Source organism: Triturus cristatus, chromosome 1_2 (assembly GCF_964204655.1).
Source record: "Triturus cristatus chromosome 1_2, aTriCri1.1, whole genome shotgun sequence".
Taxonomy (NCBI): domain Eukaryota; kingdom Metazoa; phylum Chordata; class Amphibia; order Caudata; family Salamandridae; genus Triturus; species Triturus cristatus.
The window spans coordinates 639,674,955-639,747,043 of record NC_140580.1 but is presented as its reverse complement, the minus strand read 5'-3'; the positions used below and the strand labels follow the sequence as shown (position 1 = coordinate 639,747,043).

Genomic DNA, 72,089 nt, shown 5'->3' with positions numbered 1-72,089 from the left:
ACCCAGGCCTTTGCCACGTGTGTACAGCCGTCCCGCCATTGTTGGGGTGACGTAGGTGTGGGCGTGGTACGACTCGTACCCACGCTCTTAAGGCGTGGGTACGGGACGTACCTGTATTGTTGTGTTGCCGGTTCGCGTCGTCAAGCACTTCCATTGTGGCGGACGCTGGCTTTGCTGGACACGCCCCCACCCCCTCGTAGTGACCAGGGCCTGGGGGTCAGGTATGTCCAGGGCATGTGTGCTGTGTGACTTTGGTGGGGGTTTGTGGCCTGCCCCTGCTCCTGCCCCCCCCCCTTTCCCCCCTCCCTTTGTTGTTCTGACCTTCTGCGGCGTCTGCGTCGTAACCTGTAGAGGAGGTCGACTGCTATGAGGGCCGGGATGACACGTAGGTTCGGGTCCATGTCTGTCTGTCGCGTACAGGTACTCCTTGTTCGCGTCGTCCTGATTTCCCAGCAGTTTTTGGCTGCCGGAAAATATAGTCCGTGCGGGATGACGTCGGTGCGAATCGTACTTCCTGGTTCGTGAATGGCAGGCTGCGTGCGTCCCGACGTCACATCGGCGCTTTCCCGGATCACATTTGTATGATTATTTTCGTCAGTCGGGGTTTTGTACGATTCGTACGGAAATGGTATTTCCGTGCGAATCGTACTTCCATGTTTGTATATTGTTACGACCGGGTAGGCGTCGGACGGAGAATATGCTCCGTCCGACGGTTCGTACCCGTTTTTTACAGGATCGTGATCGGCACCTAAGTGTTTGAGTTTATATTTACAATTCAACACAAGTCACGATTTGGGTGGATTGAAACCCAAGTTAACACAAAGCTTGATGCCTTGCGTTGCTTTGCATCAAGGAGGCATTCCATTGGTGTGCAAGGATGTTCCTGTGCATTAACCTATGGGTTTTAATGTAAACTCTGGTGCCGATCACGATCCGGTAAAAACCGGGTACGAACCGTCGGACGGAGCATAATCTCCGTCCGACGCGTACCCGGTCGTCAAATTTTACAAACAAGGAATTACGAATCGCACGGGAACACCATTTCCGTACGATTCGTAAAAAAGCCCGACCGAACAAAAAAAACCTACCAATGCGATCCGGGAAAGCGCCGACCTGACGTCGGGACGCTCACAGCCAGCCATTCACGACCCAGGAATTACGATTCGCACCGACGTCATCCCGCACGGTGAATATTTTCCGGCTGCCAAAAATTGCCGGGAAATCAGGACGACGCGAACAAGGACCACCAGTACGCGACGGACAGACAGGACGACGCGACCAAGGAGGACCCCTACGCGACAGGACGACGTGATCAAGGAGTACCAGTACGCGACGGACACACAGGACGACGCGATCAAGGAGGACCAGTACGCGACGGACAGACATGGACCCGAACCTACGAGTCATCCCTGCCCTCATAGCAGCCCACCTCCTCTACAGGTTACGACGCAGACGCCGCAGAAGGTCAGAATAACTAAGGGAGGGGGGAAAGTGGGGTGGGGTGGGGGTGGCAGGACCAGGGCAGGCCACAAAACCCCCACCAAAGTCACACAGCACACATGGCCTGGACATACCTGACTCCCATGCCCTGGTCACTACGAGGGGGTGGGGGCGTGTCCTGATAAGCCAGCTGAGGAAATATGAATTTTGTGATCAGTTATGTCCCCTATCGTAGACCCCAACGGCTCCATGTGCATGCTATAAGTACATGTATGTTCCCTCCAGTTCAAGTTTTGAAGACGCAAATATATGTGCGTCCACCGTCAACATGTCCTCTTTCAGATCCGCCATGAATGGGTCAGATATTCCATTCCTAAGTATGAAAGGCCACCGACTTTATATGGTTCACTTTCCACATTTTACAGATTCAGGCGAGTAGGCCCTGAATTCTGTCATCAAGCCTTTTCCTGCCTTCTGCCTCTGAAAGCTCCAGCCTGAGCCTGCATCTGTATCCATGAACTTTGTCCTACTCCCTGCGCGGCTAACGGTGCCTGATCCAGCCTGTCGCCTGCCAAAAACTGCATTTCACCTTCAAGATTATCTACTCCGCTCCTCATCCGATGCATTCCTGTCTGCCTCGCTGTCCTCATACAAGTAATTCATAGCCCCGTTACCATGGAATATTCCTACCCCCTCGCATCTAGTGTAGACACTTAGACGCTTGTACACGCACTAACAGTCAGTATAGAATAGATTCTATCCTAGAAACCTTTCCTTTTGGATAACACAGTTCTTTAAACATAGGACATTAGATATGATTTGGGATTAGGTTGACATGACCCCCAGACTTCTGTCTCCACATGTAGAGCTAAATGTCAAGTCCCCTTCACCCTCTAGTTGCACGTCAATCACACGTCATGCGGCTGCGCGCGCATCTCTGCCAAATATTTCTGCTGACATTGCAGGATTCTCTTATGGATCCACCCACTTGTGACATCATGTATGATGACGTTTATTAAATTACGCCCATATATCCGCCTCTATTAGCTACGTATGCACCTTTTATCTGTACTATCAGCTGTTACGCCTCTTGCATCTGTTTCACTGTAATGTATTTTCTATAAAACTGCTTATCTGTCAATAATGTATGCCCTTCCTTCCTGAACTTTCGTGGTGATGGAATAGAAAGCCTGCAATTCGAATTGTATTCCTTTGTATAGGAATAAAGCCTTTTTAAAACCTCTAATACCACGGATTCTGCCTCTTATATTTACTGAGTTATTCTTAATAGACTTTACCGCATAAAAAATAGTACCGGTAATGAAATATTTACCACATCAATTGGCGCCCGAATAGGGACACTTTCTCATCTCACGCGCCGGCGGTGCGTTGCAGGCCCGGTCTCCTGCCACAGCTGAACGGACAAAAACGCGTACCTGCAGGATTTCCTGTATCTCCCTCCGGCCAAGCGGGGACGACTGAGGCTGCGATCAACACCCAGACGAGGCGGTGAGAAGTGCGAAGTATCCCGACCAGAGCCTAGCTGAGAGAGCAAGATCCGAGGTATACAGAGGCCCACCAGGTTCCGAAGTTCCGAGTCCAGTCGAGTCGAGTCCAGTCCGGTCCAGTTTCAGTTCCGTTCCGAGGCCTTCCGTTCCGAGCTACCCGGTGAGTACCATTACCGGGGAGGCATTTTACGTGCACATAGTCTGTGCCGGTCAAGACGGGTTTGGGTACACAAATCCGGTCTGCACTGTTTCAGCAGTGTATCTGTACTGTTTAGCAGTATATATAGTATGTCTTGCATATAAATAAGTATTATCTAGTGTCAGTATTATGTCAGTAACCAGTTTTCTATTAGTTATCATCGTTCGTAAAACTGTTAAGTGTTAAATGTTTTAAATACGTTCTATATATTGTGGTGTGAATGACTGTTCATTATTGTGTTTATTGTATAAAGTGTGTTCTAGTAATAAGGTCTAAAAATGCCGCTCTTTTCGAAACTAAGACAGATCAAAACTAGAAAAGGTGTACTTGAAGAAGCTGTTCCCATCCCACCTAGGGACACTCCAGGGTACTTTATGTATCATAAGCATGGCCTAGATGCCGTATTATTTCTTGATTTATGGGTGGACTACACCAGGGATTTACCAGAGAGTCAGAGATGGCCCGCAGCGGGGACCTGGGATGCAGATTGCATCATGAGAGTAGAAAAAGAATTATGGAAAAAGAAAGCCAGACAGTCACAGAAAGATGCCATTGAATTATGGCGTAAAGAATCATATAGACGTACAGAAAAAGCACTCAGACAGGAAGAGAAAGGTAGAGAGAATTCAAATAAAACCCGAGAAAATCTATTACTTGAGGAAGGTACCCGAGTAAAATCAGAACAAGTAGATAGACAAAGAAACACTCTTATGAATGGTATGTATCCTCTTCTGGCCGAAGGGTTACCTAAGGCTACCCCGGAAATACCAAAAGACTTAACTCCTCCATTGCTCCCGATAAAAGCACATCCTAAAACACATCCCAAAACAGCAAAGGACGTTTTCCTTTCCTCCTATTTAGATGACGTAGCTCCCGAGTATGCTAATGCCATACCACACATTCCGCTTGCCGATGGTGTTCAACACCAAGAGCACCCGTCTGTATCCCCGCAACTACAAACTCCTACACAAGTTCCCACAGGTCCGTCCGTTTCTACAGTTTTTCCCGCATCTACAATCTCTATCCTGCGTCCAACGAATCCCTTTGTGCCTAGCACCTCAGATGGTGCTACAGGAGGTACGACAGACATGTTTTCCACTCCGCCGCGAAATAAACAGACCCTTAGAGATTTAGCACTCCAACGTACACCCCAACTAGCGAAATCCGACATGTTTAAAGAACAGCTTTTGGATTGTAGATACGACCCAGTACCAGGTAGACAGGATAAATTGCTCATATCATCACTACGTATACGACGAGCTACATTATATTTAATGACGATACCAGGAATGGGTGAACACCTAGACAAAATATATCGCTTTGTCCAAACAGGGCGAGGCCCAGAAAGTATTAACGAAGCTATGGAATACCAGAAAGTGGATGTCCAAAGACAACTACTACGTTTTTTCATAAATTGCGTAATCAGGAATCAAGACAGGCCTGGGGCAGATCACGATACCATGCAAAGACTTGCCAAATGGGGTCAGAATATATCAGAAGAGAAACATGATAGACAGGCGTGTATAATTGCCATGTGTCGAAAGATCCGCAAGGAAGTAGAACGAATACATAAAGAAAGACGAGAAACAGACAGAGTAGAATCAGAAGAGGAGGAGGAGCAAGAATCAGAACAAATAGAAACGATAGCTTATGTAGGTAGAGGAAGACCCCATAATAATACCAGAGGTTTTAACGACCCGATACGTCCGATACGTCCAGAACATAATAGACATTTTCCAAACCCTATGTTAAATACAAGATCCCCTGAACACCTATTCCAAGCCGCTGATAAATTACTCCGAGATCGAAGGGGGTACCATATGCTCGATTCCATGGACGAACAAGAATTAGCCAGGTCAGCAGTACAATGGGCTGACAGTCCCAGCGAATACAATGATGATGTACTTGCACACAGGTTTCTGAATCTTGACCCATACGAACAGCGTTTAGCTAGTATATACATGATTCAACACCTCCTTATATTATATAAAAGCCAACACTCCGATCCAGGACCCTTACCTGACATATTGACAGAACTACTCACGAATATATGGAGAGGGTCAGGTACTGATTTGATTAAAGAAATTCTAGAATCCCGAAACCAATATTTAAATTTCGTATGCCCAGAACACGTTCCAGTTCCCATCATGGGAAGAAGAATGTATCACATAGATAGACAGAACCCGTTACGCGAAGTACACCCAATCAGAGGTGACGGTAATAATTTTACACGCGTGTTTGTGTACACGCCTATAACTAAACTGGAATTATTAGAAATGAAGAAAGTAGTACCCAGCCATGACAAGGATCCAGCAGGTTTCCACCGTGAAATAAAAGACATGTTACTCATGGGAGAGTATACCTACCCCGACATTATGAAAATATTAAAAGTCCTATTACCCACCGGTGTTTATGAAAAACTCAAAGAAAAGGAATGGGAGGTGGGAGACCAAAAGATAGATTGGATAGCATTAGAAAACGAAGAAAGGGCCCGAGCTGCAGGAGCGGGGCTTGGGGAAAAGACTACAGCACTAGCAGGGCTACTAGTGCAGGTACTGCCACGTTTATTAACTACGAAAAAGGAAGACTGGGGTGCAATCTCAGCCTGTAAACAAAAGCCAGATGAAGACACTAGTGATTTCTATTCCCGATTTGAAAAATGTTTTGGTATAAATAGTGGCATAAAAGCCAGTAGCGAGTCATATCCACATCTGTTTGTGACAAAATTAGTTGAAAATTCTCTGCTGCAAATCAAGAATAGAGTATTGAAATTCGAAAGTACCTGGCAAGGTAATACCCCATCACAGATGTTACAGATGTTACAATATCACCACAATAGAATTAGAGAAGAACAAGAACATGAACAAAGACGTATGAAAGATACAAAAATGAAAATGCTTGTTGCTCAGTCAGTTCCAGCCGATGGTCATCAAAGGGGTGATTCCGCAGGTCCTATGAAAGGGACATGCAACTATTGTAAACAACAAGGTCATTATATACACGATTGTCCAGTCCTGAAACATAATATTGCCACAGGTAGAACCCAGGAGAGACCACGTCCACCTAGACAGGATCAGAATCAACAACAAATCCCTCAGCATGCACAACCTAGGTTAGCTCCGCAACAATTAGCTCCGCAACAGGCAGCTCCACAACAGATCGTAGCACCACCACAAGCGCAGCCTATTGCTGCAACACAAGCAACGACACAACAGATGTATCAGTATGCACAAGCAGATTATCCCGATTATCAGCGATACACATGAAATAGCCTAGAGAGGGAAGTTGGCTTACCCCTTATAGAGGTTCCTGTAGACCAAGAGGGACCTTATGTACATAGTGAACTATTAGGGGAAGACAGAAAGTTTTTACTTGACACAGGGGCAAGCAGAACAACTATACGACGCAGTGAAGTTCCAGGGGCACCCCTCTCAGGCTCACAGAATATTTCCCTTGGATTCTCAGGAAAACCTATAATCAATGACGTAACACAACCTCTTCCACTTACGGTGGGTCCATTGACACGTACTACAGATTTATTACTTACTAAATCATGTCCAGAAAACTTGTTAGGCATAAAAACATTGAAAGCTCTAGGAGCCATAATATGTTGTTCTCCGGAAGGAGTACGACTATTTTTACGTGACTTTAAAGGTCACTACGTGTCCAGAGACATGGATCACCGACTGCAGAATTTACCTACACATTTATGGGCACAAGGCCCCACTGATGTTGGTTGCATGAACATTACACCATATCGTGTTACACTGAAAACAGGAGTAGTACTACCACGAATGCGACAATACAAGTTACCACCAGATGCTGTTGTGGCTTTACTGCAAATCATTGACGAGCTCATTGCACAAGGAGTGGTTGTCGAAACCGACTCCAATGTATGTAATTCCCCGATAATTCCGATTCTTAAAAGAACGGATCCAAAGGCACCACCAGTATATCGATTAGTTATTGATCTGCGCGAATTAAATAAATGTATTGTACCAAAATACCCTGTGGTCCCAGATATCTCTTCATTACTCACAGCTATTGACTCAGAAGCAACGTTCTTCACTGTAATTGATCTCAAGAATGCTTTCTTTAGTGTCCCAATAGATCCGGAAAGTCAATATCTGTTCGGATTCAGTTTAAATGGACGAAGTTTTAAATTCACACGCGCACCTCAAGGATTTACAGAAAGCCCCAGCATCTATAGCCAAGCACTGAAACGAGAACTTGACAGTATTCACATGCCAGTTAACACTGCCTTGCTTCAATATGTCGATGATCTGCTGATCACCGCCCGAAGCGAACCTGAATGTGAAACAGCGTCACTGACGGTTTTGAAATTTCTGGCCGACAAGGGGCACAAGGTGTCCCCTTCTAAGCTGCAATTCTGTGTCCAGCGAGTTGTTTACCTTGGGCACTCGCTGTCCAAGGAGGGAAGGCAGCTTACACCCGACCGCATCCAGTTAATTGCTAACATGCCACCACCCAAGACACAAAAGGAGGTACGGGCTTTTATAGGCCTCACTTCATACTGTAGGCAGTGGATCCCTCAATATGCATTTCTAGCAAAACCACTCATCCAGTTGACAACACAGGAGGCAGCCACATCGACTGTCCTCCCTTGGACTCAAGAACATACACACGCCTTTGAAAGCTTAAAGAAAGCTTTATGCCAAGCACCTGTTTTAGCAACACCATGTTACAGTAAACAGTTTACACTTTTTGTTACAGAACGCGAAGGTACTGCCCTGTCAGTGCTCACTCAGGAACAAGCAGGATCACACAAACCATGTGCTTATTTCTCTAGTACATTAGATCCAGTAGCTCAGGCACTTCCTGCGTGCCTGAAATCGGTGGCAGCAACAGCTTTAGCAATCAGACAAAGCGATGCCATAGTGTTAGGACACCAATTGACAGTACAAGTACCACACGCAGTAGAGGTTCTCTTGAACCGCACACAAACACAACACTTGACTATAGCGAGACTCACCGGTTACGAACTGACATTGTTTCAGCCACACATAGAAATCAGACGTTGTAATACGTTAAATCCTGCCACACTGTTACCAGTGGGCGGAACAGATCCATTGGCACATGATTGTGTCGAAGTCATTACTATCACGACGAAACCCAGACAAGACTTGACAGATATTCCTTTGTCAGATCCAGACTTGACATTGTATGTAGATGGGTCATGTATGAGAACAAGTACAGGAGAGTTAGTGGCCGCTTACGCAGTCACAACAGACATTGAAGTCATTGAAACAAATTGTATGAACACGTTGTCAGCTCAAGCAGCAGAGCTCATCGCTCTGACACAAGCCTGTATTCAAGCCAAAAATAAGAAAGTCAACATATACACAGATTCACGTTATGCATTCGGAGTCGTCCATGACTTCGGCGTACTGTGGCGAGAGAGAGGTTACTTAACTTCTCACGGTGCCCACATCCAACACGGACCCCTCATTCAAGCCCTATTAGACGCGATTCATCTACCTACTGTAATATCGATTATGAAATGCAAAGCCCACACAAAAGTTACCGATATCATTTCTCAGGGTAATGACCTAGCTGACAGAACAGCTAAACAGACTGCTCAGAATCAGACTCACACAACTGACACGACAAAGACAATAGTTCCGACACCAACACATTGCATGACAGTTAAGGATCCCGCCCTTGATGTAATTGACATACAGACACATGCTACACCAGAAGAAATAAAGAAATGGACTGAATTAGGAGGGATCCAAACGGATCAAGGATGGATGACGAAGGAAAAATCTATATGGTTTCTTCCCGACTCAATGGTTCAAGTCATCATTAACACTATACATAGTCCAGCACACCTAGGAGAAAAAGCTATGCTAGACAGCATTCAACACATTTGGTTCAACAAACACTTGCGAGCAGCAGCTAAACAAAAAGTTCGTACCTGTATGATATGTTGTCAGTTTAATCCAGGTAAAAGCATCCCCGTAGAGCAGGGTGGATTTCAAACTCCCGATCATGCTTTTGAAGTCCTCCAGATGGATTATATCCAGATGGAACGATGTCGAGGATTCAAATATGTTCTCGTAGTTGTCTGTGCTCTTTCCCGTTGGACAGAAGCATACCCGGTTTCAGATTACACTGCCCCGACTACTGCCAAACAGTTAGTTCGAGAATTCTTCCCACGGTACGGTTTACCACGTGTTGTCTACTCAGATAACGGCCAGCCGTTCTCATCCGAACTAATGAAACACGTTTCCCTTTTGTTAGGCTACCAATGGAAATTCCACTGTGTCCGACATTCCGAGGCAGCAGGTCTCGTGGAACGCCATAATCAAACTTTGAAAATTAGATTGTCCAAAATATGTAGGGAAAAAGGTGTCGATTGGATAGTAGCCTTACCAGTTGCGCTCTTTTACATGAGAATGGTAGCACATTCTCGAACAGGGCTATCCCCGTACGAGGTGATCTTCGGTAGACCACCAAATATGTGGGGGAAGCCTATACCTCGCAAAATCACTGATGTTGACTGTAATATGCTGACAGATTACCTGGCTTCCTTGATGTCTGCACTACAATCTTGTCGTTCACAGGTAGCCGCAGCTTTTCCCGACAATACTGAGGTGAAGCCCCATGACGTGGTTCCTGGCGACCTGGTTTTGGTCAGGAATTTTGACCGAAAAACCCAACTGGAGCCTAGATGGACCTCGCCAAAATTGGTTCTACTAACTACAAGGACAGCCGTGAAGATTGAAGGACGCAAAGGGTGGCTGCACTCCACCCCCACCCCTCCTGTCTCAGGGCACTGCTGTTAGTGATAGGCACACACCCCTCCTGTCTCAGGGCACTGCTGGGAGTGATAGGCACACACCCCTCCTGTCTCAGGGCACTGCTGTGAGGACTCCACACCCACCCCTCCTGTCTCAGGGCACTGCTGTTAGTGATAGGCACACACCCCTCCTGTCTCAGGGCACTGCTGGGAGTGATAGGCACCCACCCCTCCTGTCTCAGGGCACTGCTGGGAGGACTCTGCACCCACCCCTCCTGTCTCAGGGCACTGCTGGGAGTGATAGGCACACACCCCTCCTGTCTCAGGGCACTGCTGTGAGGACTCCACACCCACCCCTCCTGTCTCAGGGCACTGCTGGGAGACATCAGGCACCCCCCCCCGGGACCCCCCCTACAGTACATGGCATGTGTGTCACACCAGGACACAATGCCAGAAGTCACAGTCACAACATAGGGACAGTCTGTGCCAGTGGCCTATGCACTCACCGGATACCCTGGTCGCCCATACAGCATGGAGTACTGTGGGAGGATCACATCCAGCAGAGCCATGTTCTCCTCCAGGGTGAATGGCTGTGTCCTCTCCACAGCCCTTGACATGGTTCCAGGGAATCAGTAGCAGCAGCTGGGTCGACGAATGCAAAGATGTGCAGGCAAGTACTCCCTCATGGGACCTGGCTGCCTTATATGTGCCTTTCTGCCCAGTATCATGCACAGGAGTACAGAGTGATTGGTCACTCACATTTGCATCCTATGTTTCCACCAATCCCTTCAAACCTAGCAGTCTGTGTATACTCTATCGGTTTCATTCTCCTGCATGATGTCAGCTCCACAAACACATTGCAACAAAGTATTTTAATTCCAACTGACTTCTGCTGTTCACCTTCCAGAAGAAATTCGAATTTTGAACTTGGTCTCCATGACAACCAGCATGCATGTAGGCCTTAATACTTGTCCCTCATGTGTCCCCTATGTAATTTGGAGCTTCACACACAGGTACGGTGTGTTCCGGGGCCCTAGGGCACCCCAAATGCATTGCAACGGCCCGTACACGCGTGACTACGTTCACTATCAGTATGGGTGGCCTCGCGTATGCGTACTCGTCGTGGTACGGGCCGTACACATGCCTGTACGCTCCCTATCACTACGAGTACGCATACGCGCGGACACCCATAGTGGTACGGGCCGTACACACGCCAGTACGCTCCCTATCACTATGGGTGTCCTCACGTATGCGTACTCGTCGTGGTACGGGCCGTACACATGCCTGTACGCTCCCTATCACTACGAGTACGCATACGCGCGGACACCCACAGTGGTACGGGCCGTACACACGCCAGTACGCTCCCTATCACTATGGGTGTCCTCACGTATGCGTACTCGTCGTGGTACGGGCCGTACACATGCCTGTACGCTCCCTATCACTACGAGTACGCATACGCGCGGACACCCATAGTGGTACGGGCCGTACACACGCCAGTACGCTCCCTATCACTATGGGTGTCCTCACGTATGCGTACTCGTCGTGGTACGGGCCGTACACATGCCTGTACGCTCCCTATCACTACGAGTACGCATACGCGCGGACACCCATAGTGGTACGGGCCGTACACACGCCAGTACGCTCCCTATCACTATGGGTGTCCTCACGTATGCGTACTCGTCGTGGTACGGGCCGTACACATGCCTGTACGCTCCCTATCACTACGAGTACGCATACGCGCGGACACCCATAGTGGTACGGGCCGTACACACGCCAGTACGCTCCCTATCACTATGGGTGTCCTCACGTATGCGTATTCGTAGTGGTACGGGCCGTACACATGCCTGTAAGCTCGCCATCACGATGGGTACACATACGGCAGCACTCCCATAGTGATATGGGAACGTACACAGGCCATCTTCGCAGCAGTACAGCGGTTTTCACACATCACAGTGGTGACAGGCGGCACACAGGTAGGGATAGGGTGGACATACTTGTCCATGGATGGACATACTTGTCCATTCATTGACATCGAGGCATCGTCTGTGCATCACTACATGTGTGGGGCACAGGTGTGACGGCCTGTGATGTGGAACATTACTCCTGAGTTGAGAAGGCACCAGATGTATGATGAGATGTCTACAGATGTACTGTGTGATGGTGTGATGTGTGCCAGGCATGGCCTTGACTCCTTTGACATGTGTGCATGTCGTACTGCGCACTTGGGGAGAGCGTCACTGGCATGGCACGGACACCAACACACGGAAGTGTCCCCTGATGCCCGGTACAGGGGTTATGACACCTGACTTGTCACTACCCACAGTGCACAATGTGACTATGTCATTTATGTGTGGGGGATTCCCATCAGGTTGATGTTGGAGCACCCTCAAAAGCTGCAGCCCTTGCAGCAACCAACATGTGTCTGTGTGTAGATTGTCATTGCACACTGTTCCGCACACCATGCCACATGTGGTATCGGATGTGAGGTGCACATGTATGCATGGGACACGGAGTAGTGTGACAAGGACATGTCAGCATCCTCACAAGGAATGTGTGGTGAGTCATTACATGTGCACCTTCATGGCAAGGTGTGTGGGCTGTCCTAGTGTAATGTCATGTGACCTGTGGCTCCAGTGTTCCGCTACCAGTCTCTGCAATCGGCATCCTACTGCTGCTGATGTGTGGGCGTATGTCACTCCTGTCTTGCGTCTGGCTGTTCACTTGCACTGGGACACAGCTATTCCCATGGCGTGGCATGGGGAGGTTCTCAATCTCCGTGTGTAGCTGGGTCTTGGTAGGAGTGTCACCTTGCATCCATATGTGTCCTGGCCATGTAGCACATACCTGACTCCCTATGTAGCATGTGTGTATTGCCAGATTAACATGTGCTCAGTACACATGAGTTGTTGTCGTAGTGCACTCACTCTTCCTTGTCACTTCCAAATTACTGCAGAGCACCGCCTCTTGCCCGGATAATTCCAGACTTGGCTGCCATGCAGGAGAAGGTCTTACGAGCTTCAAGGAGCCGCGAGTCACTCAGCAGGCTCAGGCACAAGTTTGGAGGTCTTACGATCTTCAGGGAGCCGCGAGTCACTCAGCAGGCTCAGGCACAAGTTCGGAGGTCTTACGATCTTCAGGGAGCCGCGAGTCACTCAGCAGGCTCAGGTACAAGTTCGGAGGTCTTACGATCTTCAGGGAGCCGCGAGTCACTCAGCAGGGCTCAGGAGGGTCCAAGTTCCAGGAGCCGCGACCACGTCGGCAGGCTCTTGTTGTTCCAGCGTCGATTCTGCCGGACAGACCCAGAGCACCCCTTGTTATAGGTCGACCCCTCTTTGATGTCCGGAGTCTGTGCAGGCAGGGGTCTTGTCACCTGGGGGTCGCTTGTCGGGATTTCCTGTCATTGTCTTTTGATCCTTTCAGGGCCGGGTCGGGAGGAGTCCCAGACACCCAGCAGGCATGGAGCCAGCCCTCAGGGAGGCCGGAGGGCAGATCGAAACCCATCGTCCCAGGGGAGTTCAGAGGTGCGATAGAAACTGCTCCTCCCTCTCTCATCCCCTGGAAGCGTGATGTCCTCCAGCCGGAGTGGCGCCTCTAGGCCCGGGACGCGCTGGGGCCGGGCGGCCATCTTGGCGCATGAAGTGGGCACGTGGGCCCGGGGTGGCCGAAAGGAGGGAGGCCATGGACGGGGACGTCCGGGTCGGGTGCGTGTGTCCTGGTGGGGAGGGTCGGCTGGGCCGTGTGCTTGGGGCTGTAGGTACCAGGTTTCGGTGGTGCGGGGGCACGTAGGGCCATACTACGAGGCCGGGTCCAACACGCGTCCCCCCCAGCTGAAAGCCGGAGAGAACTGCCCATCATCTTGGGGGGTTCTCTTCACTGAGGCGGAAGAACCGGGAGAGGCCGTCAGCGTTGGCGTGGTCCGTACCAGGGCGATGTTCCACGGTGAAATCCATCCCCTGGAGGGAGATTGACCACCGCAGTAGCTTGATGTTTTCTCCTCGCATCTGCATGAGCCATCGCAAGGGCCGATGGTCAGTTTGGACTCTGAAATGGGTGCCAAACAGGTAGGGTCGTAGCTTTTTGAGTGCCCAGACCACGGCAAAGGCTTCGCGTTCTATGGTGCTCCATCTCTGTTCTCGGGGCAACAACCGTCGACGGGCTGGTCTAGGCCTTGGTCATTCACTTGGGACAGGACGGCCCCAATGCCATGCTCGGAGGCATCGGTCTGGACTATAAACTCCTTGGAGTAGTCGGGAGCCTGGAGGACGGGGGCAGTACACATGGCTTTCTTTAGGGCCTCGAAAGCTTTCTGGCAGGCAGCCGTCCACTGCACTTTCTTTGGCTGTCTTTTAGACGTGAGTTCTGTGAGGGGGCCGACAAGGCTGCCATACCCCCGAATGAATCTTCGGTAGTAGCCAGTGAGTCCCAGAAAGGCTCGGACCTCCGTTTGGGTGATGGGTGGTTCCCAGGCCAGGATGGCGTCGATCTTTGGCCGTAGAGGGGCGACCTGGCCGCTCCCGACCTGGTGCCCTAGGTAGACTACGGAGCCTTGCCCGATCTGGCACTTGCTGGCTTTTACTGTGAGGCCTGCCTGGCGCAGGGCGGTTAGCACCCTCCGGAGGTGCTGGAGGTGCTCACTCCATTCTGCACTGAAAACAGCGATGTCGTCCAGATATGCCGCGCTGAACTGCTCTAGCCCGGCCAGGACCCTATTCACCAGTCGCTGGAAAGTGGCCGGGCGTTTTTCATCCCGAAGGGCATTACGCGGAAGCGGTAGTGCCCATCGGGGGTGGAGAAAGCGGACCGCTCCTTGGCCCCTTCGGTGAGCGCAATCTGCCAGTATCCGCAGGTGAGGTCAAATGTGCTGAGGAACCGGGCTGCCCCTAGTCGGTCAATGAGTTCGTCGGCTCGTGGAATGGGGTGGGCATCGGCTCGGGTAACGTCATTGAGCCCCCGGTAGTCCACACAGAATCGGAGCTCGGGGGCGACACCGGGGGCCGCTGCCTTCGGGACCAGGACCACGGGGCTGGCCCAGGGACTGTCAGAGGGCTCGATCACCCCCAGGGTCAACATCTTCGAGACTTCAGCTTGAATGCAGGACCGGACCCGGTCAGGAACCCGGTAGGCCCGGTGTCTCACCGGCGGGCTGTCCCCGGTGTCCACGTCATGAACACACCAGTTGGTGACCCGGGGGGTTAGGGAGAAGAGGTCGGAAAATTGTCTTAGGAGCTGGCGGCAGTCCGCTTGTTGCTGGGCAGTGAGGGCTGGGGAGAGGTTCACTCCTTCCACGGAGCCATCCTGCTCCTTGACACACAGGAGGTCCGGGAGGGGATCCGACTCATCTTCGGCCCCGTCATCGGTGGCTAGCAGGAGGCTCAGTTCTGTCCGCACAAAGTGAGGCTTGAGGCGGTTCACGTGCAGGACCCGGAGGGGATCCCGAGGCGACTGGACGTCCACCAAGTAGGTGACTTGGCTCTTCCGCTCAACCACTTTGTAGGGTCCAGTCCATCGGTCCTGGAGGGCGCCAGGCTTCACGGGGGCCATGACCCACACCTGCTGGCCCGGCTGGAACTCGACCAGAGTGGCATTCTGGTCGTACCAGCGCTTCATCTCTTCTTGACTTTCCTCCAGGTTGGCCTCGGCCAGTTCTCGGAACTTCCTGGTCTGGTTCCGGAGGGCCAGGACGTACTGGAACACATCTCGGGGGGCGGTCTGGGGTGCTGCCTCCCACCCTTCCTTAACCAAACTGAGGGGACCTCGGACGGGGTGCCCATAAAGCAATTCAAACGGGCTGAACCCTAAGGACTTCTGGGGGACCTCCCGGTAAGCGAACAAGAGGCAGGGGAGCAGGACGTCCCACTTACGCCGGAGGGGCTCTTCTAGGCCAGCGATCATCCCTTTCAAAGTCCTATTAAACCTTTCTACTAGGCCGTTCCCTTGGGGATGGTACGGGGTGGTGAACTTATAGGACACCCCACATTGTTGCCACAGGGACGTCATATATCTCGAGATAAAATTAGTGCCGCGATCGCTCACGACCTCGCGGGGAAAACCCACCCTGGAAAAGATCCCCATCAGGGCCCGGCCCACCACGGGGGCCGTAATGGTGCGTAGGGGAATAGCCTCGGGATAGCGGGTGGCGTGGTCCACTAGGACCAAGATGAAACGGTGACCTTGGGAGGTGGGGGGGTCCAGTGGTCCCACGACGTCGATTTCGACTCGTTCAAAAGGGGTACTGACGACCGGGAAGGGTTGGAGGGGAGCCTTGCGCTTCCCCCCACTCTTCCCACTAGCCTGGCACGTGGGGCAGGACTTGCAGTGGGCTTCTACCGCTGCTCTCATTCTAGGCCAGTAAAAATGGGTCACAAGACGGCTGTAGGTCTTGTCCTGGCCCAGGTGGCCGGCGAGGGGGACGTCGTGGGCTAAACCTAGGAGGAAGTCTCGGAAGCGGAGGGGTACCACCAGTACCCGTCTGGATCCCAGCTCCACCGACTTCTGCTCACTGTACAAGATGTTATTTTCCCAATAGATTCGGTGCGTCCCGGTCTGGTCACCTGCGGCTTGGCCCTCGGCCTGGCGCCGCAGCCCGACCAGGGAAGGACAAGTGGCTTGCTCCTGGCAAAATTCTTCCCAGGTGGGCCCGCCCTCGTGGCGCCAATGGGCCAACTCGGGTAGATCTCCCAACTCGGGGACCGGGGCGGGGACGGATGGTGCGGTTTCGTCGCGGGCGACGGACCCTTCTGATGGGGGAGCGGGAGGACCCTCGGCGGGGACTGTTCTGATCTCTTCGATCGGGGTGCTTTCGACTTCGCTCCGGGGAGTGAGTCGGGCTGACATAGATCGGGTGGTGGCGCACACCCACTCGGGGAGTCCCATCATTCCTAGGTGGGCCTTGCGCTCGACGTGCTTCCAGGGAGAACTCTCTAGGTCGTTCCCTAAGAGGCAGTCGACCGGCTGGGAGGTTCTTACGGCCACCTTGAGCTTACCTATCACCCCCCCCCACTCAAACGGCACCAGGGCTACCTGACACATACTTTCTCTATTGTCGGCGGATATTACGGGGCAAAAGACGTTGGGGAGGATCTGCTCCTCGGGGACTAGGTGCCTGAGGACACCGGTGATACTGGCCCCGGTGTCCTGCAGGGCCTCTACTTGGTGGCCATTGATTTTGACGAGCTGCCCGTATTTCTGTGTGTTGGAGGGTAGGAGGCTACCAGGGACCATCTCCCTATCTCCCAGGGATACTAGGGCCATCGCTGCGGGTTCCCACTCCTCGGCTTCCTCAACCTCCTCCCCCAGGGCTACGTTGGCTATCTGTCTCGCAGGGGTGGTAGGGGAGACTTGGGTGGCCATGGGGCACTCTGGGTCATTGGCGTAGTGCCCGGGTTTCTGGCAACGGAAACATGTGACGGTCACCCGGTGTCCCCGTCTCCCAGGGGGCCCTGTCACTGTGGGCCAGGTGCCAGGCCAGGTGTCCTGGGAGATGGTGATGTAGCAGCCACCCTCACGGTCCTTTCCGTGGACGACCCGGCCTCCTGCGGGGAACCTCAGCAGCAGGCCGTGACGATGTCTGGGATGCTCCGTCGGATGTTTCCTCCTCCTCCTCATGATCCCTCCCTGTGGGTGGTGATGTTCTCCGCCTTCTGGCACAGGGAGGGTCGGCCATGTTGTCGGCCATCCGACGGAGTGTTGCGTGAATCCCCTGGAATGCCGTCACTTGCTCAGCCTGTCTGTCCTCCATCCTCCGTTGGTGTACCAGTAGACAGGCATGTAGCTCCGCATGTTGCTGGGCCTGCTGGGCCTTGATCCCCTCGAGGACGGACACAACCTGGGCCATGCCCGTGGTGTCCTGCCGGTATGAGTCCAGGATGTTACGGACATGGGAAAATACCGGATCCCCAGCCAACTGGTCAGGCTCGCGCCTCCGCCGTCCTCCACTCCCACCACCCCTGCCCACTTGCGCCTGGCCTGCCCTTGTGGGCACATCGGGTCTCTGGGACCCCTGAGGGGTGGCATTGGCGTTGTCGCCTGCCTCCTCCTGGGTGCCCGGGACACCGTGTCCCTCCTGGCCAGCCTGGCTGCATTGTGGTGTTGGGGCAGGGATCCTGGGTGTCTCCTGGGATGTGGCAGGAGTGGGGGTGGTGGTTGGCACAGTTGTACCTGACGCAGGTGCTGCAGGTGGTTGGACACCAGAGGGGCCAGGTCGGTCGGGGTCGTCCACAGAGTGGTGAGAGTGGTCGCTGCCGGTGGGATCGGGCTCCTGCAGATCCAGGTTCTGTGAGTGTTCCCCCCCAGTGTTGGGGGGTGCACCACGACGTTGACCTGTGTGTGAGAGAGACAATGTTAATTTTGGTCCATGCAACATCCATGTTTCATCAGTTTCAACGTTGGCACATTTCCTCTTGGAATTTGGATCTGTCTTGCATTCCACTCACAGTGCACTTGTGCATGGGTGTGTCCCTTGGGCACCACTTTGGCCCCTTTAACTATGTGTGGCACAGTCTTACTTGCTGCGTCAAGTGTGACTGCAGTCAGCAGTGGAGTGGGCAGGTGTGGCGAGCCATGCATTGGCGCCTTCCGTGTAGCACTGTACATGTGCACATGGAGTGGATCCACACACTTATATGATCCAGGTAGCTGTCCTTGTGCTCGTGAACAGGTTGTGACATGGCCCTGTGTTTTGCCATGGTGAAGAGGGGGGGTTCTGGCACTGGCCACCCTTGTCTACATGCACGCAGTCTACCTGCTGACGAGCAGACATTCACACACGCAACACGGCTGATTAGCTCTCCCTGTGTCTCGCTCCCTCTGTGTCCCCCTCTCCCTCCCTCCGTGTGTCAGCCTCCTCCCTCTGTCCGTCTCTCTCCCTCTCTGTCCCCCTCTCCCTCCCTCTCTGTCCCCCTCTCCCTCCCTCTGTGTCCCCCTCTCCCTCCCTCCGTGTGTCAGCCTCCTCCCTCTGTCCCCCTCTCCCTCCCTCTCTGTCCCCCTCTCCCTCCCTCTCTGTCCCCCTCTCCCTCCCTCTCTGTCCCCCTATCCCTCCCTCTCTGTCCCCCTCTCCCTCCCTCTGTGTCCCCCTCTCCCTCCCTCCATGTGTCACCCTCTGTCACCTCGGCCCAGCTTCCTGGGCACACACTGTTAGCAGATCTTTGAGTGGCCCTTGGCTTGTTGATGTGAGTTTGTTTCTGATCTCCAGGCACCCATTGGGTGTGATGTGTGTCTGTGCGCTGCTGCTGTGGTGGTGTGTGCTGCCACTCTTTTACAATGTTGGCTGTTCATTAGCTGCTGTCATGTGCAAAACAGTGCCTTCACCCCCATGTGTTGATGCAAGGCGTCCGCCATTTGCTGGCAAGTCATTCCTGTGTTGGGACACACTGTTTGTCTGGCTGTGACCTAGGCCATATGGGTAGAGTGAATTGTTGTCTGCTTCTGAGTTGCACTATGTGCTTTTTTGGGGCCCAGCCTCCCGCCATCCGGGTTACCGTGTCATGTGTTGTTGTCTTCTGTGGCCTGTGACTTGACATTGTCCAGCTGGGTGCATGGGGCATGGTGGCAGCAGTGGCATGTGCGTGCTCATGGAGTGTGGTTGAGTCATGCGATGGCTTGTGGTGGTTGCGTGCCTGTTAGTGATTTTGGTTGTGGATGCCGTTCCCCCCATGTGAGGTGCGTTGTTTGTGTACTCACCCGGGTCTCGGAGTCCTTCTAATCCTTCGACTGCCTCCACCGGCAGTATGGCCATCACCCTCTCCTCCCAGGGATGGTACTGTATGGGTCTGCGGGAGGGCCCTCCTCCGGTGGCGTTGGCCTGGTCGTGTTCCTCCTGCCTCTTGGTTCTGACCCTCCTCCGCAGATCGTACCACCTGTTCTGGCATTCCTGCTTGGTCCTTCTGGTGTCCGCAACAGCATTCACAGCATCGACGATGGTCTGCCACATGGCTGTTTTTGCTGCCAGGCTGGTGTTTCTGACCAATGTTCCAAAGATCGGTGGCTCGACTCTGAGGATTTGATCAACAAGGACCTCCAACTCTCGGTTACTGAACTTTGGATTCTTGGTAGTGGGCATGGTGAGGGGTGTGGGTGGGGATGGTGGGGGGGGTGTGTGGATGTTGGGGGGTGTGTGGATGGTTGTGGGTGTGTGTGTGTGAATGTGATGAGGGGGTGTTTGTGAGGGTGGTTGTGTGAAGATGTGCAAGTGTAAGGTGTGGTGTAGCTTGTAGTATGGTTCTGTGGTGTCTGGCAGCAGTGAGTCTGTTGCAAAGGCTCATGGTTTGTGTGTGTGGGCCCTTTTTATTGGTCCATGGGTGGGTGTGGCAGTGTTTGAAGTTTGGGTGGGTGTGTTATAAGTAGTGGTGGTGTTTTGGGCCTCTGTTTGTCTTTGGCAGTTGCAGGTCAGTGAAGGTGTATTTGTAGTGTTTGTTGGCCATGTTTAGTGGCTTTGTGCCATTCGAATGGTGTATTCTTGTGTTGTTTTGTTTTGTCCTGGTTGTGTACGTGCGTTTTGAGCGTGTGTACGGTGTGTACATGGGCCATTTGGTTATACGGTGCTGTCCTTGTGTGTGGGTTGGTACGACTCGTACATGCGGTTGTGATGTTGGGGCCTGGGGTGCGCTCTATACTTAGGAGGTTGTGTTGGGGGTAGGACTCGAACGTACTGGGGTGTAGGTACACGGGGGTATGACACGTACTGGGGTGGGGGTACGACTCGAACGTACTGGGGTGGGGGTACGACTCGAACGTACTGGGGTGTACATGGACGGTGGTGCGACACGTACAGGGGTGGGGGTAGGACTCGAACGTCCTGGGGTGTACATAGACGGTGGTACGACACGTACTGGGGTGGGGGTACGACTCGAACGTACTGGGGTGTACATGGACGGTGGTGCGAGACGTACAGGGGTGGGGGTAGGACTCGAACGTACTGGGGTGTACATAGACGGTGGTACGACACGTACAGGGGTGGGGGTAGGACTCGAACGTACTGGGGTGTACATAGACGGTGGTACGACACGTACTGGGGTGGGGGTAGGACTCGAAAGTACTGGGGTGTACATAGACGGTGGTGCGACACGTACAGGGGTGGGGGTAGGACTCGAACGTACTGGGGTGTACATAGATGGTTGTACGACACGTACTGGGGTGGGGGTACGACTCAAACGTACTGGGGTGGGGGTAGGACTCGAACGTACTGGGGTGTAGGTACACGGGGGTATGACACGTACAGGGGTGGGGGTACGACTGGAACGTACTGGGTACACGGTGGTGCGACACGTACAGGGGTGGGGGTAGGACTCGAACGTCCTGGGGTGTACATAGACGGTGGTACGACACGTACTGGGGTGGGGGTACGACTCGAACGTACTGGGGTGTACATGGACGGTGGTGCGACACGTACAGGGGTGGGGGTAGGACTCGAACGTACTGGGGTGTACATAGACGGTGGTACGACACGTACAGGGGTGGGGGTAGGACTCGAACATACTGGGGTGTACATAGACGGTGGTACGACACGTACTGGGGTGGGGGTAGGACTCGAACGTACTGGGGTGTACATAGACGGTGGTGCGACACGTACAGGGGGGGGGTAGGACTCGAACGTACTGGGGTGTACATAGACGGTGGTACGACACGTACTGGGGTGGGGGTACGACTCGAACGTACTGGGGTGGGGGTAGGACTCGAACGTACTGGGGTGTAGGTACACGGGGGTATGATACGTACTGGGGTGGGGGTACGACTCGAACGTACTGGGGTGGGGGTAGGACTCGAACGTACTGGGGTGTAGGTACACGGGGGTATGACACGTACAGGGGTGGGGGTACGACTGGAACATACTGGGTACACGGTGGTGCGACACGTACAGGGGTGGGGGTAGGACTCGAACGTCCTGGGGTGTACATAGACGGTGGTACGACACGTACTGGGGTGGGGGTACGACTCGAACGTACTGGGGTGTACATGGACGGTGGTGCGACACGTACAGGGGTGGGGGTAGGACTCGAACGTACTGGGGTGTACATAGACGGTGGTACGACACGTACAGGGGTGGGGGTAGGACTCGAACGTACTGGGGTGTACATAGACGGTGGTACGACACGTACTGGGGTGGGGGTAGGACTCAAACGTACTGGGGTGTACATAGACGGTGGTGCGACACGTACAGGGGTGGGGGTAGGATTCGAACGTACTGGGGTGTACATAGACGGTGGTACGACACGTACTGGGGTGGGGGTACGACTCGAACGTACTGGGGTGGGGGTAGGACTCGAACGTACTGGGGTGTAGGTACACGGGGGTATGACACGTACTGGGGTGGGGGTACGACTCGAACGTACTGGGGTGGGGGTAGGACTCGAACATACTGGGGTGTAGGTACACGGGGGTATGACACGTACAGGGGTGGGGGTACGACTGGAACGTACTGGGTACACGGTGGTGCGACACGTACAGGGGTGGGGGTGGGACTCGAACGTCCTGGGGTGTACATAGACGGTGGTACGACACGTACTGGGGTGGGGGTACGACTCGAACGTACTGGGGTGTACATAGACGGTGGTGCGACACGTACAGGGGTGGGGGTAGGACTCGAACGTACTGGGGTGTACATAGACGGTGGTACGACACGTACTGGGGTGGGGGTAGGACTCGGACGTACTGGGGTGTACCTAGATGGGTGGGGGTGTACATACACGGGGGGTACGTGTCGGACGTACGGGGGCTGGGGGGAGTGTTGGGCGCGTATGCGGGCACATGTCTCCATGGTTGCTATAGGAGTTCGGTGCGGACGGTGTTTTTTCCATATGTTTGTAACCTCGGATGCACGGGATGGATCGTGATTCCTCGGTCGGACTTGACTTTTCACATTTGTACGGTAAATCGTCCGAGGACGTGTCGGACACATTTTCCGACCCGAGGACGTGTGGGGAATGATTCCCAATGCGGTTCGTATGGACTTTTTACCATGCGAATCGTGATTGCCAGTTCGTACGGCACTTGTACGATTCGTACGGTAAAAAGACCGGATACGAGTCGCACAGGGTAATTTTTTACCGGATCGTGATCGGCACCTCTGTCTACAAAGAATTGTAGGCATGAATTTAGTCCAAAATCATTTGCTTCCCTGCAGGTGGGTAAGAAGGATAAAATGTTTATCTCCCCTCCTTTTGTTCCTCTTTTTTCATATGTGCTGCCGTTTGTAAAGAGGAAATTATCTTTCAGTATAGATTTTGTACAGGAAGGGACACCTTCTTGCACAGAAGCCATGCTGACTACAAAGCATATCTCCTTACACTAGGGTCAGGGGTATCTCGTTGGTGCATGGCAGCATAAAGTGTGTCACCGCACAGAGAGAGCAGGCAGGACATCTTTGTAGCTATGGCATTGTTGTGCCCTTTCCTGTTTCTGCAAAACAGCACAGCAAATTCACTTTCTGCAGAGTGTTGCATGATTTATTTGTAAATATGAGCCGCAGTGTATTGTGTAACACAAAGACTAATCCATACTGGCCTGCAGCCTGAGTTACACGCTATCCAAACCATGAAATATCAGGTGATAAGGGGAATCTGGCTAAGACTTCTGCAGAATTACCCTAATTCTTAATAGAGGAAAAAAATATTTGCATAGGGTTGGCCACATTCTCAAAAATGTTGGCCTCAAAGAGAAATTTATGTCCAGTAAGATGTTTTCCCCATGAAACTGAAATGCTATAAATTATTCTCGATTTATCTGAATCACCTTATCAAACGAGAACCCATACCAGGCATAGGCCTGATGCCCAGTTCCTGAAATATCAATGAAACTGCTTTTGTTTGTCACCCTATTTGCTGCCAGGCATACTGAGTAATCCCTGCAAGATGTATCCATGTGATGCAGCGGACTTATGACAAGCAAAGACATCATGCAATCAGTTAGATGCCCTGATACTTTCACTATATAAGTTGTGTTGCTCGGATATGAATTTACCTTAAAGAAATGAAAAGACAAGAGGCATTTGTCAAAACAGGAATAAGTTGGTTTAATCAACCTCAGCAGCTGGGAGAGTCTCGACAGACTGCGTCTGAGGAAAGTCTAGTGTACAAAGTTTTGGCTGGTTTTATACACATTATGAAAAGCATCTCAGTCATAAATGAACCAGTGTGGGCATCTGATAAGAACACAGATGGCTGTCGACCTCGGGGAGAGCTAATGTGGGCCAGTTTGTATGTGTCCAGCGCGGAGATGTGCTTTATGATTTCCATACAAATACAAATATGCATTTCTAAATTGTGAGGTTCAATGACATCTCTTTTACTGGTAACAACATTGTCCTTTGTACACGGATTATGGCATACAATGATATCGTTACTATCGGAATCAGTAACAGTTGTGCGTGCTCAGGTGATGGCCACGTTTACATTTAATTTATTGATATTGCTGTTGTCGGGCCTGCACATATCACGGTATTTAATGAATTTGTATTTACCCAGTCCAAGACTCCCCCCTCAAGTTGATTCTTCAACTACATTATCCTCCTCATTAGACATGCAAGTTATATTATTAGAAAGAGTGTGTGTAGATGTTCTGTCTGTTATTTCTTTCCCTAGCTATGTGCATACTACGTACTTTGAGGAGTACATTTGTACAGTACGAAATCCCCACCTTTGGGAAATCACATAATAGCAGTTCAAAAATGAAAACGCATCATTGACATGAATAATTTGGACACCGAAGCACCAATCTTGGCATCCCCCCCCATCGCAGTCATCAAGTCCAACATGTACCAATGTTGCATCACCATAGGCAGATGGCTCTCAGTTCTTTCTTTATAGCATGAGGAATATTAGTGTTTGGTTTGGTGTAGGTGTATGCGAGGCGAGATAGGTCTCTGAGCATGCATTGCAAGAATATAAAAGCAGAACTTATGTGATTAGGCATACGTCCAGAGCCGGAGGGGCTCAAGAGCCCCCCCTTGCTAAATAGAGCATGTACAGAAATACAAAAATACATAACTTAGCAGGGCTGTGTACTGGCTCCTTCACTTTTCTCTCTATTTACTAATGACATCATCCATTTTTTATCTGAGGTTGAAGCCAACGCTCCTTCACTTGCCGAGTCAAAATCCCTATTCTTTTATTTGCTCACGACACCCTACTGATCTCTAAGACGCCGAGTGGGTTACAGAAACTCCTTTATCGTTTTGAGGAGTTCTGCCATACTCGGGGTTGGGAGATCAACATCAACAAAATAAAGCTGATGCCGTTCAACACCCATGAATCTTTCTAGAAGAGCATTGTTTTGGGGGGAGTACCTTTTGAGACGGTAGACTTTTTAACTTACTTGGGCATTATGTTCAGTGGACGTACAGCCTGGAAACTGCAGCCTTAATTGTGCCATCACAGTAGCTAAGTTCCACTTCCTTGCCGCCATGTGGATTCTTCGTAGAAAGGCACTTGTGACACCATGTTGATTATTAGGTTTTATCTCTGTTGTATGTTGAAACTTTGAATAGCCTTCTTATCTGTTTTTGCGCTTTGTATATGCAACTTGTCAGTTTAGTATTTATTGTATTAATTTTGGCATTTCCCTATACGAACCATGAATTTCTTAGGCTGAAATGTACAGTTTTGAATATTTATGTATTTGTTTCCTCTGCATTTGCACCTTGAGGGCCCTGGAGGCCAAAATAAATGCATTTGACTGACTGATTATGACACAATTGCTTTATATTGATAGGTTTCTATTACTTAATTGTTAATGTATTACTTGGCCTTCTGTGGACTGAGCACTCACGGTTTCCCTGAACATGAAATACCTCGGCAACCCAAATGGCAGGTCTGCACTCTGAGGCTATAAGATCTGCTTGGTTGAATGAGTAGCTCTCCTGTCTGAGGGATGAATATGTGAGATCTGTATGAGGTTTCATTTTTCCATCTTGCACCTTTCAAGTATAATCTCACTAATACTACCAGACCAGCAGACTATAAGAGAAAACAAGATGAGAAAATGAAAGCAAATCAAATTAGAAGTGAGAGAAGTAAACTGCATGGACGTCTTTTAGGGATCACCAGACATAGAAGCCACTATACCTTGGTTGTCCCTTCCGGCCCCTTGCATCTGAATTGGCTACAGCAGGTGTGGAGCATTAGTTAAAAAGGGCTCTCATGAGCTTTGATTATTTTCTCCAGCCCAAAAAGAACTGAGACACAAGGCTGTCTGTTTTGCAAAGAAGTGCACTCAGCAATAGAGCACTTTACATCCTCCAATGTTGTAGTGTGTGCACTGGCCCCTCCGAGGTTAGGTGCCCACAGAACATAACACTTGTTGCAAAGTTGACTGGGAATGTGAAGACCTCTTCAAAGTGTAGGTGAGACTCACAGGGCAGTTTCAAGGCAGCCTAGAAAATCATTTACCTGCCAAAAATTACAACTCATAAATACATCCCAGTGAGTAAAATAACTGGTGTGGCTCTTATGGTCATGTACTCTTCTTTGATACAGTGTATGCCATTATGTATATTTGTATGTTTGCATGTGACACTTCTAGAGTGCGAACCTAGCAAAAAGGCAGTGGAGTGCTTCCTCTTCTCTTACTCGTTAACTTAGCAACAGCATTAGGGCAAACATGAGGTCAATGTTTAAGAGGGGAGGAAGCTGGATTCAGTGCCATCTTAAGGATATGAGGGGCCCAGGGCAAGACATAGTTTGGGGCCCCTGTATGGAACATATTTTGAATTGTATTACTCATTCCTTCTAACTCAAGCCCTCATGATGCCAAACAATATTAAACTATATATTAAACTTTAAATGGGTCCCACAAAAATAGTTGAAATTTGTCTCACCTGAGACTTCAAAAAATCCCTAAGATTGCAAGGCATAGGTAGAGAAAGGCACAAAGGGAGAGAGATTTAATTAGCAGAGGTCTTCAAACGTTTTACTCTGAGCCCCCCCTCTCAAAATGTTTTGAAGTCAGGCCCCCCTCTATAACTTTATGGAAAGTCTCGAGAAAGTGAGAAGAGCAGGGCTTAGCACACTGGGTGGTGTGTTTTTCAGTATTTCATAAGCCACACTAAATGTGAGACTTATAAATGAGACAATACATTAAAAACATGAAATAGACAAAAATAACTTATTTGGGGTTTTGTGAACCCCTCCCATTCCTGGGCCCCAATGCCTTCTACACTAATTATAGCTGCAGCTCTAAGTAGCAGGGTAAACCCTCTGCCTCTTTCACCCCTTCCCCTCCAAGCCTGGCTATCCCCCAATTTTAAAACAGGCTCTGTCCCTTTCAGAAAACATGAGCTCCCATTTGTTTCCCACCTCATTGCAGCAATGATGCTCTCAGCCCTAATGCTATCCAGCATTCCTGTATTCTAAAGTAAGACTGTCATAATTGTGATGGAGGGGGCCCGTCACACTCCTGTGCAGGGCACCATTGCACCTGCCTCACTAATAAGAGCTAAAGCCTTGTGAAGCAGGACATCTCCTCTGCCCCTTGTTACCACCACCCCATCCTCCTTTCTGCTACCTCCTTCAAGCCTTAACTAAGATGTCTCCTCTGCTTCAATGTTCTCCTCTCTGGTGCCATTAGTTCAATGCTCAAAACAACACTGCCAAACCAAGGGAGCATTGAGCCCTAATATATGGGTGAGCAGCCAAAATATCGAAACTAAAATATCTACCTACACTAATATCGAGTTTTAAATATCGAAGGGACAGAATATCGATGTCAATAATATCTATGGACAGAATATCGATCCTAAGGTAAGTATTTTAATATCGATGTTAGTAATATCGAAGTTAGTAATATCGACATCAAATATATCGATTTTAATAATATTGATGTTACTAATATCGATATTTACATTATTGTTATGTATTTTATTATGTATTTAATATGTATGTGTTATATGTTTTTAGTTAAGTGTTCTACTGGTTTTAACATATATGTATACAATTTTTATATGTTAACAGTGGTTTTTTAAGTCAATTTTGTGTTTTAGTACCGTAGCGGGTTGTGGGTTTATAGGGGAATAGGGTGGGAAGTAATTTAATTATAGGAATTAATTATACATTTTTAGGAATTATAAATTAATTTTAATTAATTTTTGCGTTTAAGTTCTGTAGCGGGTTGTGTGTTTATAGGGAAATAGGGTGGGAAGTAATTTAATTATATGGAATTAATTATACATTTTTAGGAATTATAAATTGATTTTAATACATTTTTGCGTTTAAGTTCTGTAGCGGGTTGTGGGTTTATAGGGGAATAGGGTGGGAAGTAATTTAATTGTAATTAATTAATAATTTATTTTCATTTATTGGTATTGATAATTATATTATTGTTCATTAAGTATTAATTGGTAATTAATTTTTATTAATTGGCAATTAGTTTTAATTAGTTGATTAATTGATAATTATGTTAAGTGTATTATTTTATTAGTGGAGTGTGTCGTGCGTTTATAGGGGAATAGTGTTGGAAGTAATTGAAATCTAATTAATTAATTATTAAATTAGTTGTTGGGTATTGATAATTAATTAATTGGACAATAATTATTAATTGGTAAATATTTTAAAGCATAATATTTTGGTTATGAAAAATAATTAATTGTTGATTAATCATTAATTGTGAATTAAATATAATTAAATATTATGCATTGATATGTCTAACTAATATATTAATAAGTAATTATTAATTGGTAATTCATGTGTAATATTTATTATTTTGGCGTATGAAAAATATTTAATAGTTCAATATGTTTTAATTGGCAATTAATGTGTCATAATTATTATTTTGCGGTATATATTTTTTTAAATTGTTAAATATATTTTAATTAGTATTTACTTTTTAATAATTCATATGTTTTTGGTTATGAAAAATATTTTATTGTTTAATATTTATTATTTGGTAATTAATATTTATTAATTATTATTTATATGTATTTATTATTAATGTATTGTTAATTAATTATTCTTTGGTAGTTATGTTTGTAATAATTATTTATTGGTATTTGTAAATTTGAGTTATTTAATAATTAAATCACTAATTATTTTGAATAATTATTTTATTTATAACTATGTTATTTTTAACTTCTACGCTATCCAACACTTTCCCTACTGTTGCACCCTCTGGAGTTGGAATAGTAAATTTTATCTCTACGCTATCCAACACTTTCCCTACTGTTGCACTCTCTGGAGTTGGAATAGTCATTTTTACCCTTACGCTATCCAACACTTTCCCTACTGTTGCACTCTCTGGAGTTGGAATAGTAATTTGTACCCCTACGCTATCCAACACTTGACCTACTGTTGCACTCTCTGGAGTGGGAATAGTAATTTTTTCCCCTTCGCTATCCAACATTTTCCCTACTGTTGCACTCTCTGGAGTTGGAATAGTAATTTTTACCCCTACGCTATCCAACACTTTCCCTACTGTTGCACTCTCTGGAGTGGGAATAGTAATTTTTACCCCTACGCTATCCAACACTTTCCCTACTGTTGCACTCTCTGGAGTGGGAATAGTAATTTTTACCCCTACGTTATCCAACACTTTCCCTACTGTTGCACTCTGTGGACTTGGAATAGTAATTTTTACCCCTACGCTATCCAACACTTTCCCTACTGTTGCACTCTGTGGAGTGGGAATAGTAATTTTTACCCCTACGCTATCCAACAGTTTCCCTACTGTTGCACTCTTAGGAGTTGGAATAGTCATTTTTACCCCTACGCTATCCAACACTTTCCTTACTGTTGCACTCCCTGCAGTGGGTATAGTGATTTATACCCGTACGTTATCCAACACTTTCCCTATTGTTACACTCCCTGGAGTGGAAATAGTAATTCTTAGCTCTACGCTATCCAACATTTTCTTTACTGTTTTTTTTTGGAGCTGGAGTAGTAGTTTTATTGTCGGTGCTATTTAATATTTTTTGTATTTTTTTAGCTAATGTAATATATAATTAATTTTAACAATATTCAAATTAAATGTAATTTTTTTAATATATAATTATTTAATTTTTATTCATGTTATTGTTTTATGTGTATGATGTATTTGTAATTTATAATAATTTTTAACAAGTTATAAGTTATTAAAACAATTATTCAAATTTATTATTAAGTAAGTATATATATTATATATTATATGTATATGTTTAATTAATGTTTTATTACATTATATATATTAATTATTAATTGTAAACATTATAAAATATATTTAATTATGTTTATTTTATTTATAAGTATTATTTGGTTTATTTTACATATTTTTTTTTAACTAAAAAATACTTTATATTTTTAATAACGATATTTTTGACATTCTATATTTTATTTTCGATATTTTTGTACTTACCATGTTGTAGATAGGATCTCGATATTCTTGTCATCGATATTTTTGTGTCGATATTTTTGTAGGTCGATTTTCTGTCCGTCGATGTTCTGTCAGACATTCAATATATGATAGGAATGATGGTAAAACAGCCATAATAGAGGTTAAGATGGTATGTCACACCCCTGGGACCCGGTGACACTGCACCTGCAACAGCAATAATACATACTATTCTGCCCACACTACTGGGCCATTACTGCAATGCCTGAAGCCAAAAGGAGGCTGTCTGCTCCTTTCTGTACAAAAAAAGAAAAACAACAGGAAAGGTCCTACATTTTGCCCCTCTGTTGCTTGGGCCCCAATACTAACCAGAAAAATGGCTCCCCTCTCCCCCTTTTTTGCTAGTGACATATCCGTAATTGGGGTGTAGTGACTCCTCACACCATTGTCCCAGTGCCAATGCACCTGCTGCATTAATGGTAGTGATGGCACTAAAAATAAAACATAAATGAATCCGCATTTCTTGAAACCTTCTTCATAGCATCTCATTCAGGACGTTGGGTAGCTGTCTCTGTCCATTTGTGAATACAAAACTTAGACCCCACATAGCGTCCTCTTTTCAGGGTCATCTCTTTGAATCTATCCTTGGATTTTGCTCTGATCACTTTTTCCTGAGTCGTTTTTCTGAGGCCCAAGAGGTCAGGACGATCAAGGATCGACATATAGCCCTATTGGCCTCCTTCCTACAACCCCCTTTACGCTCCTGAGAGGACATCTGCATGAAAAACTGAGGTTGAAATTGGCTACGTGTATGGGGACCAAGGTGTTCTTAATTTTACAAAACAGTTTGCATCTATTGTGTTAAAAACAACAATCTCTGAATTGTTAATGGGGACATGGAGTATTTGGAGGGTGCCACAGGTGGGAGGTCAGGGGAGAGGGTCCAAAAGTTCTTTAATTTAAGGAGTCAATTGAAGTTTCATGAAGACAAACATTTATAACGTTTTTTGAAAAATAATATAAGGATGCTTGAGTTTTAAAAAGTGTCCTTTAATGGACTTATAAAAATGTCTACACTAGTTATTATGAATATGTATTCTTGGAAAGTACTTGTTTCCATCATATACACCACATTATTGTATGGCAGCCTATCTTATACTGTTACAATTTTAAAATAATAACTTCAATATTTTCAGTGCTTTCTGTAACTTGTTGGGACCTCAGACCACTATAAATGCATGTGTCAGTATTCTGCACTGTGCCAAGTTGAATTCAGTTCTGTCACTGTGGTCTCACAAAAAGACATCTGCAGTGACTGCATTAACCAATTTGTGTTTCATAATTGAAAAAGTGCATTTCCCACCAATTAATTTCATTTGCATGTATTTTTTATTTAGGATGTCTTTTAAGAGCTTGTGCATTATTTTATATACAGTTGCCATGATTGTGAAAAAGTAAAAAAATACTAGAATATTTCGTTGTGATTTGCCATGTTTTTTACATCGCAACCACAGGACTCGGGAACACAGTTGCTGTCAGGACCAGTAAGTTAATGTCGATGCAAATATTAGAAAATCTTAACATGTGAACAGATGGCAGGCATTCTTCACTGTGAAAGGTGGCGCTGCTATCCTCAACTGCTTCATGTAACTAGAGACGACTTAGAAACAAGAGAAACAAAGAAAGTCACGCTTTCAGGCCATCATTATTTACATGTACTTAGTGAAGCATTTGCGCCCCCCTGGGAATGCCTCCACGGACCCCCAGGGGGGCGAGCCCCACAGTTTGAAGACCTCTGAATTAGAGAAATAGTATAGACAGGGGTCAAAGAGAGAAAGTTCAATTTCCAATGGGGTCCCTCGGAAGGTGGGGGCCCTGTACAGTTGCCCACTTTGCCCATGCCTTAAACCGTCTCTGACTGGGTTTTGGATGGTTAATGCATACGATGCAGTGTTCTTTAAAGAACTGAGTCTTTAACTCTTTCCTAAATTGGAGCAGTATTGGGCAGTGATGATGGACACAGAGATGCTGTTCAAGATCCTGGATGCATAGATGTAAAAGGACTGCTTGGTGTCCTGTCTCAGGTTGTGCCAGGATCCACAAGAAATAGTGATCCTCTTCTGCAAGATAAGTAGGAGTGCTGGTTGTGATGGCTTCCTAAATGATGTAGATGGTTTTGAAGATGGTAAGTGCTGGCAAGGACAGCTATTTGAGTTTAATCAGTGTGGGGGTGATATGCTCATATTTCTCCAGGCTCTGGATGAGACATGCTGCAAGGTATAAAATTCCCTCAAAGTGAGCCAGTATGGAGTCTGGAAAGCCCGTGGTAAAACAATAGCATCATCCAGATGTGAGCAGACAGAGAATTTAGACAGAGAATTGGCATCAGGCTGCCTTTTTTGGCATGGTGTTCCTCGCCATGAGGGTGAGATTGGTGCCTGGGCAAATCCAATTGACTTGGCATTCAGTGAAATTTGGTGTTCAAAGCCGTAAGTGTTCATGCCATAAAGTCAGGTTCGTACTTTTACTTGCTTGTTGTTCTTAGCAAATAGCCGGGGACACTATAGAGTCCTGTTGGGGTTCTACTGGTTATACGGATCTTTCTGTGAGTTTCAGGCTGACTCGACCCAGCCGTGGTGCTGGCATTTTTTCGTTTTATAGCAGAGTGCTGCTGCTTTTCACAACAACATCTCAAGAACCTACTGGATCACTCTGGGCACCATGCCCTCTATCACTCTAGGTGGTGAATGGCCTTTTAGCAAAGGTTTAGGTGAAATGGGGCAGAAAGATTGAATAATACTGAATCTAACATGCGCTCATCTGAAGTGGACATGTGAGGAGGAATTTTTTTATGTGTCCATCCCAATCTAGGCTCACTGGCCAGGTAGGCCCTGGACATAAGACTACAGGCCTTATTAGGCTTTTTTAAGAATGTGTTTTATATAGCACTTCCTGCTAAATCTCAGTTTTCAAGCATTACAAATAATGTGTTTCCATTAAATGACTTAATCATACTCAGTTTACTTACAAGCATGGAAGGCTGAGTTAGACTTGCTGTGATCTGAATTTGTTACTGTTTTATTTATACAGGAGGCAGTGGTAAAAATCTAATTAATTCAGCCAACTTGGCAGCAGGTACTTAGTTGTGCCTAGGGAACAAGAGGATTTGAGGTTCCTGAACATTGCAAACACCGGTCAGACAGGCTGAAGAAGGTGATTTCCTGCAACCATGATTGGGGTGATCCTGGGTGCTTATTGAGATGATGTGGTTTAGTAGTTAATTAAGTTGTTACATAAAATGAAATGGGTGAATTACAAAAGTGATTCCTGATTTTAATGATGATAGATTGGTGAGCTAATGCTATTCACAATTATGGTAATCCAGAAAGGGGATGTTAGAAATAGAGTTTCTGGTTTACAGATGTATACAGCCTGTCCAAGCAGGAAGCATCACTCTAGTCAGGGTAAGCTAGATACACACTAAAAGATAACCGTTTCTCACCCTTTGGTAGCTTGGCACAGACTAGAACAGGCTTATCTAAAGAGGTAATGTGTAAAGTATTTGTGCAACACATACACACACAGTAACACACTGAAAACACCACCAAAAAACTCCATACAGGTTTAGAAAAAACGACAATAATTTTATGAGTACATCCAGACTATAATAACAAACATCCTATAAGTAGAACTAGGGTAATACATTTTTAAAGAATAAATAAAAAAGTAGTGCTTGGAATCAAATTACGCTTAGTGGTTACTTGTGGTCGCACTGGACCGGGGGTAAATCCAAAGTTCAGGCTGACCGCAATGGAGAGCAGGCCAGCTACAGGAATCACGCATGTCCCACTGAAAAACTACCTCAAACATTGAAGACTCGATCCCTTGGTCTGAACCACGCAGGCAAGGAAGGTTATGTCGACAACCCCTTTATGATGCAGTCGCTTTGTCGTCAAGCTGCACCGTCTGTCGAAACAACGTCAGTGATTGGAATCTGCGTCGGCATCGAAGGGCAATGCGCCCGTTCCGTTCAGCTCAAAGTCATCACTGCAACGATTTTGATGGTTCCAAAGAGCAGAAGCTCACTTCCAAGGGACTGGATTGGCACCACTTGGCAGGGCAGGACTCACAGATTGCAGAGTTCAGGTGCTGTTGCAGAGTTGTTTTATTTATATTTCCATTTGGTAAAGCACCTGGTTACACCTAGCGGCTCGTCCCCACCCTAGAATTAGTCCCCTGAAAAGAAGAGAGAGAAAAAGGAGAACTATATATATATAGTTTTTTTTTAGTTTTATATAGCGCGAACTAGATCCGAGAAATTGGGTATCGGAGCGCTTTCCATGAGCAGCATTTTCGTTATAGAAGGACACATTTGTTTTTGTTAGGCACGGGGAGATTAATTGATTTGCCTAGGATCACAGGATGTTTTAGCGTCGTTGCCGAGACCCGAACATGGTTCCCCAGCTTCGAGGTTGACCGCTCTAGCCGTTAGTCAACATCCTCTCCCGACTATACCTAGGCTAAAGAGAGTAGGAGCGCTGAAAGAAGTCATTTAGATATTTCCCATTTAAGGGTGAAACAGCCAGGTTTTTAGTCCCTTTTGAATGGTGCTTTTAGTAGGTTCAGCTCTCAGAGTTAGTGGCAAAGTGTTCTACCTTTTGGCTGCCAGATAGCCAAAGGATCGAGCTCCCATCCTGATTTTAGGCACCTTGATCAGATAGGCTCCTGTAGATCTCAGATTGTGTGCTGGTATGTTAGAGGTTATCATGGAGCGCAGGTAGTTTGGGCCTTTATTCCATGAATTCTGTGGCCATAGCACCTGGCTTTGTAGGTAATCCTCTTCTCCACTGGCAGCAAGTGAAGAAGAGACAGAGCTTTAACGGTAGATTCTCTTCTTGGAAAGGTTCAGGACAAATCGTGTGGCAGCATTTTGTATATGTTGAAGTTTTGTTTGACTTTTTTCGGAGAATCCCAGATAGAGAATATTACCATAATATTACCATGAACTATCTGAGATGTGACCAGAGTGTGCACAATGGTTTTTGTATCCGCAATGGGTAGTAGATCTAGGAGTTTTCTTAGGACTTTGAGAGTCCCGTAGCATTTTCCAACTACCTTCCTGATTTGACTCTCAAACAAATGTTTGGGATCAAACCAGACCCCCAGATTTTTTATATCTGCTTTAGGGACAGGGGTTTGCCCCAGGGCCTCAGGCCACCAGGCTGATGACCAGATCGAGGATGCTTTCCTAACTATCATTACTTCGGATTTATTGCCATTTATTTTAACCAGTTGTTGGACATCCTTGAGGCTAGCTGCTCTGGAAATAAAAAAACTGATTTGCGGCTGTCTCTGTGTCCTGAGATAGAGTAACAATAAGTTGCGTATCATCCGCATATGACATGATTGTTACATTGTGTTTTTCAAGAGTTTCTGCAAGGGGGCCAATATAAAGATTGAATAAGGTGGGACTCAGTATAGAGCCCTGTGGGACCCCTTGCATAAGGGGAATACTCTCTGACATATGCGGGTGCTGGGCGACTTGGAAACTACGAGATAGAAGGAAACAGGTCATTCAGCATAGAACTGAGCCCCTAACCCCACAACGCCCTAGTCTTTGGAGACGTAGGTTATGCAATACGGTGTTGAACACTGAGTGTAGGTACAATAGGACCAGCACAGCAGTTTTTCCTTCGTTAGCTCATTTTCGCAGAGTTTAAGTTGCAAGAAGTAGGGCTGACTCCGTAGAGTAATAGGCACTAAAACCGGATTGTGAAGGATGAAAAAAATCATTCAGATTGATAGGATTTACAAGTTGATTATTCACCACTTTCTCCGCAATTTTGGTGAAGAATTGTAGCAGAGAGATTGGACATACATTTTCTAACAACATTGGGGCAGCAGAAGGTTTTTTTCTGAAAAGGGCGTACCATCACTAGCTTCCATTTCTGTGAGATTTTGCCTAAGCAAAAGATAAAGCTATTAGCTGTTGCACACAGGGAAGAATATTGTCCATTCCTTGCATTTTGGGCAGAGCTGGATCAAGAGGAGAGCCCGATTGATGCTCATAACCAGACCCTTCAGATCATCGAGCGTAGGGGTCTCGATCCCCCCAAATGCTTTGTCCAAAGAGGTATCAAGATAAATATAGCTACGCACTTCTGAAGGGAAGGTGTCATAAATCTTCCCTACTTTAGACACAAATAAGTTGGAAATTTTATTACAACTATCAAGAGATGTCATTGCAGAGGCCATTGTGGGTTCTAGCGAGGACAAGGATTAAAGAATAGAGAAGAGTTCTTCAGATTCATTATTGGCTTTCTCTATTTTATTAGTATAGAAAGCAAAACCGGTTTTCCTAATGAGCACATGATATTGTTTCAGCTAATTTTTGTAACTGGCTCTACTAATAGGACAATAGTCCTTCCTCCGCCTATGCTCTAGGTGTATACAAGTTGTAGTAAGTCTCTGATGGCCCTGAGACTTCAGACCAGGAGGCAAGACAGCAAGCCCTTGAAGTCACTCTGGGTTCAAGTGAGATGGGTCCACTCATTATCCTCAGATTTGCAGAGATCAGCAGGCAGCAGGGCAGCACAGCACAGCAAAGCAGAAAAGCAGTTCTTCCAGAGGAGCAGTCAAGCAGAGTCCAGTGGTGTACAGTATTGGTAGAGTCAGAAGCCAAGTACTTATATGCAGTTGTGCATTTGAAGTGGGGGTGACTTTAAAGCAGGCCCTTGAAGTGCACAGGTCCACCTTTCTTCCCAGCCCTGGCTCCAGACTATCAGGGGGAGGTAATGAGCTCTTTGTGTGGGAAACAGGACACTGCCTACTTAAATGTGTCAGCTCTGCACCTCTCTTTCTGCCCAGGAAGAGCTACTTAAATGTAGATGAATGCAGATGTGTTCTCTGTCACACCCACCATTCCTGTGTTTGTGGTTGTCTGGAGAAATTGCACAAAGTGTAGTTGTCACCCACCCCAGACATGTATAGGAGACAGGCCGCAAGGCACACAGAGCAGTAAGAGCAGAGAAATATCCATTTTCTAAAAGTGGCATTTCTAAAACAGCAATGTTAAATCCAACTTTACCAGTAAAGAGGAAGTGCAAATACCATTACAAAGATATGAAACATAATACAGCATTTCTTTTCTAATCAGGAATTATAGCTTTAAAGTGTGTTAAGGAATTCTCAATGTTAGCCTATGAGAGGCGTAGGCCGTACAGTAGTGAAACACTAATTTAACTGTTTGTGACTTACAGGACATGCAAAACTTACCAGTAGATGTCCTACCTTTTACCTACACAGCAACCTGCCCTTAGGGATACCTAGGGCCTACATCAGTGGTGACTTATGTGTAATTCAAGGGTTGTTTAAAGTTTTAAATGGCAAGTTGAAGTGGCAGTAAACTGCACACACAGGTCTTGCAATGACAGTTCTGAGACAGATTTGAAAGGCTGCTTGGGTGAGTGGCACAATCAGTGCTGCAAGCTCACTAGTGGCATTTAATTTGCAGTCCCTGGGCATATGGTATACCACTGTACAAGAGACTTAAAAGTAAACTAAATATGGCAATCATGAATACACCAGTGTCACCATGTTTAGGGGAGAAGCTCGTGCGTTTTAGCACTAGTCAGCAGTGGTGAAGTGCTAAGAGTCCTAAGGCCAACAAAATGATACAGCAAAAAGAGGAGGCAAGCAGGCAAACAGTTTGGGGAAAGACCACCCTAAGGATGACAGGTCTAGCAGGGAGGACATAAAATTGCAATACAACTAACTTAAAGGGGTGTTGTAAATTGAAACGACGATGTGATTAAGCATTCACTAAAGACATGAATTCCCCTTTAGGACCAAGTCTCTTCCGTTATGTTGACTAAAGTCTGGACTCCATTTTGTATTGTCATGTCTCCACGTGCTCAACACGAGAAGAGTCCTATCTTCGTGTTGGTTGCTCTTTCAATCTGCCTAGTAACAGCCTATAAATAGCTCCTTTGTCCGTCTGGCGCATGCCCAGACTTGACCACATCTGTTATCAGTTAGTCCTTGCTTGACCTTGTTTTCGCGGGCTCAGGAAATTGTTAACTCCGCCCACATATTGATCCTGTATCGAAAATGTCCATAAATGGTAATGAATTTTGCTCTATGTTGTATCCACCCACTTATGAGCCCCTCTGTTGTGTATAAAAGGGGACCGTGTACGCAAGTTCTTTGTGCTACTCTACGCAATACTGAAGGGTGTTGTATGGATTGTAGGACCACCCTTAAGGGTTAATAAACTTTGTCTTTGTACTTTGCAGTTTCCGTGCCAACTTCCTTATAGATTCCATTGCAGGAGAGCGAACCCTTGTGTCCTGCGGGCCTAGCTGGGGCCTGTATTCATCAATTGGCGCCCGTCACGTGGGGCTCATCGGCGACTCGGATGCTCGAAGGACTGGTCGTGACGAAAGTGAGGAATTTGGCCGGGGATGTGATCACTGCCAGAGGCACTTTAGTCCTGGCATCCCGAGGTTTTCTTCCTTCCCTTCCGAGCTGACCATCTGGGTGGCGCCGGTCCTCGACTGAGACCTCTTCTGTCGGTCCTGCCGTGACAGCCGTTTGGGCGAATTTTGGAGCTTGGCAGTTGGAATCTGGACTCTTGATTGGTAAGAACCGTTGTACGGTACTTGCTCCGAGTTTTTGAAGCCTGGTTTGGCTATTTGAGTTTGATTTGTGATGACCGGTCATATCTTGTATTGGTTATTGTGAGAATATATGCGTTGCAACACATATAGGCAGGCAATGTGGAGATATTTCTCTGGAACTGTGTAATTTTGAACGGCACAACGTTTAAGTGCCATTTTTTGGTAATACTGCATATTTTGCATTATTTTTGAACATGCCTGCTTTTAGCGCACTCCGTAAGTGGTGCTGCTGCTTTGGAAACCGGTTAAACCTCGAGGAATCTGCTCCAGCTCCCCCAGAGGGGACTCCTAATAGGGATAAGTATGTGAAGCATGGTCTTTCTTCCATAATGTACAGCACAATATGGAGGAAATATACCAGAAAGGATCCTGAGTTACGATGGCCTTTGTATGGATCGTTTGATATGCGTAAGATTGAGTATGTGGAACAGTGTATGTGTAAACGGCGTGCTCGTCAGGATATGTTTGAGTGTGTGTGGGTGAAGGAAGTGCGTGAGCGAGAGAAACGTGAGAAAGCGCTGTTTGATAAAGAGCAACGGAAGAATGATCATGTGCGAGCACAGGAAGCGAAGCGTCGGGAGGAAAGAGAACAGGCGGAGAGACAAGAGAAGGAGCGTAGGCTACAAGTGTCGGGTCAATATGCTGTTCGGCAGCCTCTTTATCCTGTCTTTACTAATCTTGATGATGATTTTTTCCTATTAGATCGTTCCCCGCCACCTTATGTAGGTGCGTCTGCTCCGACAGTTCAGGATTCTGGATCGGGTAGAGATAAGAAAGACACGCGATCCATGTTATCTCTTGAGCGCTCGGGTGAGCTTCGGAAACTTTCTTATCGTGCAGTTTCAAATAAGCTGTCGTTTTCAGAGCTGTTACCGGATCTGGAAGGATGGCAGGATAGGGAGAAATTGTATTTTGCTGCCATTTTCTCTGATGAAGTGGTTGCTGCCTTTCGAAAATATTCTGATGTTTTTGAGCCGCAGGAGATAGTGTCGGATTCTAGAGCACTGCGTAATGGTACTTTCTCTCCCTCCCAGGTGCCTGATGCGGTCCGACGTCTGTTTGCGCTACGGGATGAAATGCTTCGACTGCGGGGAAAAAGCGCCCCGGAACAAGGAAGAGGAGAGCTTGACCTTGCAGGCGGACGACCAGCAGCCGTCTTTCCCCCAGTCAGATAAGAGCGACCTAGTGCATGCTAAACCAATGCGAGAGGCGGCACCTTTGCATGTTCCTCCTAAAGGAGCGGGGACTAGTTCGGATATTACCTCCGCCGATGCTAAGGGATATTTTGTGTACAATTGGGTTTATACTCCTTGGCATAGGGCTGATGTCATGGCATTAAAAAATGCATTGCCTGATCCCCGCAAGAATCCAGCGGCCTTCTACGAAGAAGTTGAGGGGGCCCTGAATTCTTGTACTATGACCTTAGCAGATATAGATCTGTTTTTTGGGCTTATTTTACCACCAGATATGTGGCGATCTGTGCGGAAGGTGGACGATGTTGCCGCTTTTAAGGCTCGGTGGTCTGAGCTTGAGGATGAGGATAGGGAGAGGAAGCCCGCGCAGAAACCACCTCAGATTATCTTAGATCTCCCCGCTGCTATTCTGACTAAGTTGAAGACAATCATCCCCCCTAAAAAGATTGACTGGAATATGTTAGCCTCGTGTAAGCAGAAAGTCGATGAATCAGTTGCAGATTTCTTTACGCGCTTTGAGGAGACGTTTCATGATTTTAGTGGTCAGTCACTTACGGATGATACGGGTCGACACCTCTTTGCTGATAAATATGTGGCGAATTTACTACCGGCGATCGCAGCCCGCCTAAAAGCGAGTGAAAGTTCTTGGTCCACCGCGACCCCGACAGCCCTCCTGACTATAGCTCAGTATTATGAGCGTCAGGAGCAAGAAGCGAAGGGACAGGAGGAGAAGAAATCGAAAGATTTAAAAACGAAGGTGATGTTAGCGCAAGTATATGGTCCGCCCCGTCGGGGTGTCAATAAAGGTAGGGGAGGATTTTATGGTCCTCCCTCGGGCCGATCTGATTTGAATAGGAATCAATGTGCGTATTGTAAGCAATCGGGACACTGGGCCAGAGATTGCCCGGCGTTGCATGCTTCGCGTCAGGGATATAATCAGGGTGGCCCGAGAGGTAGAGGGGGTTTCTCGAATTTTAGAGGGAGTTCTAACGATCACACTCGTTTTGACCCCGCCGGGCAGCAACGAGATAGACCTAATGTCTTTGATCGGCAAAACCAGTATCAAGTGTCAGGGATTGACCGCTCTGGGTACCATGATTCTCAGCATGCATAGGAATGCGTTGGATGGGGGTTAGAATCAGTTGAGGTGCCGGTTGATCAGAAGGGTCCTTATGTATCAGCTGAGGTTTTGGGTTCTACTGATCAGTTCCTAGTGGATACAGGAGCGACTCGTAGTGCGCTGTCTAAACAATTGGTTCCGAGGGCTCCCCCATCTGGCTTAATGGTTACATCGGTAGGGTTTGACGGTACACTCTCCCGAAGCCCTCTTTCGCGGCCCCTCACATTTCAGGTTGATTCTTTTTCTGCACCCTGTCCGTTTTTGCTTGCCCCGAACACGCCGGACAACATTATGGGCCTTGATATGTTAAAGCACTTCAGAGCTACGATCCGCTGCTCCCCTGCTGGAGTGCGGGTGATATTAAATGACAATTACCCTCGGTCTGAACGGATGTGTGTGGTTGCAGAGGATGCTGTGTTAGCGACCCTCCCTCGTACTTTGTGGGCCACTTCGGATACTGATGTGGGACAGATGGTGATTCCGCCTGTTCACATTAGTGTCCAGGAGGGGGCGGTGTTACCACGCCTCCCACAGTATCGTATTTCCCAGGAGGGGAGGAGGCTCTTATACAGATTGCGCAGGATTTGATTAAGGTGGGAGTAGTGGAGGGAGTTCCCTACAACGTCTGTAATAGCCCGATTCTACCCATTTTGAAAAAGGATACGGATGCCAAAGTCTATCGGTTTATAATTGATTTGAGAGAAGTAAACAAGATCGTGATACCCCAGTACCCGGTGGTTTCTGATATCACGACGCTGCTTACTTTGGTCCCGCCTACGGCGACCACGTTTTCTGTCATTGATTTGAAAAATGCTTTCTTTTCGATTCCTATTCATCCCGACAGTCGATACCTTTTTGGTTTCACTCTGAATAATAGGTCTTATCGATTTTGTAGAGTCCCTCAGGGCTACACAGAAAGCCCTAGCATTTACAGTCAAGCTTTGAAAAGACAATTGGATTCCTTTGTCCTGCCCGAGGGTGTCGCCCTCATTCAATATGTCGATGACATCTTGCTGGCGGCCGACACTCCGGAGTTGTGTGAAGAGAGTACGTTGTCCTTGCTTTCCTTTTTGGCATCCCACAATCACAAAGTATCTCGGAAGAAATTGCAGTTCTGTAGACCAAAGGTGACTTATCTGGGTCACCTTTTGTCTAAGGAGGGGCGTGCACTCACACCGGATCGTATCCAAGTAATTCTGGACACGCCGACGCCGTCCACGCAGAAGGACGTGCGTGCATTTTTGGGGCTTGTTTCTTTTTGAAGGCAATGGATATTAGGGTTTTCACACATAGCTAAGCCATTATTAGCCCTTTTGACAAAAGACACACCTATTCCGCTTCCTTGGTCAAATGAGTGTGACGCTGCTTTCCAGCAATTACGACAGGCCCTTTGTTCAGCACCAGTGTTAGGGACCCCTGATTATACAAAACCTTTTTCGCTGTATGTGCATGAAAAAGATGGATGTGCGTTATCAGTTTTGGTACAGATGCACGGCGACAAGCAGCGCCCGTGTGCATATTTTTCGGCTGTACTTGACCCTGTTGCCCGAGCATTGCCTGGTTGTTTTCGCTCGGTTGCGGCGACAGCTGTGTCAATACGCCAAAGCGAGGGAATTGTGTTATCTCATAAGCTGTTGGTATTAGTCCCCCATGCTGTTGATGCCCTGCTTAACCAGACAAAGACGCAGCATTTGACCAGTGCCCGTTTAACGGGATATGAGCTGACGCTTTTGGCTCCTCATATTACGTTAAAGAGGTGCGTAACGTTGAATCCGGCCACATTGTTGCCATACCCCGAGACTCAGTCTGAAGCACGGAAAGCACATGATTGTATTCTTGTAACTGAGGAACAAACAAAGGGTCGTATTGATCTCCAGGATACGCCCTTTCCAGATGTAGATGGAGAACTGTGGGTGGACGGATCATGCCTGAAGCTACCAGATGGTACGACTTCAGCAGCGTATGCAATTACCACATTGCAAACAATAGTGGAGACAGCACGCATACCACAGAAATCAGCTCAAGCAGCGGAACTGATAGCATTAACACGAGCATGTGAGCTCAGTACAGGATTGTGTGTGAATGTTTATACAGATAGCCGGTATGCCTTCGGAGTAGCGCACGATTTCGGCCTGCTCTGGAAGGAGAGAGGGTTTTTAACGTCACATGGAGTACAAATAATGCATGGAGAGTTAGTTCACAATCTTTTAACTGCATTGACATATCCAAAGAAAATTGCCATCATTAAATGTAGTGCCCATAGGAAAGTAGTCGATAAAGTTGGAGAAGGGAATGCGTTAGCAGACCGGGTGGCACGGGAGACTGCGATGCAGCCCGGTGCTACTGCCATGTATGTAGTGAAGTCGCAGGTAGAAAGATGGCACGATGCGAAGGAAGAAGTGCGAGAAATACAGAGGATCGCTTCTAATAAAGAACGGGAGCAATGGTCCAGTGAGGGAGAATTGGATGATGAGGGTTGCTGGAGAAATAAGCAGATGGATAGGTGGAAGTTACCCACGGCTTTTGTACAACCTATGGTTCAGATGGCACATGGGCTAGCACATGTTGGAGCTTACGCAATTGTAAAATTGCTTACCCAAGTCTGGGAGCATCCAGAGATTGCTAGCACGGCAAAGAGGGTGGTGCAGACCTGTATGATTTGCCTGAGGTACAACCCAGGAAAGGGTACTCGAACTCCAGCAGGAGGATTTGTGACACCTACTGCACCCTTTGAGGTTTTGCAGATGGATTACATCCAGCTTGAGCGCTGTAACAATTTGAAGTATGTTCTAGTAGTGGTTTGTGCCTTCAGTAAATGGGTTGAGGCATACCCTACGAAAGACAATACTGCAATGACTACCGCCAAGATGCTATTGAAGGAGTTCTTTCCGCGATATGGCGTTTGTAGACTTCTGTGGAGTGATAACGGACCCCACTTTATAGCGGATGTTATAAAGTATGTTTTGAAGGGTCTGGGCATCACCCAGAAGTTTCACGCAGTGTTTCACCCTCAATCTGCAGGACTAGTCGAGAAGTATAATGGTACACTGAAGCTCAAGATCGCTAAAATCCAAGCTTCGACGTCTTTGACTTGGCCAGATGCTTTACCGCTGGCGTTATTGTCAATTAGATCGGTACCGCACTCTCGAACCGGTCTTACACCGTACGAGGTTGTCTTCGGACGCCCAATGAATATTTGGGGTCCACCAAAACCTAAGGCTGTGTATGATGTACCTTGTGTAATGATGAATGATTATCTGGCGCAGTTAACGGATAACTTGGTTTCTATTCATCAACAGGTCCGGGAGGCGCTCCCTGATCGGTCCACCGGCGAAGGACATAGTCTCCGGCCTGGAGACTATGTTATGGTGAAGATTTTTGACAGGACGAACAGCTTGGAGCCGAGATGGGTTGGTCCTGAGCAGGTCCTACTTGCAACGAGGACGGCTGTGCGAGTTTCCAACAGAAAGAATTGGATCCATTCCCTGCACTGTCGCAAAGTACCGCCCGGATTGGTGGAGCCTGCTGTATTGACCGATCAACGAGAAATTCTGACTGCAGAGAAAGGCCGTGCTGTGGAACCGAACGACACTGAGGAGCTCTTCCCGGACCACGCGACTCCTGGAGGAAAGCGATATCATCTCAGGCCAAGGAAGTGAATTCTTCAGTACCAGGACACGTTGTCAGAACGGCCCTTGGGTTAGTGAAACGGAGAGCCAATGAGGCAAGGGGGGGGGATCAGCCCTGCATTAGTGTAGCGACACCCGTCTTGGCCCGCTGGTGAAGAAATCGACCGCTGCCCAAGGGGAAGAGTTCTGACAAACCTTTTAGTTTCAGGAAGATATTGATTCTTTATTCTGACATGGAGAAAAAGAAAATCCTTTGTGCAACAGGTTTTATGCTTACAGTAGCTATTGTTGGGCTAACCACATGGTTTGTGGAGGATGTGACTCCTGCTCAAAAGTTACTTGTGTTGACTACTCCAGTGCCTGAGGAGCACTACTTTTATACACTACCGTATCAAGAGTTGAAACATCGTCAGTCTTATTTGAATAACACTTTCATCCAGATGTTGCATCATACCCACGTTGCCACGAATGCTACGAACTGTTGGATATGTGGTATGATGCCAGCTCATCAGAAGAAAGGAGGAACGCCATTCATACCTCTTCCTTTCTCTCATAATGGCTCTTGTAGAGCATGGTACACTTTGCTTTTTGCCACCCGGAAACCCACAGTGGGACGATTACTCTTCAGACTCAATAGGGAATGTCATCAGGATAAAGATGGATATCCGCAAGCGAATGGGACAATTTGGGAATGGGAAGAGTATCGACCAGACAATGAATCGATTCCCTATATTTTCACGAACACCAGAGACACTGTGGGAAAAGACAGATTTGTGATTCAAGTGGCACAAGCTCAAGCGGACCTGTGTGTCCAGAGTGTGGGTTATATTCCTGTTGGTGTTAGTGATTGCATTACCATTTTAAATATCGACGGGTTGAATAACAGTACCTTCTTAGCATCCCATAATACATACTTCGTATGTGGAAATAAAGGTTATTACCGTTTGCCAGCCGGTTGGTCTGGAGTATGTTATGTGGCGTTTCTATTGCCCCCTGTATTCTTAGCACCTGCATCTTATCATAAGGATTTGAAGTTGTTAAATAATGTGACTGTAAATAGGTATAAACGTACTCTATCAATTGATGACGTGGATCAGACTGACACTAGTCTGCAGCAGTATATTGATTTTAATTTAGGATTGTTTTTCTTCGTTGGAGCTGCCCTAAATAGTAGGAAAGTTCGAAGGTTAACAAGAGTGGTAGAGGCTGTGACAAACCAAACCGCTGCTGCTCTTGGGAATCTTACGGAAGAATTACAGATTACTAGAATTGTTGCATTGCAGAATCGTATGGTGTTAGATGTTATGTTAGCCGACCTAGGTGGAGCTTGTAAAATTATCGGAAGTAGTTGTTGTGTGTTTATCCCTGACCACACGCCGTCAGTTTATAATGCTATCAACAGGTTGCACAAAATTGCAACTGAAATCCATACAGAAAACGGCACTTGGACCTTTTCTGGATGGTTTTGGGCATTGATCACTGCTTGGGGGTGGAAGGTCTTAACTGGTCTCTGTATTATTGTAGCAGTTCTGTTTTCTTGTTGCATTTGTGTCCAATGTGGTCCTTCGCTCTGTTCCTTATGTGTATCATTCTGTATTCCTGATAAGAAAGCTATTGCCGATGTCACTTATCAGAAACATTTAGCTAAAGAAGTAGAAGAAATGATGACAATTGACATATACGATGATTATCCTAACAAACCGGATGTCTTCAGTAAATGCTGAAAGGGTCGTCTGTTGTAAATTGAAACGACTATGTGATTAAGCATTCACTAAAGACATGAATTCCCCTTTAGGACCAAGTCTCTTCCGTTATGTTGACTAAAGTCTGGACTCCATTTTGTATTGTAATGTCTCCACGTGCTCAACACGAGAAGAGTCCTATCTTCGTGTTGGTTGCTCTTGCAATCTGCCTAGTAACAGCCTATAAATAGCTCCTTTGTCCGTCTGGCGCATGCCCAGACTTGACCACATCTGTTATCAGTTAGTCCTTGCTTGACCATGTTTTCGCGGGCTCAGGAAATTGTTAACTCCGCCCACATATTGATCCTGTATCAAAAATGTCCATAAATGGTAATGAATTTTGCTCTATGTTGTATCCACCCACTTATGAGCCCCTCTGTTGTGTATAAAAGGGGACCGTGTACGCAAGTTCTTTGTGCTACTCTATGCAATACTGAAGGGTGTTGTATGGATTGTAGGACCACCCTTAAGGGTTAATAAACTTTGTCTTTGTACTTTGCAGTTTCCGTGCCAACTTCCTGATAGATTCCATTGCAGGAGAGCGAACCCTTGTGTCCTGCAGGCCTAGCTGGGGCCTGTATTCATCAGGGGCTCCCCTGCAAACTACATGGAGGCCCCCACGCTCTGGGCCCAGTCAGGAGCTCTGAGGTCAGGGACCCGCTTGCCCATGTACAGTGCTGGAAAGGGCCCACTGAAGCTCAGGCCCCCTCAATTGCGGGGGCTGCAGGGTCAATTGTTACGCCACTGGCTCAGTAAAGGCCTAGCACCGGTTGTCGGAGTTGTAGCTAAGAAGGTTGCATTGGCACCGGAGTATGAGGTTGAATATCGGAGGTGGCATCTGCATCTAGAGGCTAAGGCTGCACTTAAGGAAGTTATGCCGGAAATTGGAGGTTGGGGCTGCACCTGGGAATGTTGTCACCGGGAATTTGAAGCTGCGTGTGTGCTCCATACAGTTTTAGCTTTCATCATTCCATCAGTGACAATAAGAGTCCTCAGCATCTTAGTGGTTCAATAAGTCTTGGTATCATTATTTGAAGTTTTTTTAAATTATATATTATATCCAATACTTTTAATATTAGTAAGTCCAAAAGAGGACACATTCAACATAACAAAGAGCAGGATCGAACTTTTCAAATTAGATTTATATTATGAATTTCTCGATTTGCAAAAAATTGCTCTCATGAGAGAAGGGCAATATTGATGAATGCTTAAGCATGCAATTGTTGTCCAGAGAAATTTTAGATAGTAATTACTTATGATAATTACCTTGATAGGTATTGGATGTTCCCCTGCGATATCTTGATGGCACTCTGGTTAAAATTAAGATAGTGACTAAAATAGGCCTTTCTAGGTTTCCACAACTTCTGTGTTTCTTAATTGACCATACACTTGATGCTCGGTTCTTAACTTCAGTGTTTCCACTACGTGTGATTCTATCAGTTTTAAATGTCATCTGATATCACTACCTTGGATATTATTAGGTCAAATGTCATATGATGAGGATTTCATTTCCTTTGATGTTATGGTGGGTGAAAGAGCAGGGGATGTGACTTCCACTACTCCTGGCATTTTGGTGGGTGGACAAATGTGCGTTTTATGGAAAATGATAGGATGGCACCTCCGTTGGCATATCCAGATTACTTGGGCTCTCTGTGACATTTACAAACATTTTGCTGTAAAAGAAAATATGTACCTTAAAGGATCTTATCCCTATTTTATTGGGAGAAGAAACCTCCGAACACCCATCCAAACAAATCCCTTGTGGTGAGACGGGCTTTCTCGCGGGATAGGTCAATGTATTTTGGATGTGCTCGAAAAGGCATCATTGGCGTTAAACTCGATCAGTTCCTTCCATTGTTCAGTGAAATTAATGTCTGGATTTAGAAATCACCAGTTTATAATTTGAGCATTTAACACAAAATTTAAAATGTAAAACTTCTGTTTCTTCTTGGCACTTTGTGTATCAACATCACCTTCAACTACGCTGTTAGGCACATTTGTTTGAGATGTGATGGCTCAATCTAGCATATTTTCATTCATAATCAGTCGTCAAAGTTCAGCACATTGAAGAACCCACGGAAGGGTTCATAACCAGATCCAAATGCTTTGTTTCTCAATGAAATAAGGCAACAGACAAATAATCAACATTACGACAAAAGAGATGGCTTTAATTTTGAAGTGAGACAATCTTATCACAGTAATCAGAGCTGATTGCAGAAGGAAGCTGTAGTCACATTGTTATTTCCATGCTTTGGACACCTCTTCAACACTTCTTGTTTACAACATATTGCCCTTGCTTCTGGTCTTGGCAGGGTTCAGGTGGACAAGGTTTGCAGGGATCCACTGAAAAGACAGACAGTCAAGTCAATGATGATACTAAAATTAGGACATCATTTAGAAAAGTTAAGTCAACTAGTATTATCTAAACATACATGTTCAAGTATATTATTTATTTCTCAGGTACACATTCACGATGAATCTTCTCTGCTTAGCAAAAAACAGCCAGTGTATGCAAACCCAAACATGGTTACATGGTTACATTTGGTAAATTGTGGGATGATCAATATACAAAGCAGAAAGAAGGAGGAGGTTCAAGAAGCTTTTTTATTGTAATCTTGCAAAGGTGGGATATGAAGGCAGTGAGGGTGGAGTAAGGTCTTCAATTCACTCTCTTCGTTTCTGTTTTCAGTGTTGTTTAAATTTAGGTACATTTTCTTTTGCACTCTATTCTGTCTCCTGGTGCTTGACTGGGAAAGCTTGTGTGTGGGTGTGCCAGGACAAGGTATGTACTTGACTGACTTGGCATCCGATCTGGCTCTCACTCCTGCCTGGTGCGTGCCATCACCATTTGCAAATTTCCTGGTTTTATTTGCTGGTCCCTTCCTGTTAGGCTTGGGGCATGAGCAGGGCCGGCTTGGTGGCAGTGCTACCGGTGCGGCCGCACTTGGCGCTCACCTGTAGCTGGGGGGGGGGGGTGCTGACCTCTGGGGGAAGCACTGTGTTTAGCAATAACATATGATTGGAGAGATGAGGGACATTTTTGCCTGGTGGTAGTGAGAGAATCCGAAGAGGCAATCATAATTGATTGTCGCACCAGGTGTCACCAGCACTAAAGCCGGCCCCTGGGCACGAGATCAAATGGTTGGACTGTGCTCTATGAAGTACGTGAAGGTGCTGGGGGAAAAGAACACCGCAGATTGGTTCGGGTACTCTCACTTCCAATTTGGTAAGTCACAACAATGAGGAAGTAGGGGCATATCAACAAGGGCTTTATCTCTGCTTTTTTGGCTTTAAAAGCCAAAAAAGCAGAGATAAAACTAGCACCCTATCAACAACAGGGTGCTAACATGCAAATTTGCATGTTAGCACCCTTTTACTCTACGCTTCCCCTTGCATCTCTAATGAGATGCAAAGGGGGCGTTCCAGAGTAAAATAATAGGAGAAATGTCGCTTAGCGACACTTCTCCTATTATCAAGAATATCGCTAACCCTGTTAGAGACAAAAAAAGCAGCGCTAACCACGGTTAACGCTGCTTTTTTACGTCTGGTATTTTTCTGACTTAGCCATGATATCCTATGGAAGGAGGATATCATGGCTAAGTTTGTCTGTCCCTATCAACAAGCTAACGTGAGATTATCGCTGGGTTTCCAGCGATAATCTCACGTTAGCCACTTAGCGTGAGGATTTTTATCGCTATTGAGATAAGCGTTGCTAATAGCACGCTATCTCAGCGATAAAAATCCACGCTAGGCGGCGATAATTATCCTAGCGCTAAGTGCGCTTAGCGATAATTATCGCCGCTCGTTGTTGATATGCCCCCAGGTTGCCTTATGGAGCCTGGGGACATCACAAAGGTGCAACATTGAAGGGAGGAAAAAGTAGTAGGGGTTTCAGTACACTGTTGTAAAGAAGGGAGTTGCAACTTTACTCGAAATCCGGTGACAAGGAGGAAGGAAATGAAGAAAAGCATCAAAACTGACTCCGTTTTGCCACCCATCTTCTTGCTCAACAAGGGACTAATAATTAATTCGTAACCCAATTTCATGGCTAGAGCGGGGTAATTGGAAGCAAAAAGAAAAAAAGAGATAACTCGCTTACAGGAGGAGGAAATGAGAGATACCTGACAAAGTTAAAGAATACGAATTGAAATGCTGTCTCTGATTTTGGTTGGTGGATTGTGGTAATATCATGAAAATCAAGAATAAAGAAAGTGCCCCAGAGCGTAACAAAAACCCACAAATAGACAAAACCTCTTTCACAGACTGACCTGTGAGACCGCCTTTCTGGCACTGCCAGATTGCCCTACAGGCCAGTCTGACCCAGCCATAGGCACTGCAGAAACAAAACTTGTTCAAGCTGAATAGCTTTCACTTACCCGGAGCACACTGCTGTTTGTTGTCTTGGCACTGCGGCGCGGGTGCACAAGCTGAAATGAGAAAAGAGCCACAGTGAACACGTGCACTTCTGCTTTTTTCATAAAATGTGTTCTAAGCAGTATATAAATACATAGGGGCCCATTTTAACTTTGCCAGTGTCACCAATTGCTAATTTCTCACTGGGGAAGTAGTCATATTCAATGGTGTCAGGTTTTTACAGTGCCAACTGACTGCTCCAGTCTGAATTTTCTTTTTCTGCGGGATAATCTGCAGTATCAGCACTTGCACAGCATACTTCAGGAGGAAGAAGACTTTGCTCTTTCTGATCAATTTTCCCAAAGCAAATGTTGCCAAGTTTTTCCTGGCGATATGCGCACAAGGCAATTTTCGGTTGTGCAGTAATTTCTCATGTCTTGTAATGCGGATTCTTCTTCAAAGGCATGTTTTTCACTCAGTGTTACTCTTATTGTTGAAATAATTGTGGCAGTCTCCCAATTTTGATTCGCTGCTATTCCAAATTATCAAAATGGAGGGGCAGATTTACAAGCCCCGTACGCCACATTTGCGCCACCGTTACGTCACTTTTGTGATGCAGCGGCGGCGCAAAGCCAGCGCCATACTGCGGGGTATTTACAACGTGACGCATCTAGGGAGATGCGTCACGTTGACAAACCCTGCGCCACATGTGGGCGTTCCAGCGCAGGGGGAGGTGATCCGGTGCAGGAACGCCTCCTAAAAGTGGCTGAGTGAAATCTACAAGATTTCACTCAGTCACTTTTACGGCCATGCTTCGTCAAAACCCTGCGCCTGCTTGAAGCAGGCGTAAGGATTGACGCAGCATGTTAGGCATAGGGGCACCTCAAGCCTTTCTGGAACTGCGACTTCAGCAATGCGTCACCTTTACGGCAGCAGATGCGTCACGCATCTATCTATTCTTGCCCCATTGTAAATGCGGCGCATCCATGGTGGCGCAAGAGGTGTCTGCCGTGACGCAAAATAACTGGCGCATCCCTGCTGATATGAAGGGATGCGCCAGTTATTGTAAATCTGCCCGAAGTCTGTATGCCAGCCTTAGAAGTCAATCTTTTCCACAGGAAAAACAGAAGAGCTCCGGGCGTGTTTCCTCACAGTTCTCAGCCATTGTTATTTACCCAATCAGTTACTGGGTAAATAACAATGGCTGAGAACTGTGAGGAAACACGCCTGGAGCTCTCTTTGTTTATACTGTGTAAAAGATTGACTTCTAAGGCTGGCATACAGACTTCATTTTGATAATTTGGAATAGCACCGAATCAAAATTGGGAGACTACCACAAACATTTCAACAACAATGTAGTCACGTTGACACTAGAATATAGTTGTGCAAAAATGTTTTTCTAGAAGTTGAACTATATGTCGAAGAGAGAAGAGCATGAGTAAAATATACGGGAAGCCCAAAGCAGTTAATAGCTTTTGCATGCTATAGCAGGGTATCCCAGGAAGCAAAGACAGAAAATTTCATTTAGGCAATATTTACAGGTCAACCGTAATAGCTGCAAGGAAGGTATTTACTAACTAAAGAAAAGGATTGATGAAATAAAATGTATGGGTATGGAATACAGGTTTAATAATATAATTTTCAAAGGTTATGGAGCCCAATTGCACATGATTAAATATACACGTAAATTTACTCTAACACTTTGCGCTAAAATTACTATTTTTAGCCATTTATCATTTCCGAGTGTAATCTTACATGTCTCCTCCCCAGAAACCAAGGCATGGAGCCAAATTTACAAATGTAATGATACTGCTAGTAACTTTCTACATGTAGGCAGAGATATCTGGCACCTTTGTGGAGATCATTTACAGTATGCTGGAGATTTTTCTTTGGTAAAGTAAAGGGAAATTTAAAAAAGTTTATTAACCTTTAAAAATATGTTTATATTAAATATTAACATAACTTATTTGTATATACTAGTATTAAATAAACAAATGTGACAGCACGTTAAACTTAATTTTGAATTGAATATTTATTTAATGTAAATATATTAAATTAAATTAAATTATGTGTTATCTATTTTAAGTCCCTGCCTCCATTATTTTCTATAGGAGGCCACAGCAATATCTGTAAGAGGTTCATGTGTGGTGATAGACTTACTCCAAGGCTGGGCTTGAGTACATGTACACTGTCTTGTGGTCTTTTGGGCTGTAATAACTTTAGAGGTGTAGTGTGTTTTTGTGGGTGGGGGTTTGTATTTGCATGGCCCTCACTAAACCCCTCCTTACTCCTTCCTAAGCCCTTCCTTACTCCTCCATAAGCTCCTCCTTACTCCTCCCTAAACCCCTCCCATTTTTGGGTTGCTCTTCCCTATATTCCCACCACTCTTCTTGGTCCCTGCCTCATTTATTATGAAGGGGCAGATTACGATCTCTTCCGGAAAGCAGTCCAACTGAATGCTTTCCGAACGAATTGGGATGTGCGAATCCGAACGACCGATCACGTTGCTTCCCAACATTGTTCGGTCAGACTCGCATTGACTTCAATGGGTGCCTGTGTTCCGAACGAGAAAACAGGCTGCCATTGAAAAAAGGGGTGGTCGAGGAAAGCCTTGCACCATGTGGCGGGCACACCATGGTGCCTGCCACATTGTGTATGACTAGGAAGAGGGGTCCCTTGGGTACCCCCACGGGCCCCAATCGGACACCTCGGGTGAAGGAGGGCCCACAACGGGCCCCTAAAGACAGATTCCAACAGCCGTTTTGTGTTAGGCAGATCGAATTGGAACGGCTGTCTGAATCGGTCATCATACTCGGTTGTTCGGAAACCGTGTCCATAGAGTAGTACGATTCTGTTCAGAAAGACAAGGGCTGTCAAAATGACTTTCAGAACCAATTCGGACAGCACAAACGGTTTCCGGGCATCGTAATGGTCGTTTGGAAATGTGTATGATTCATTCGGAAACAACAGTTCCGAATCGGATTCTACAATACCGAATCCCATCCGGAGCCCTTCCGGATGACATCGTAATCTGGCCCTAAGTAGTAAACTTACATGTGTGAAGATCTCCCCATACAAAAGATAGAAAAGGTGGATGTGGAAATTTACACCCGCAAGGTTATGAATTAGTACTAATATGTCAAAAGAACTTTGCAAATTCGGTCCTACATGTTTAATATACGAGCTGGGCCGGAGCTCTGTTACTTACGGCATTAAATCTGTTGATTCTAGTTGTAAAGAAAAGTATAGAGTTCACCAATATGGGGAATCCTTAAGTCTAAGGTTTATCACATGTTTGAAACTCACATGGGTATTCAACAATATGGATTACAGAAGGTAATAATTTGCAGTTCATGGGGCGCTTTGTATTAAGAAGGCTAATAGTTATTTCTGAGGTAGGCCAATGGATCTATTAACAAAGAGAAACTTACACATGAGTAAATCTACAAAGGTAAATATACTGTTACTCTTTTTGGCAACGTTATTACTTTTGGTTATTTACCATTTACAATCATAATGTTACTCAAAAGGGTAGATTTATCTGTCTCCAACCCTTAAAATAAGGGGTTAAGCCAAATGTATGGGTATAAAGTTGCTAGAGCCAAAAATGAGCAGTAGTACATCCAGGACCACAAATGGCCACCAACTGGTGCTAAAATACATGAAATTTTGCAATGAAATTGAATTATTTGCCAGACTCACAGAAGTTTAGCACTGCATGACACATGGTCACACTTCAGGATATATTTATGACTGCCTGTTGAACATGAGATATGGCATAAAACAATTGGATAAATGCAAGTTTAAAAAAAATAGAAATAAACACATGTAAGCTTTTTTATCTTTATTTGGTTGCCGGATATATATGTCAGAGCTGCACAAATGGGAAACAATGGTTCTATCCATCGAAAAAATCTGCTCTGATGCATCTGATGGGCGTTAGAGGGATTAAGCTGGTTGGAGATTAAACAATTGAATTTGTACTTGAGAGTGGGCAAAATATTGTGGCATAACATTTGTGATATTTCCAGAATGTTTGCCTTTACCAACTCCAGGCGAACAAACGAACCACCACCATATTTTGCAGGTGCAGAAAGATTTGAAAAAAAATGTCTTGCCTCATTTTTTTCACCCCACGTTTAAATCAAGGATTATAACCCACATTTTGACATGTGACTAGAAATTGTGTGACACTAAGAAAATCATGTAATCTGCCTTTCGCTAACATTCTAAATATATTTCTAATGTCACATAATTGTATACTCTAATAACATTTGCGATACTAATATGTGAAATCCCACTTAAGTACATGATCTGGAGTTATAGCCCAACCCCAAGGAACAGACAGCGCTCTATTGCTTCTCGGCTCGGCTCGCTCCCTGTAAATAATGATACATTTTTTAAATTAGCCCCCTACAGGTATGTGGATGAAACCACCCTTCCTAAACTCAAAAGTAGTTCACCAGTGCACCTTTATATCCTAACAGAAATAAATTGTGAAATAGTTTTGAAGCAAGATCCTGAATAGTGTTCTATAGGCCGCCTTAACAGTCATGCAGAGTGGCACTTCCCAGGTTTACTGTGGAATTTCCACCACTTTTCACCATTACTCGTTCTACTGGGTGTGGAATCACAAAGCAGCATCTCCTGCATGTCTGTTTATTTTTCTACCTGCTATATGCAGGTGGGATATATCAACTCAAAACGTGCTAAATCGCCTGGTAAATCCGATCAGTGTGTTATTCCCCATTCCAGGCCTCAAACTGGCAATGACCAGTCAATGGAGAGGTAATGCTACATGGTAATAGGGTGACCAGGCGTCCCGTATTTACCGGGGCAGTCCCATTTTTCCACCAACTGTCCCTGCAGATTTTTGGGAAATGTAGCTCATGTCCCGGTTTTTAGAGCGGGCCAGCTGAAAACGGTGTGAGGTGCTTTATTGTGTTTTCCATAGCAGGGATATTTAGCCCCTGCTGTAGGAAAGCTATTTAAGAGGCATGACACTGGCTTTAAAACATCCATTTTATTTATGTTCTCACTCCCTCTTCTGTAATTCTATGCTGATGAGCACTGTCATTCAGTGCGCTCAGTTAAAGTAAATTTGTAGTCCTTCTTCTATTTTAGTGAATTGTCCCGGCCACCTTACATGACAATGCCCTTCCCGCTACTACCACGCCGTTTTACTGGCGACTAAAAGCTGTATCTTTTCCCTACAACATGACGGAGTTCATATTGAAGCTTCGCTAAGAGCGCGCGCCACTTACGGTCCTGGCAGGGATTCGTCTGTTGGCAGGGATCCGCCTTCTGGTGGTGGTGGTGTCCTCCGCCCTTGGCAGACATGGCTCTCTCGGGTACTGTGCGGCTCTGCTGCTTGAGGAAGAAACACAGGATTGATTCTCCGAGCTGTATCTGGTCTGTCCAAGGGTGCTGCTTTTATACCCTAGACAGGGATTATCCGGAACAAGGGGCCTGCCTGACATTCGTGGGAGCGTCTGCCATCCCACACTAATAATTATAAAGGAGGTGTTGCAATGTTAATCCTTGCCACACTAATGCTCGGGCGGTTCCTGAATAATAACGCTGTATGCAACCAGGAAATTAGGGCTCGTAAAATTCATTAATCATGTAAATTTATCATTGGCATTATTCCAGTCCCATAAAGGTTCTTATGTGCGGTTTAGATGCACTTCAACGCTCTTTGGAGTCGCCTGCTTATGACAAGGAATCCATGTCTTCGTGCCCCACATTGTCAGCTAGTGTGGGCACAAAAGGGCAAAGAGTGGCATAAAAAATCATTTAAAAATAGGTATGATTTGAGGGCAAGGAAACAGAGGTAGGTGGAATGACTGTATTTTTCCACATCACCCAATTTGATCGCTTGTGGAAAGACGTATTTGTATTCTTTCACACAAATATATATATATGTGATCAAGCTCCCCCCGAGGAGCGAAACGCGTCATGGCAGGCACTGCTCCTGTGATACTTTTTCCTCAATAAATTGTTACTGCTTCATCAACGTATGGTGTGTGGAAGTCTGTGATTTGTCCTGGAGTTTGGAGGTCCGTGCCTGGAGTTCCGGATTTCAACGATTTAACGCAGACAGTACGTCTTTGTTTATATATATATATATATTTTTTTTTTTTCCCCTGGTCTCAAAAGACTAGTACTCGGTTGGCCTTGGGTACCTTTTTTCTTAAATTCTTTTTCATTTTCTCAGCTTCACCCACGCAATTTATGTAGATTACCCCGGATGGAGACTTATAGATGAACATGCAATATCTATAGAGGAACTCAGAGATATGTAACTGAAATTCTCAGATACGAAAGAGAAACTCCTAGGGATGTAATGGTGGTGGTGTATGACTGCTATTACGTCATGCTACTTATTTCTAAAATGTAATAGAGTTTTTCTGTTGATCTGTCATCAATTTAATTCCAATTTGTAATTATTGTCATAAAAACCCCAATAAAGGCTATGATTAAAAAAAAAAAGCTTCAGGATCTTTGAGTCAACGAGCGGCCAGAGTTATGCTATGTTAATGGAATTTCTAAAGTGTGTGTTCACAAACAGGAGCCTCTCAGCAGGAGCGGAGCTATCAATAGTGCAGCAGGTGCAGTGATTACGTGTCCATGGGCTTTTATGGCTCACTACTCCAAAATTTTCCATGGGATATGATGCATAACCATGGCATATGATAGTTACACATTGGAATCAGCAAATAATACCAGAGCTTAACTTGTGCTGGTGGTTGCAGGTGGAGAGCACTAGCACTTATTTTTGGGGACCAGTACTTTTCTTTATCATCAGACTTTGACCAAGAGCTAAAACGAGAAAGATAAAGGTAGCAGAACCATAAAAAAGAAAGAATGAAGGGATGAAAAATAACCTGAAAGAGAAAGATAAAGAAAATGGAAGTTGTGGGTGTTGGTAGAGACATGGGAATGATTCAAAACTAGGTAGCGTTAGTATTTGGTAGCAGTGGAGTTAACACAACATTGGCAACAGGTTCCTGTAAAAACTTTAAGCACCTTCACTTATTGTTTTACAAACTAAACATTGTGTTCCAGAGCTTAGAAGAACTAGGCCATACAGACCAGGCATGGACTGGCATTAGAAGGCAAAGGAAATCCAAGTGTTGAATAAAGGGCTGCTTATAGGAGTTAGGGGTGGGCGAGCCACTGAAAGCTGAGCCTGGCTCTGGCTCAGCTCGAGGTCTTGTTGGATCCTCGAGCCCATAAAAAGCTTAGGTTTCATGTGGCTTCTGCCTGCCTCCCTCTACCCAGGATGAGGCATTATGGCCAGAGCTGCCGACCAGCTTTGAGTCCCGACGTCAGCTCAACATCCTACGTTTCTAGGCAAATCACTTAATACCTCCCTGACTAAAAACACTGAATGTGAAAGTGTAGTGTAATCAACGCTCACGTAAAGTGCCCCAATATCTTTAGGTCTAGATCCTACTATATAAAAACTGTAGACAAATGCAAAGAGGTCAAAATAAAGCAGGTACATAAGAAAAGACAAATAGATACCCATTTCCTGCCTGATTTTTACAAGGTGAAGCCAGAAAACCTGGATAAATCGCTACTGCCCTGCTCAAATTTTGAGTTCCTAGGCAAATATTTTATTTCACCAAAACTCTTTTTATCTCATTATCTCGTAGGAAAGCCGTTTTAACTATGTGAGTTCATATTACCAGTTGTATGGTGCTTGAGTTAATAGACTGTAATGTTGCTCTATAATAATCCTGGCCATGTACAGTGTTAGCAATGCAATTGTCTTGCCACTTAGTGCACTAATGGTTCATGTTTAAAAACTATTACTTTTTTTAAGTACTTCTCAGTGCAGTGTTGTACTGTGATTAATGTCAAAGCTACACATTTTAATTAAATACACTTTATTGAAGTCTGTGGTGACTTTATTATATTTAACACGAAGTTTGTTGTATGATTTACACAGCAAACATTTTCAGCGCTATAGTCACGCACAGGCTCCAAGATTCATGTCATACCCATGGCTCGACTTTGGATCAGCTCTCCCTGTAAATCTGTTGACTTACCCACCTGTAACTCGGATGGAGGGATGGGGAGATCATCAGATATCCAGCCTGGAAAACAGCCCTGATGGAATCCCCAATGAGTTGGTCAGGCATACTACACTACTTGGTTTAATATGGGGTTGGCATGAACTCCTTTTCCAGAGCTGTTTTTACCTCCCAGTCCACCGTTGATATGGAGCAGCTTCTGGAATATGACACTGGCACACAAACACATGATGGTGATAGATAAACTTAAGAGACTGAACATGGGAATGTGATTTATTATCCGTCCAAGTGCAGTTGTAGTCAGTACTTAATTTGAGCAGGTGGTTTCCAGTGCTCAGCACCGGCACTTAACCCATTTACCGCCGCGGAAATTCCGCCGCGGTTCGGGCATTCTAAAGGGTGGTTGGGGCTGTGTCGGCCAACGGTCGTGCGCAGCACCTGGAAGGTAGTGCTCACATCGGCCGTTGGCTGACGCGAGAACGGAACGGGTTAATTGTCAACACTGGCACTTATGACAATCTGCTACATGGTGGAACTGTCTAATTTAGAAGGGAGCACAGCAACAGTTGTTTATTACACAATAAACATTTATATTATAACATTATATTATACTATAAAAATAACGAATTCTTTCCGCCCACGCCATTTTTAGGTCTCGCCTGACCCAGCGCATGCCCTGGACTGGCGAGACTTATTGAGAGGGCTCCAAAAAGTGCTACCAGGCCAGCCTAGAGCTACACTGCATGTGCGCGGGCATGCGCGCCGCGCTTTACCGCGATCACTTTCACTTTCGCGGCCGCTTTGCATAGCCAATAGGTCTCGCTTTTGGGACCTTATAAGTATTTAGTTATGCAACTGTTGCATGGCTAAACACTTATAAGGTCCCAAAGGCGAGACCTATTGGCTATGCCAATGCTTGTTTGAACTTTGTAAACACCGGAATATGGATGAACGGAGGTAAGTACACATTTAAAAAAATAAAACGAATTCCTTTGCGCGCGCTGCAGCGCAAAATGCGATGCAGCGCGCGCAACGAAATTTGTTTTTTTATTTATTTAAATGTGGACTTACCTCCGTTCATCCATATTCCGGTGTTAACAGTTCCCCACCCTGCCCCTCCCCCTCCCCGTCTCAACGCCCCACGGAACTCCCTCCATGGACCGCTACTGAGGAAAGAATTTTTTTTCCAGCAAATGGCAAGCTGATATTTAAAAATATGTCATCTATGGTATTCGAGGGAGCAATTATTGTATTTTATGAAAACAGCAAGCTGATGTTCTGGGACAAAATTTGTGCGCATCAGAAAACAGATTTAAATTTAAGATATCAGTAATAATTCATGCTGATTTTGGTCCATCAGTTTATGATGTTGTGTAATCACTTCCTTGGTGTAAAAGGGCCTCACGTGATACTATGGTGGTATTTCATGTGTTGTCAAGGCGTTTCATGATCTATTTGTATATCATTTCATCACATTATTATTAATATATATTACACTGCGTGAGGCTTGTGCATACAAGAATGTTGTTAGCTAAGTGATATATCGCCTATCTGATCCTAAAAGATGTATTAAACCCGAATGGTAGCTCTTCTGTCTGAGCCTGACATTAGAAAAGGCTCTGCAGTTGAATGTGTGGGATTCTGAGATATGTGTAAATGCATCGTCCAATCAGGCTCCTTCTAAGTGTATTTCCAGTCATACTATATGAGTGACAAATAACTTAGCATGGGCAGCATGCGGAAATTAAGAAAGGTGCAAGGTAGAAAAGAAGGGTGGGACATTGATTATAAAAAATGACAGGCGCCCATGTCGACCTCCAAGATCCACATTATTCGATTTGTCGTTAAAGCGTTTTTAACCATGTCATGATGGAATTGTTGCTGAAAAACAAAAAATGTGGCATACTTTTTTAAACATCTCTTCTAGGGGTTGGGGGACCACCCCCCCCCCACCTGCGCTTTCTTGGGAAACCATAAATATTAGAATGTTTCGAGTGGTAACTTCAGAATTGTTTGTAAAATGTATAGATATTTACATGTTGTATGCTAAAGTGCACCATTTGCCTACAATTCTTTAAACATTTCTCAGGGTTGGGAAGGAAACCATTGTGGGGACAAGCTCACTTCACTATTTTGAGCTTTCAGCTCAAACCACCCATCATTTCCATTTGTCTTAGAAATTTAACAAGGTATTTTCTCAAAATAACTGGGGTGTGCCAGCATGGCACAACCCATTATGATGTTTGGAAAACATATTTATGACATATTGATATAATACAGTTTCTGGTATCCTGTTTCATCAAATATCAGAATATTGAACGTGTTACAGTGTGGGTCATCCACCCTTAAAAGTACCCTCCCAGTTTCATTGAAAAAAGCCATCAGTCGATAATCAATATAAGGTCAAGAGAGTTGGTTTTATTTTTTAAGTTAGAGAATCTACACAATAATCATGACTGAGGTTAACAGGAAGATGTTGTTTATATGGAAACCCGGCCTTCTGCGTGTTGGTTGGATGGGCCATGATTTCAGCTTTCCCTCTAGTATGCCCTGGCATCTCTTGTTGATGTAGAGACCCTGCCAGGCAGCTCCTTAACACTTCTTGGCTCCGATATACTGTCCTGGCCTTTGCTGGTCTTGGCAGGGATCAGGTACGCATGGGTTGCAGGGATCCACTAAAAAAAAGACAAGCAACGAAACAGATTGATCGAATTGAAATTTAGACACAGTTATGAAAAATATCAACAGTCGTAATATTAGCGGTCTTCATAAACAGCCGGAACCAGCCATGATGAAACATAATACTCATTGATTCATGTTGAGTAAACAATGTTTGAAAATGGTCTTTGATGTGTGAATCGGGGATCTATCTTGTGTGGCTTTCAAAACAAAACAAATGGCTGTACTTGATGCATTTTTGCTTTTCATCATGAAAACATCTACCTCCCTCACATCTGTATGGAAGCAAGTAAAATGCCCCTGAGTCCTTTGGAGGTAGCAAAACACAGCCATCACCAGTGTTCAATGGACCCCTAGGCCTTTCTGCCATTGAGCGAATGCACCTGCTGCACCTGCTGCACCATTGATAACATGCACCCCTGCATCACCAGAATGCCCCAGAATGTCAGAAGCGTGCCCATGGGTAGAGCAAGATATCTTACAAACCCATCTTCCACCTGACGAGTGCCTACCTCCTGCCCTTGGAGGTCGGCTACCATTCTATGTTTTGTGTCATCAGGAAAAGTCGCAAAGCATTTGTGCTTTCCCTCGTTAGTTGTAGGCAGGGACGACAGTCACTTTGCCACCCCTCTCCCATTGGTTGGCCTGTTGCCTTCGCAAAAGCAGCTGGATTGTATGATGCCTTGGCGAATGTAAAGGTCATCAGCTTATTCTGTCCCATGATTGGATTAAATTGAAAGCAAGGGCGCTGAAAACTCAAGGTCACAAAAGATATCCATGCAGAGAATTTGAATTTAGAAATTACCCCCCCCCCCTAAGCACACCGAAGCAAATCTTTCTCCAGTCATTAACTTTCACTTACCTGGGCCGCACTTCTGTGAGTTGTCCTGGCACTGCTGCACGGGTGCGCATGCTGAAACGAGAGAAACAGGAGCCATGGTAAGCATATGCACTTCTAGCTTAGTCTAAAAACCATGCTGGTTGTGAGAGACTTCTAAAAACTCAGGGGACTATTTACAAAATGGTTTGTGTCGCGTTTGCACCACGCAATGTCATACATGTGCAGTGACAACCTTTAATATGAATGAAGCCACGCAAGGCCACTTTGAGCGGCCCTGAATGGCTCCATAAATCTGGAGTAAGGCAACAGAGAGCAAATCGCTGTGTTGCCTCACTCTGCCCTGGAATGGCATTCCATGGGCGTTGCATGGGTGTTCTCAAGCAACTGCCATGATTTTTGATGCATTCCCATACTTAACAGAACTGGGAGACCTGGGAATGTGCCAAACAGATATGCCTTCCCAGGAGTGGCGTAACAAGGAGAAATATCTTTATTTTTTCTAGCTACTTCCTCTTTTGATGTGTGCTGCAGAAAAAGGAATATGCCTCTCAGGATTGTTTTTGTTCTTGCACTAAAACAATCCTGCATGCAACGCAGGCACCCTTGCACCATGATGCAAGGGTGCCTGTGTTGGCGATAGGCTGCTGCAAAGTCCCAGCACAGGGGAGGGGAAAAGCAGGAATGAGCCGTATTGCCTTAAATACTGCACATTCCTGCCCTTTCCATGACAAGCAGTAAGTGCAGCAAAGTGACTTGCTGTGCTTCACTGCATGACTGTTTTTGTAAATAGGCCCGCGGTCTCCTGTTATGAGGAATCCGTACAGAGTATAAAGTCACCACCTCCACTTTCTATGACACAACACCCCCATTAGGCAATGCTCCTCATGCATAACTCTATAAAAAAACTAACACCACCACTTGCTCATGCTCTGCATGCTATGGGCGCCCCTCACGCTCTCACCCTGATTGATAAAACACCTGCTCTGAACCATATACCAGCATCGATTGCAGCCCACATCCTCTGCTTGCCCCTGTATAAACTGCTCTCTGTCTTGTCTAGTGCTCCTTTCCTACCCCTTCTATCTCTCTAACACATTGCTCAACCTAATAACCATTTTCTATACACACACAGGCAAAATCTCCATTACGCCACTGTAATCTTACTCAGTTTTGCAAATGTCACTTTACATCAAGTGTTAGTCCAGCATAATTACATCTGGCATATTTAGATCAGGTTTTAGTGCAGGACCACAAAAAGAACATTCAGGTTAATGACAATCCATATTGCCAGTTTTGCACTTTGCATAATTTTGCATAATTTTGTGGAATTTCACATGATTACGCATAAGCAAATTACGCAAACATCAAACACGGCATTGTGAACAGTGACAGTTGGTGAATGATCGGTGGATAAGGTTACCCTGTGACTACCTATCAGCAAGGACTTCTTGCTCAAGTCTTGGCCTTTTCTTCAACAACACAATATACTCTGGTAGTTATATTACTGTTTGTTCATAAAAGGAAAGCTCAGGACTTGAACATCCCATTATTGGAGACATGAAGCCATCTGGTTATCATAGCTTATGAGGCACGTTCTCTAAGCAATATAGACTAAAACTTTGTTTTGATAGTCCAAAAGCCCCTGTTTATTGAAAATCATTTTGATAAGTAAGGAACCTGTTTGAATAATAGTTTCTGGAAAGGTATTACTAATACAGTATTTGATCAACCTCTCACACATATCTGTAGAGAATGTCCTAGTAATATTGCTTCAACACTGTTTGCCTACTAAATATGAACAGATTTGGGACATAGTTATTTTGCCTTGTTGCAACATTTTGTGTATTGACTTACAATAGTAAGTCATGCTAACAAATAACCTGGCTCTTACTGATTTTTTGTTAGTGCTTTACAGAAACCTACCAATAACATACCAGCTGTTATGCCATGGGAATGCAATATCAGTTCTGGCTTAGCACATTGGGCTGTGAGAAAGACTAAACATAAATGTCAATATGTGTCAGTCATGATAGAAGAAAGTCAACCCTCATCTATGAATTGTTTAGGATAGTGTTTCCTAGACTGTGGGACACGATCCACTGGTGTGTCGGGAGCTGATTTTTGGTTGGTCGCATAAGTCCAAGCAATACAAAAATAAGAATACCTATAAAATTCTGTATTTATCTTGTCAAATGTGCTGCTCTTGAAAGACAGAAAGTGAAATGTCAAGCTACGTCTTCTGAAAAATGCTGCTAATGCTTTTTTATTTGGAATTGGTGCTTACAAACTCCTCTCACTTTGCAATCAGAGAAAGAAAGGTAAAGTGAATCATGTGACAATCTTGCTGGGGTACAGTGAGTGTGGAAGGAAAAACTGTAAGATGTAATTTTTAGTTCCACACAATAAAATGTAAATACCAGTACATATTCAGCAGTTTGGAAAGCTGAAATGAAGCATTTGTTTGCAATTCTGAAGTGTGATGGACACAAAGATTTTAATGGGATCAAAACAAATCAAGAAATTATACTTGGTAAGATGCATTAACGATAAGTATTCACTGAAATCAGATTTCCACATGCTATCATTTGTGTGCAATATAGTTTTAACGGTAAAAACGGTAAGTCTGTGCAAATTTAGTGGCCATTTCAATTGAAAATATGCGGTCTGTAAATGACACGTTGCTACCACAAAATGTTTTAGTATCATTAAAAAAAATCACCCCAGAAGTCCACTAAAGTTAGGCTGGTCGCAAAAGTTTGTTGTGTCAAAGTTGGTCATGGCTCTAAAAAGCTTGTGAAGCAATGGTTTAGGAAATGGCAATAGTTGGTTACATTTCTAGACTTCCTCCCTGTAGTATGGCCTCCTAGTCTAGCCAGTCAAGAGCCTTATAAACATAACCCACCTGTAAAAGTCCTACAGATTGCAGAAATTGTAATCCCTTGTAACAACATAATGTATACGAGGACATTTTTGCATTTAAGCCCAACCAATGATAATTACTCACAATCTATTCCATTATTTTTTTGCTCATTGTGCCATTTCAGACAGGTCCCATATACAAATTAGTCTTGGCCCTGCTCTGAAATAGAGATCCAAGCCTAAACTCTTTATACATGTCCCATCTCAGCAGAAATACTCACAAAGTCAGAAATCTGTTGTCTTTGTTGGTATGTAAAGTTGCGAAATTGTGTATTGGGTGGTCAGCTTCATGATGTATTAAGTCCTTCTCCGTGAAATGATTTGCACAGTATACACAACACCTAGAATGGTATTTATAAATTATGTTTTCTCTTAATTAGACACAGAGTATCGCCTCTTGGTTCAGTATTCTCCTGAGTTTCAAAAATCTATGTAAGGTACTTTAAATTTTATTTTTGACGTTTTCTCCTGGCATCACTATTGTCCAGTGAGCTATAGTATATGTGGTGAGATAAATTGCGAGTCCACGTTGAAGAAATGGCATTTTCATATCAAGTAAATTACATGTGAATCTGAGTATTATTTCCTTGTGTTACCAAGTTTGGTTAGTTTCAAATACAAGAAAGACTATTTGTCAAATCTGTGGTAGACCAAGGAATTGGTCATCTCATCCTCTTAGCATTAAGGTTACACATTAGCTATTGATAATAGCAACTCTTTATCAAAAAAGTCTACTGAGCAGCACTAACAAAATCAGTGTTCAGTAACTTCCATTTTTTGCCAGTCAATAGATTATGACTCAGAGTTATATAAAAGCCATATAATGCAGAGCAGCAAGTAAAGCTGCTGCACTGGTTGTGTGAATGGGAGAGAGTAGAACAGCACCCTATCTACTAACTTATCCCATTGTTCTGTGCTCTCTCCCGGCGCTAGTGCACTTTTGTCTTCAGTGCATCAACATATACAAACTTCCCAAACAAAAACTATGCTGTAAGGAATTGCCCACAATGTATGTGTGGTGTATAATACAGCAAACATGCAAAGTGAAAAAAGAGCATTCATAGAAACATGTCTCCCAGTTAACCCTGCCTTGAGGAGGCACAGGATTTTGGCGCAAATCCATTTCCTCAATTCTTTCTAGATAGGGATATGTGTCAAAACTTGTAAGAGGTTGCACCCATTCACGACTCATAAAACACACCCTTGAGGATAAGCAAAACAGGGCAGTGCATTGCACAGCTTTCCATAACTTTGGGGAAAAATCCCACGCAAACCACAACTTGATTTGGATTGTAAATCCCACTACAGCATTTGTGTCTGCTTTACTTTAAGACGTAACACAAACCCAACACAAATTGTTGGTAAATCTGGGCCCAAGTTTGGAGTTGTGGTCTAACAGCTAAATTGTTGACTTTGGATCTCTGGGACTTGTGCACTAATCCTGTATTCAGCACTTGACGAAAAAGTGTGCAGGTCTAACTAAATCATGCAATCTCTCCAGCCATTAGTATGTGGCAAGTAAGTCATTTGTAATACAAAAATGCAAAATCCACTTGACCTATATGAACTCTAGTTGTCTACTAATCCCCTCAAAGAACATTGATTACTCTGTTTCTACCCTACTAGACTCTCTATCAATACCTTTATGGAATGTACCCCTAGCAATGTTTGTATGAAAGCATCAAAAGCTGTACATTTTCCTTACTATAAGTCAATTTAGGAGAATATTTTTGGGAGCACGCTATCACTTACGGTCCTGGCAGGGGTTGGTCTGTTGGCAGGGATCATTGCATTGTGTTTTCTGGTGATGGTGGTGTTGTCCTCCGCCCTTGGCAGACATGGTTCTCTCGAGCTCGGAGTGGCACTGCCTGCTTGAAGAAGAAACACGGGAAGACTGGTTGTCTGATCGATAGCCTGACCATCCAAAGGTGCTGCTTTTATACCCTGGTCAGGGACTGTTCATTACAAGGGCTCGCCTTGTTATTTGTTGCAGTTTCTGTGAACCTGCAAATTATAATTATTAGACAGTTGTGTTATTTTGCAATTTGTGTTTCTTTCACCCTGACATTAGGGTGATTCGTACCCAATAAAACAATCCACACCCATGAAGTTTGCTCGCTTATAAAAATAGTGACTCAGGTTTCATGGTGACTCTTTTATAGGGCAACATTTCATTCCCATCTAAGGATCCTATCCGTCGCATTATCCGGTTATGCAGTTCAGTCTTGATTGGAACTCTGCTTCTGGGTTTAAGAGAAGCAAATCATTTCCATGTGCAGAACCTGCTGAGTCAATGTGTACACAAGAGGGCAGAGTGGCACTGAGGGATGTTTTTAGACTTCCCAAAAGGTAGAGTCAGACCAGTGAGAACGTGGCAGGTTAGTTATGTCTGGCTTGTGGGGCTACTTCGGAGTTTAAGACCCAGACTGTGTTAACACGCTTATGGTTTGTGTGTCTGAGTCTCCTGTGAGACCAGTGCCTTGGCTGCCAACAACTAGGCCCTCCATGCGTGTGCATGTCTAATTTTTACAGAGCTCTTAAGAGAAAAGTTAACTGAGTACAGAGTACTCGGATAGCTGTAGCTGAGGTTACCTACTTTTGTAAGCACATTTTCCCCCAGACTTTGCTCTTCATGTACCTGTGTCTGTATATACTCTATACTCACTATGATGTACGTCCATAAGGGCATCTCGGTACTGACATGGAACACGTAAAGCCTTCAGAACTGAAGTGGTTCCACCTCCTGATATGGAAGTGACATCAAACTCTAACATACTCTCAACATGCAATGCTCCATGGCACACGTGATTACACCCCTTATTGTAGTACAAGTGTAGATGATAAGGAGTCAAAGCCCAGCACTAGTTACATGAAAGAGATCTTGCTTCCAATATCCAAAGATACAGGTGCTATACTAGAAAGTTTCCAAGGTTCATCTACCTCAGCTCTTGCTAGGAATGTTTTGTGGTGATCAGTCAAGTGAGGGCTGAGAAAAAGGGGGTTCTAACAGTGGCGGCTCCTCCTCTAAAGCTGAGCGTCGCCCCACTGCGCTGCAGCGGCGAAGAAAAGGACAAATAAAATGATGATATTGTGATGTTATTATCATTTTATTTGTTCCTGCTTCGGCAGCATGGAGGCTGCTCTGCTCATAGAGCAGGTCAGGGGAGAAGTGGTGAGCACACTGAAGTGCACATGATGCTTTGTGCCGGCCGTCTCGGGCTGGCCAAACAGTCATGCGCACTTAGCATGTTCTTCACCCAGGCTGCATTACAGCCTGGGTGGAGAACATGCCCAGGCTCTCAGTCCCCTCTGAGCGCCATATTACAGCGCTCAGACCAATCACAACGCTGCATTACAGCGTTCAGATTGGCTCAGGGGAGCCTGGCTGCTTCCTGTTCGGCTGACGGAGGAGAGGCAACGTGAGACAGAGGGGTGAAGGAAGTAAGTGTATTTTTCTTTTTTTTACACTCCATTACCCCCTTGGCTCCCGCTCTGCCACCCCAGATCTGAGCCAGCTGCCACTGGGTTCTAAAACATCTTTTTACATTGCAAATTCCCATAGGAATTTTCAAAAGTAATACAGAAAAAACAGCCGGGCAGAATTACACCACATTTGGCAAATAGCTAAATCTTTAATAAAAAGTATGCTTTTTGTGATGTGATGTGATGATTCAGTGGTTTTTGAGAAATTAAGGTTCAAAATATAGTGATATGTGGTTGTATTGGTCCTGCAGAGTTTTGTGGTATTTGTACGGTACTCCAAATAGAAAAAAATAAACCACGCTGATTGGCTGAGAGCTTTTTTACCCATCAGCCACTGCAGTTCCGCAGGATCAGTATTGCTCCAGCAGGACCGAGGAATCTGAATGGCTGATGGCAACATCAGTGTCCTGAGTTTCTTGAAAAAAATAATATTGAAGAGGACAGGGTGGGGTACCCTTATCCCCTGGGCCTCGTAGAGGTTCCAGAGAGACCACCTGGGGCCTAAATTAAAAAACAAATTGCAGCACACCTCATGTAAGATTCTGCAGGACTTCCGCAGGGCCCAGCGCGGCCCTTCTTTGTGAAGTACCGCAGGGCACCGTGCGACCATGCAAGCTTTAAAAAGTGAAACTTGTACTGTCCCATGGTACTTTGGTGTGCCATTTGTTCAGCAGTACTGCTGGAGTACCGGAGTACCATGAAATAAAATTACAATTAGGGTCCGCTGCTGGGAAGAGGGGGTGGGCAATGCCCTGGACTTGCAGCCAACCCCACACTGCACACAGCCAAAGGCTGTGCATGGCTGACACCTGGTGGTGGGCTTTAGATGGAGGACCTGGCTGCAGGTCCAACCCTGCAACCAACCCCACGCCGCTCAAGGCCAAAGACTTTGGATAGGGGAGTGTTGGCTGCAGGGCCTGGTACAGGACAGGCCCTGCGTCTAAACCACTGCTCCCTCTAAGGTGCGCGACTGGGCGGCCGCTCACACAGCAATCAATCTCCGTGCAGGGGGCATACTGTACCGCACATTTGAAAGGAGAGACCTTTAAGGTCTAAGTGGAGAAATACGCAGAGGAGAGACGGAAACAAATGGGGCTAGTTTTACCTGGCGAGCAATCATATGTATCTGTGTATGGGGTTATCTCCATCACGTTTAGCAGCATTTAACTTTTATTGCCAACTGTTCAGAACACAGACAAATGCAGCCAAACACTATGGAGATCACCAATTCCCAGATGCAAATGTATGCTTTTAAATATTTTCAGGGCTTCACTCAGGCACAGGTTCTGCCCGTTACTTTGTAAGCTTGCCCACATGTACAAAACTTTGGAGTTTAATGTCGTTCTTGAAAAAAGCGGCTGCAAGGTTCCTCGCTGTATACACTGAGAGGTCTGACAAAATTTAACAGATTTCTTTCCACTTTACAGCACACTACAGTGAGATTTCCATTTCTACATAGTTAAAAAAAAATTTTAAATTGGATGTGTCATTAAATCCCAAAGTTTTGTACAGGTCGGCAAGCTAACAAATTAAGGAGGAGATACATGCAAGAGCAAAGCCCCGAAAATATTTAACAGGTAAACTGTCACGCCAAACATCACGTCAATATGATAATATTTCTACAAAATTCAAAAAGTTTGACATTAATGCATCACATTATAGCACTGCATCGAGAAGCACTTTAAACATGGACAATGAGTGAACTAAGAGGCAAAACTATTTTCCTGTAAACCCTGCATGTGCCCCAGGTTATTATAGAGCAATATTATAGTCTATTAAATCAAACATGGGTTTTTGTACAACTGTTTTTCTGAACTGAATTTGGAAGAGCTTTCTTATTATGCTATAATGAAGAAAAAAAGAGTTTTACTAAAATAAAATATTTGCCTAAGATCACATAATTTAAGCGGGGAAGCCACGATTTATTCAGGTTTCCTGTTGTCACTTGGTACACATCAGGAAGTAAATGGGTATCTATTTGACTCTCCCTATGTTACAGCTTTCCCTTCACCTCTTTGTGCACTTTTCAGCAGTTTTTACATAGCACAAACACAACCCGAAGGTATTGGAGTGATTTACATGTGCCCCTGTTACATTACACAAAATCACCTTTCGTTGTTAATAGGCATGGGGAGATTAAGTGATTTGCCCAGAATAACAGAAGGTTGAGTTTACTCTAAGACTGAAACCTGGTTTCCTGCTCCAAAGCCGACAACTCTGGTTGTACCACAACATTCAGGGTACAGAGAGGGAGACAGTCAGAAGCCACAAAAAAGCTTGCCTCATTGCGGGCCTGAAGTTCCAAAATACCCTAAAACTGAGCCAGAGCCAGCCTTCTTGCTCAAGCCTGGTTTGAGCTTTCAGTGGCTGGCCCACCACTAAAGTTTTAAAAACATTAAATTACAGTGGAAGCTACTATTCTTAGCTTAACTATCAATAAACACTTTACATATATCACAAACAGTGCTTAGTTTGTAAAATATGAAGTGCAGGTGCTCAAATCTTTGTCGGAGGCCACACCCACTTTTCTCTGTCTCCACCCATTTTCCCCACTGGCTCCACCCACTTCCTTTATTAGCTCCACCCACATCCTCAACTGCACTGCGAAAAGTCAGATGAATTTCAGCGAGGGACCTCTACTTCCTGGGACTGTCTTTTGGTAAAACAGCTGAGTGTGTGTGACATTGCACCTGCCCCAACTCCAAGTCATCATGTATCAAGTTCAAATCCAAGCAAGGGTGACTCAGACTTGCATACTTATGAAATCAATAAAAACGCACCATTGGGTCGTGCTATACATACAGCCTGAGAGAGGCGGAGCACAATGTGTTTGTGAAGAGCGGTCACATTGTGCCAGTGGCAGCCTGTCTCCACGTAGATTGGAGGTGACACAGCTTCTACCTGGACACAGTGCAATTTTTCTGACAGCCTCCAGTGTCACAGCTGCAACAGATGTAGGTACGGACGCGTCTGTACTCTTCAGTACCTTTCACTGTCCCTAAGAGGCACTGGCCTTTAGAACTTTGAAATGCATGTTTATCCGAACCCTTTCCCCTCACACTGAGAGAGAGAAGTGTTGCTTATTATGCACAAATGCACTAATAACGTGTCCCCTCGAGAACCATTTACCATAAGAGCCACCAAAACAAGTGTGCTGTGCACAAAAACCATCGTCTTAATTAGTCAAGGAGCACATGTGATAGAAACACATTTG

The 72,089-nt window shown here is 45.6% G+C and overlaps 1 long non-coding RNA gene across 1 annotated transcript; it reads right to left on the bottom strand.

Moving 5' to 3' along the window:
* Positions 1-48,701: 48,701 nt before the first annotated feature.
* LOC146867760 (uncharacterized) lies at positions 48,702-56,805 on the bottom strand. Its single transcript, XR_014962189.1, has 3 exons — positions 56,176-56,805; positions 50,935-50,985; positions 48,702-48,901 (listed from the first exon to the last, which is right to left on the bottom strand). It is a non-coding gene; the product is annotated as an uncharacterized LOC146867760 (long non-coding RNA).
* Positions 56,806-72,089: the final 15,284 nt, after the last annotated feature.